At 33.5% G+C, this 63,169-nt stretch overlaps 3 protein-coding genes across 5 annotated transcripts; all 3 read left to right on the forward strand.

The window, feature by feature from the left end:
- The first annotated feature begins 7,637 nt into the window (after positions 1–7,637).
- LOC147392204 (ARM repeat superfamily protein) lies at positions 7,638–27,084 on the forward strand. 3 transcript variants are annotated; one of them, XM_086457553.1, is made up of 17 exons: positions 7,638–7,788; positions 7,912–7,975; positions 9,446–9,554; positions 10,781–10,843; positions 11,977–12,080; positions 16,979–17,045; positions 17,158–17,229; positions 18,588–18,749; positions 20,337–20,410; positions 20,511–20,608; positions 21,819–21,926; positions 23,116–23,213; positions 24,773–24,943; positions 25,260–25,307; positions 25,751–25,865; positions 26,487–26,587; positions 26,690–27,084. In XM_086457553.1, exons 1-17 carry the CDS (start codon positions 7,719–7,721, stop codon positions 26,774–26,776), a joined length of 1,611 nt encoding a protein of 536 aa, XP_086313679.1. In that variant the 5' UTR covers positions 7,638–7,718; the 3' UTR covers positions 26,777–27,084. The 3 variants fall into 3 exon arrangements, with proteins under 3 accessions (XP_086313679.1, XP_086313680.1, XP_086313681.1); XM_086457554.1 differs by having other exon boundaries at positions 24,773–24,910; XM_086457555.1 differs by lacking the exon at positions 25,260–25,307 and having other exon boundaries at positions 24,773–24,910.
- Positions 27,085–32,847: 5,763 nt separating this feature from the next.
- LOC147392205 (ethylene-responsive transcription factor 4-like) lies at positions 32,848–33,806 on the forward strand. Its single transcript, XM_086417057.1, has one exon. The coding sequence runs from the start codon at positions 32,925–32,927 to the stop codon at positions 33,558–33,560; it is 636 nt and encodes a 211-aa protein (XP_086273183.1). The 5' UTR covers positions 32,848–32,924; the 3' UTR covers positions 33,561–33,806.
- Positions 33,807–47,400: 13,594 nt separating this feature from the next.
- On the forward strand, positions 47,401–50,921 carry LOC147392206 (dof zinc finger protein DOF1.4-like). Its single transcript, XM_086457295.1, has 2 exons — positions 47,401–47,653; positions 49,294–50,921. Exons 1-2 carry the CDS (start codon positions 47,606–47,608, stop codon positions 50,191–50,193), a joined length of 948 nt encoding a protein of 315 aa, XP_086313421.1. The 5' UTR covers positions 47,401–47,605; the 3' UTR covers positions 50,194–50,921.
- The last annotated feature ends 12,248 nt before the right edge of the window (positions 50,922–63,169 follow it).

Consider the following 63,169-nt stretch of genomic DNA (forward strand, 5'->3'; position numbering starts at 1 on the left):
ACATCTTAAATGCTGTCATGGGCTTTGGTATAACTTTAAGAAATAATGTAGTGTTTGGATACAGTCTTTAATATAACCTGGATAGACAAAACACAGGATTAAATCCCATTGATCATGGCATCAAGGAACCAGCTAGTAAGGCTAGGAAAAACTGTTTTTATTCCACTTTGCCATTGTTAAAAAAAAAAAAAAAGGAAAAATGTTGTCGAGGAAGAATTCATTTTTGGTTTGTCCTATTGGGGAATGCAATTATCCTTGATTAGTATTGTAACACACAAGCCTTGCTACGCAAACATAATACGTGAAAATTGGAAAATTCAACAGAAAAAATTGACGGGTCAAGTCCCACAAATTTTAGAAATTGAATTTTGACGGTATAGGACCGTTGAAATTCTAGATATTCCCAGATTTAATGGCTTAGAGTTGTCAAATCTCTCTCATCCTTCATTAATTTGACAGTTTCGACCCGTCGAACAAAAAAAAATTTACAATGAAAAATTTAATACCAATTCAACCCCTTTGTTCGTCAAATTTGGATTTTTTTGCATTATGACATTCCCTAAATTGTAACTTATTTGAGATAGTATGGGTATCAATTTTTTTTTCAAATTTAATCTCCTCCATTTGACAATGGATTCCAATTAATAATCTTCAACTATGTTGATCTTAAGATTGTACTCTAATGATCAAGTAAACTAAAATTTTGATTGAATTATGAGATTGCATACCTTTGTCTTTATCATTTATATGTATATAATTTCTTGAAAATTTATTTGTAATAGACAAATACATGGAAGTGTTTGACTACTATTAGTGTGTAGGGTACAACACTTGCATGAAAATCACGACATTTTGATGTAAGTATTTGACTTTGTTGTAATAACTAATAATAGGGCTCGTCTCTTTACCCTACATGAAAATGTCGTCCGTGAAGAATAAAAAAGACAAACATCCAAACACTAAAGAAACACATGGAGTAGGTAATGGCTAGTACAAAGTCAACATGGATGCATCACTTAACGGGAACAAAATGAGATATAGTTAATAGTATTTTGCATTTTCACTTGGACATTGTGGAGTGGGGAATGAAATTGCGGAGACTAATTAAATTTCAATCACATATAAACGACCAATCCAATAATTCTCCTATAATATATGTAATATATCTGTAGTTTCATTCCGACAATCAAATCAATCCGTAAATCAATAAAGTAAAATTAATTTGAGATGTGGATTAACTGAAGTTGGATTAGAAGTCAGAGATAGAGGAAAATTTTCAACTCATATCTCATGATAGGACAGTTCACGCTCTGACAGAAGGCCATATTCAATAGTCCAAGGCCTTCGATTTTCATAAAATGTAAATTATTAACATTTTTAAAATAATAGAATATAGTTTTAAAATTTAATGCAATCTATTTCTAAAAAATAATCACTATTTTATATATATATATATATATATATATATATCTTTGTTAAACAACATCATCTCGTTTTTACTTTATCCGAATTAGGTATCGTAGCACCTTTTAGGTAAAAGGATGATCACACCAATAATTTATATGTTCCAACTCAATAAGAAAAGTCACCTCATGTTACCTCATTGGATCTATCATGATGTGAATTGTGTCAAACGCTTTCACTTTTGAGAATGTAACCTGCAAGAGACATTAACTCGGCACTTCAAGGTAGTTGTAAAACCCTACAACTCGACTCAAAATGACTCAGTTAGGTTTTGAGTCAAATCGATCCAAGTCGATCTAACTAATTTGTTGAGGCAATTTGGTTAAAAGTTGAAGAAAATTATATTTAGGTCATTTTCAATTAATCTATCAGAGAACGTCCAAGTCAAGAGGCAATATCATCTTCAAAAAATTGAAGGGGGACGGCAAAAGCTAGAAGGAGGTGAGGGAGTGGGGGCTAATGGGTATGTAATTAGTTGACAATATGTGGGTATCTCAAAATAAATCATACAAGCAAAGATGTCAAAAAAAATTATGTGGGGGCTAGGCTTCTTACTAGCTCCGCCCTTGTTCGGACAAGACTATGGTATATGGATTGGGCAAAGCCCATATATGAACCCGGTCCGCTGTCTATAGAGATACTTGGTTATTTAAAAAAAAATGGTACTTATATATATTACACCAACCAAGATATGAAAATTAACAAAGTATAAAAATTCTAATTACTATTGACATTTCCTAAATAATATTTTAAATATATCATCCTTCGTCACAACCTATTATTTGTGTGAGAGACACCCACAATTATGTACTTTGATGTAATGCTTTGTATTCTCTAGGGAAATTTACTTCAAGGACTCCTACAGAAGGATTTCTTTCTAATTAGTCCCTAATTTTTAGGGCTTCTAATAGTCCATTTAGTAAAAGTTTTATTTCATTTTATTTCTAATTAGTCCATAAACCCCACTCCACACACTTCTCACGATTGAAATGTCAAAACTATCCTAATCATTCGAACTTGCCATTTTCATAAATAAATAATAAAAAATATGGATTTTTGGCATCCCAGTCGAGTTTCAAAGACTTCACTCCGATTGATGGGATTTGAGAAGGAAGAATAATGCATTTTCAAGAATTTTGAAGATGTATGTAAAAAGTTAGGATTTTTTTTCTAATTTTTTTGTTTCATTTTTTTATGAAAATCGATCAAGGCGTTGTTTTGGCTTAAAATCATCGACACAAATTGTTATGTCAAGTTTTTAATTGATCTTTCCATGAATTTTAGTCGAAAAAATAAAAATGAAACAAATGGATTTTACCAGCGTCAAGCTCACCCCATTTTTATTGTCGTGTTCAACATTTTTATTGTGGAGTTCAACAGTTTAAAAAAATTGTTGAACTCAACAATTAAAATTGGTGAACTTCACAATAAAAAGTGGTGATCCGACAATAAATAAAACTGGTGAGTTCGACAATAAATAAAAATTGGGGAACTTGATAATAAAAAGTGGCAAGCTTGACACTTTATAAATTTTTTTCAATCTTAGTTTTGTTCTTAATTCTTTTGTTATAAATCGCCGAAAAAAATATATATATAAATGTTCAAAATTAGAAGTATATCATTTTCATTCGCCATTCATGAAAAAAAATCGTCGTTGAAAAATCTAACTAAGTGAAGAAGATGAAAATTGAGGTAGTTTGGATATTTCAAAAACATCATAACCTGAGACGAGGTTGATGGACTATTAAGAAATACAAAATTTATTAAATGGACTATCAAGCAACTGCCCAAATCTTAGGGACTAATTAAAAGGAAATCCCTTCGTCAAGATCCTTTTAAGTAAACTTTGAGTAATTTTTCCTATTCTCTAACATTTATTAGATCCTAAATTGGGACCTTACTAACTTTTTTGTTCCAAATGTTTTAGTGTGGACACGTTTTGTGTTTGCATTGAATTAGTGACTTAGCACTTTTTTTTTTTTTTTTTTTATGTATTTTTTTTTTTTTTTTTTTGGTTTGATAATTAGAAATTTTGTTTGGATCTTGGTAAATTTCCACATTTTCAAACTTACGACACACTACTTGACCATCTATAAGAGACTAACCCCTCTTCAACCTCTCGCTAATATCCCTTATAATTTTTTTTTTTAATACCAAAAATGTAACCTTTTCAATCTTTAGGGTACAAATTTTGATTTATTTAGCGACGTAGTTTGTTTACCAAATCCTTCCACAGAAGATGGAAATTTTTTGCTAGTCTCATATAAAAGATCTTGGTCAAGGAAGTATGTCACCAGTTTGAAAACATGGGGGGTTATCTAAGATATTCATCAAAACCTAGTGTTGTATATTTAAATCATCAATTATTATTTATTATTATTATTATTATTTTTTTTTTGTTTTTTTTTTATTGGGTGATATGGGGGATTAATCTTGACTTTAGGCAAAAATGTTCTCCAAGCATGTAGTCGAAACTTTGCACAGCGCAAAAAACGCCAATTCATCTTAACATGAACATATTTCTAGTAAAATTAACCTTAACAAGAAAAATTACCCTTAAATCAAGATTTTTTCACGACAAGAGATGGGAAAATCCTATATCATTCGAAAATCCTTTATCATTCTCTAATTCTTTCTTATATATCATTATTATTTTTAAATATATCACTTTCTCTTGTTTTTTTTCTTTTATTTTAAGACTTTACTATCTTATTTTCTCCAACTTTGAATCCATTACAAGTTAAGGCCCCGATTGATTCAGCTGCTCGAATCTATTGTCAGTTTCTACTGTCAGAATCTGCTGTTAAAATCTGAATCACTGAAAAACTTGTTTGATAGAATTTTTATAAAAGTGTTGTGCTGTTAGAATCTGCTGTCAGAATCTGGTGATTACTGTTTGATACAACTTCAAGAATCTGCTGTATTAAGGTAAAATGATCAGAATACCCTTAAGGTTGATAATGCACCCAGAATGCATTAAAAATTATCAAAATACCTCTATAAATATATAATTACACTAATTATAGAAAAATTTATAATTATATAGAAATTTCAGCAGCATCTCCTCTTAAAAATAGACATATGAAATTTTCCTTACAAACAAAATACCTGCATAGTACGCAATCCAAAATTCACATTGTACATAAACGCTTACGAGTACCAAAGACCAATCAATTGGCACATGTTAGGAGATGATGAATTACCTTTCAACCCCCTTGAATAGAACCCACGGTTAGATATCAAACTAATATTCATAGAGACTCTAATAATTACAACTAAGGGAGTTTTGGTTATTTAATATAAAAAAATCCTAAAGGAATTACTTTAAAAAAGAAAGTAATTTAGACAAACATGCACCTCTTCGTTTAAGTGAATATTTGAGATACACCCTTGGTTTTCAAATACCTTTAGGTGTCTTTAACAAGGCCACTATTTTTATATCTGAATCTATAATCAAGTTACACTAATAAAAATATCTATCTTAAAGAGTAAATTTCACTAAGGTATGAAACAAAGTAGCCCTTGAGGTTCGGTCATAAACAAAGTAGCCCAAGAATTGCACTTGTCACACGTTTCACCCCCAAAAAAAGATACAAAACTACAACATGTATATCATCGTCCTCTATACAATAGTTGCCATACTTACTTTCCCTATAAGACAACGTTATCAGCTCCAATATTTTAGCAAAACAAATATAAATGGAAGTGTTATAAAAAAAATTTCTTATACCCATTAAAAGAAAAATATAATAAAAGTTCATAGTTTCACAGTTCTCATTCCTAGCATGCTGTACAAGGTAACAACATAAGTAAATTAAATGAGAAGATAGAACCATCCCGCATAATGGCCAACTACAAAAAATAATACATGCATTATTTCTTAGGATATTTGAGGAGCATTTTCTTTGGGGCATCAAAAATGATTTTTTTATCTATTATAAAACCCTAAAAAATATATGAATCTATTTATCTCTTGAAATTGAGGGGATTAAAACCTAATAATATATGAATCTATTGTTCATTTGGGGTTTCAGATCTTGGTGAGTTGAGTTGGAGATCGATAACTCCCCTTATAAATTTGATTATCGAATACCCAATAACATTATATTCAATTTATAAATATATATATATATATATATATATATATATATATATATATATATATATATATATATAAATTATTGAATATCCGAAAACATCGAGACAATTTATTTTATTTTTTAAATTATAATCTATAACTCCCTTATCTTTCGAATCGATTTATAACAAGAACAGAACCAGAAGAGATGATAATTCATCGATTCGAGAACCAAAAAAAGTGAAAGATATTAAATAAATACAGATGGAGAATAAAACTGAAACAAAATCGTCTCACCGGGGAGTTGTACTGATTCATAAATAAGAATTTGTGAAGTAGAAATAAAATAAAAATAAAACCCAAATTCAGTGTTAGAATAAGAGAGTGTTGGATCATCGAACAAAAATTCTATTTTGTGCTAGGGTTTAACAAGAATAGAACCAGACGAAACGATAATCCATGGATTCAAGAAAAATAAAAAGTGAAATAAATTAAACAAACTGAGACGGAAACTGAAACAAAATCGTCTCACCAGGCACGAGATCCAGGATCGTAAGTTTTCGGATGAGAATTCCAGAAGTTCGAGTGACCCATCTTCGTAGAAGAAAAAATTCCAATTTCGAATATCTATTATCGAAGCGCAATTGAAACGGAGAAATCTACTGGCACCATGAATTGCAGCTCGAGAAATCTATTGGCACCATGAATCAGTCGGCTGGTCGTCGTCTTCAATGAGATCAGTCGGCTGTAGAAATCAAAGGGTGAAATGATTGAGAAGCACCCGTACCAAATCGAGGGTTTCTATGGCAGAGAGAGAGAGAGAGAAGAAGATACTTTAGGAGAAGAGGAGAAGACGACGACGTCGGTGTCCGAAGATTCAGTCGAGAACGATGTTGCTGTGTGAGGGTTCTGTCGAAGAAGAGACGAAGAGAAATGAGTTAAAAAATGGAGGGCAATAACGGCTTTTCACATGAAACGTTTTTCGGTAAATCACGTCTCCTGCAAACGCAAATTGAAGAAGCTCTAAAATTCCGCTTTTCACATTTACGCTTATAAACGCAATTTGGTAACACAAACTCGGTAACGCAAAACACAAATGATTGCTGCCCGTTTAATTCAGCTTCAAAACGCCGCGTTTTGATGCAAACACTAGTAAAATTGCGTTTTAAGCGCAATCAATCGCCCCCTAAGCTATTGAACTCTCTCATTTCCTATAAGTCAAGTTTAGATTTGTCAATTTTGAATCTATTAAATTTTGAAAGCTAACACAACCCATAATTAAACCCTAAAATGCTTAACATGGAGGAGTTGGCTCAATGTTAATTTTAGACTGATAAGTAGTTAATGCTTGTAAGTCATGAGTTTGATACCTATGACGTGCGGGTGTTGCATGTCCCCCTGAGACTAGTCTTTAAACAAGACCATGGTCAAAGGATTGGGCAAAGCCTAGATACGAGCCTGATCCCCTATCTACTGGGATACCAAATTGTCTTCAAAATTTCTTGTTCAGTACTATCAAGAGATCAAATCAACTAGAAAGCTTATCCATTCCGATTGTACAATTTTGGATTTGGATAAGGGAATTGGGTTTTATAAATACCTGATCCGATAAGGACGCATTTTAGTAAGATCAACATTGATATTGGATCAATCATGTCCCAATTGGCTTTGGTTGACATAAAGATGTGACATGATATGTAAATATATGAATTAGTATCATGTGCAGGCCTTGCAAGTTCCATGGGAGTAGTTCTTGGACGAGGTCATAGTCTATGAATTGGGCAAAGTTCAAATACATTCTGACCCGATCCATTTGTTATTGAATCAGATTTAGAACTTGATATTAAGCTCTATAAAAGCCTTGTATGACAAGGATCCAATCCAATAAGAAAGATCAATTAGTTGAGTTCTGATTCGATCCTTATCCCGATAGATTTCAATCCTAATATTGAGATAAGTTAAACCGAAAGTGAAAAAAGATCCAATCAAATAAGATCGGATCGGTTCAGATCCGATTCAATCCCCAATGGTATAGGTTCGGTTAATTGTGTAGCGGTTATTCGGGTACCCGTTTTCACCTGCCAAAGCCTGTCGTGTACCTCACTACTGAGTACAGAACCTCACTTTCCCTCCACGACTGCACAGTGCACCGCCATCTCTCTCTCTCTCTTCAGCCATGGAAGAATTTTCTCTCGAAGATCCATCTCAGTTACTCGAAGCAGCTTCAGATTTCGCAAACTATGCTGGTAACGAGTCGTTTGACCTTCATTTTTGTCTCTTTAGCTTCAAATTTAGTTCTTCTAACTCTGCATAAATGGAATAATTTGATCCTATTTTTTTTTTTTTTCTAATTTCAATTTCAACTACAGGATTTCAGAACGATGATTCGGCTAAGAATTTCCTTGATCGATTTCCACTTCCAGTAATAATCAGGTATTTTATGGTTACTAGAAACTCCAGAGTTGGTTAATATTTGGGTATTAGGGATTATTTAAATATTATACGTATTTCAATCGATTGGGAAACATTAAATATTAGGGAACAGAGATAATCCATTTTGCTAATTATAGTCATTTTGAAGTGTGATTAAAACCCATATCTTGTGATGGATTTTGTATAATAGATGAATTTTCAGATGAAACAGGTTACTTGAAAATTAGGGTTCAAAGGTTCCATTATAACAGCATAGTAGCGTTTCATTATAATGTTGAGACTTGAGCTCGACAATTCATGTTGCATGGATAGATATTACAAAAAATGTGTTTCAAAGAACAAGAATATGAAATCATTTTTGAATTTTGAGTTCAAAATTTTGAACTTAAAATTTTAAAATTTAAACCACAACTCTAATGCCGATATCACCGTGTTTATTTTCAGTTAAAAAAAAAAGAAATAGTGCCATTATATAAGATGCAAAACCTTTACTTCTGAAAATTCTATGCAAAAGCCACTATATTGAGAATAACTCTATTATAAATTGTAAGTTGGTGTTATGCAAGAAACAATATACTATGAGATGGGCATTACTGTTTACTGTTTTAATGTTGCTATGAATTTTTATTTTTTTTAAACAAACCATGGTTGAAAATTCTCTTATTTTTAAAGACCTTTTGGTTGTCATTTACCTTCCTTTGATGGGGTCCACTCACTTGATTATTAGAGTGATGAATGGTCATTTTGGTTCTTTCATGGCAAGTGGGTTCAGATGGTATGGAGTTTTTCCTCTCACTATTTAGGTGTTTGTGGGTCCTTGAAAACATGGTACATTGTTTTACATCTTGGTCAGAGCAAAAAGGGAATTTATGGAATCTTGACACCAAAAATCTTCAGAGGTGTGCAAAGCTATTGGTTTCCGTCTTTTGGAATGGTCAATTTTTAAGGTATCGGGACATAGGATTTTACAGAAACTTGGGAGGGGTTTATTCATGTTGGAATGCTGATTAATTAAGGATTGAGGTTGATTTTATTGTATTTGGGTAGTGTTAATCTTAGTTTATTGTTGGGAGATCTCTTTCCTCTGTACTTAGGGTTTTATTAAAGCAATTCCTGTGTCATCATAAACAAAAAGGACAGTAGTGGTGGGTGGGTCAGGTTTCAATGTTTATTTAGTTTGCCTAACTTGCAAATGAGGCATTTAAAAAAAAAAACGATTCCTAATTAGCTATATAAAATAAAGACTTTCTGGTGAAAAAGTATAGTTATGAAATAGATTTTTTTGGACAAAGTGTCAGACAAACAAACTTTTTCTGTGATGAATTTTTTTTTTTTTTTTCAAATGCAAAATGGCAATCCAAAGAGGCCTTTAAATTTGAACTCTATTGTTTTGGGTTAATTTTCTTGTTCAATTGTTTTAGAAACTTAAACATGGCCTTTGTGTTTTGACTTGATTGTTTGTACTTGCAGTGCTTTACAAAGCAAACTGGACATTCCTGGCTTAGAAAGTACTCTGGTTGCTTGTCTGGAAAGGATTTTTGTAACAAAATATGGAAGCTCTTTGATCCCACAATATATGGTATGGGTTATATATGTATGTGCGTGCGTGGATGCATGTCCACTGTCGCTTGTTGTTGCTCACACAAGCATTCACTTGTTTAAGACTCATTGCAAATCAGCCATACAAGATAAAATCATTTCATAGCTCAATGAGGAATAGCTTCTGACCCATAGGCATTTATTTGTTGATCAGCGATGTTCAAACAGAGTTTGTATTTCATAAATTAAAATCTAATTGAAGATTGAAAATTATCTTTTACAAGCTTGGATTAAATCTTATATTCTTTCACCTATGTGGTTGCTGTTTTTTTTTTTTTTTTTCAAATGATTTGTTGTAAATAGTGATTGGTGGATGCAAATATGTTATATCAATTTAACCTTAGCTTCTTTCCATGTTAATTAGATTTTGTGAATCTAAATAAGAACTGCATGGCTTGTCTCCATCTGTCATTTGGTCCGCTCTTGTTCCTTCTAAGGTGTCTTTCTTTTTATGGCTTGTCTCTTTGGGTGGAATCCTCACCTTGAATAATTTGATCTGTCAGGGGTGGATTTCCCCAAATTTTTTGCTATCTTTGTTCGAGGGACGGGAAGTTTGTCAACCACATTCTTATTCATTGTTTTTTCTCCCGTGTTATTTGGATGTTCTTCTTATCTCGTTTCCAAGTGGATTGGGTTCTTCCTTTATCTTTTTTTGTGCTTTTAGAGGGTTGGAGTTTCAATATCTTCTCTTCTAGAAAGAGGCATCTTTGGGCTATCCTTCCTTTTGCTTTTGTTTGGGATTTTTGGAGAGAGCGCAACAACAGGGTGTTCCATAGTAAGGAGAACTCGTCTCACACAGTGATTTTAGAGATTTTAGGGTTTCTTTTCTTTTGGCCAAAGATGAGTAAAGACTTTGAGGGAGTGTGCTTCAAAGATTTTGTATTTAATTGGGAAACCATTTGTTACTCATAGCACCCCGCCAGGCGTGTATTTTTTCCTTTCTTTCTTTCTTTTCTTGTTGTTTTTTCTTGTCTTGTTGTTTGGGGGCTATCTCAGCCTCCTCCATTAATAAAAATTATATTTATCAAAAAAAGAAAAAGAAAAAAGAACTGCATGGCTTGTCAATCTCAGAACCAAATAATTATGCATATTTTTTATGAACACACTTAAGGTTAATTTCTATATTTAGGATATTTTTTCTTGAGTGTGGATTGTTAAACAACATGGTTACGTTTGTGGTAAGCTTCATCTTTGTTGTCTCTTCAGCCCTTTGTACAAGTTGGTATGCAAGCAGATTCTCAAAGTGTCAGATGCTTAGCTTGTAAAACGGTACGTGCAAATGTACAAGCAAAGTAAAAGTTATCTTACAGTATCTATCAACTGTTCCTCTAACCTTTCTTCCTATGGAAAGCCTGTGGACTCTCTTGTGCATAGTTCCTTTTGATAGATGTAGAAACATGTTTTTTTTTTTTTGAACAGTAAGAACATGTAATTTTTGCTAAATAATTTTGCTTTTACATTTTCTTAGGACCAAGAATGTTCATGTTTAGTTTTTCTGCTAGGGTTCAGGGATTTCTGGGGAATGAATTTGTTTCGTGCCTTCTCATAAAAACCATTCTATGCATTTTTTATTTTATATATTTTTTTTGTTGCTACTGTTTTACTTTCTCTAGACCTTTTTTTCTAAAACTTTTGTAGTATGTTGTGATTGAGTAGTGATGCAATGAATGGATCATCAGAACTAAGTCACAATCCCTCCCTTTAAGCCCCCACACGACCGGAATGTCTCCATCTTTACCTCCCTGTCCCATCCATCAACCCATGCAGGGTCCTATGAGTTTGTCCCTGACATTCAAATGGCTAGACAAGAAGTTTAGGTGGATGCCAGGTTTCCCCTACGCTTAGTTCCTTATGATAGCCAAGTCCTTATCCATCACACCCTCACTAGAACAATTTTTTTTATATATGTATGAATAAGAGGGCTGCTTTTAGCACACCACTTTTACTTTTAACATTCCAATCCATTAGTAAACCACCGTTTACTCTCAAAAGGACTGGTGTGTTGTAAGTAAAAGTTGGCATGGCAATAGAATTTCTCTTGGATAAACTACTAATATATTCAACTAATTAGAAGACAGGCAACTGTATGTGAGCTAATAGGACCGTGCTAATATGCTCAAATTCATCAAAGTAAAATGATGTACTTGAAAACCTAAGTTATTTGTAGTAATGAATAAGCGTAATCTCATGGATTGATTTCCCTACAGTTGGCACTATTCAATATAATAAAATAGTTTCTATATCTAAGCTTGTCGAATTCATTATTAGGAGTATCTGGTAATTGCTTGCAGCCACTAATGTGCCTTCTTTTTGAGTATACTAAAAGGGTTAACTTTATTAAAGGCTTGTAATAAACTAAGTTTTCAGGTACTTGATGCTAACCTTGTAATAATTTTGCACAGGTTTCTTGTCTTCTGGAGCGTGTTGATGAAAATGCTGACACTACTGCACAGCTTGTCACTGAATATGATATTTATCCTCTTTTGCTTGATTGCCTCGTTAATGGGTACACAACAAATTTAACCACCCCCCCCCCCCCCCCCCCCCCTTTCAATCAATATTATGCTTGGTTTCTTTGTACCTGCTCCTACCTCCCTCTCTTGATTGATACATTCATTCTAATAAGTAGGTTACTTAGAGTATAGAAGAAGAGACATAGCAGAAACAAAGAAAGCGTGATAGATCTGAAGTAAATAAGAAAGTAAACCCCCCAGCTATTTGAGAAGGAAAAACTCCAATCATCAACAGTGATCTTAAGATGACTTCCTTAAGTAGAATATACCTAATTTTCAAGTACTTGGTTGATGGATGAATCAAGGTTTAACCAAACCAAATTGACATGAAAATGGACAATGAAGTTCCAAATTCAGCATGGCCTGATTTTAGTAAGAAAACCTGACTAAGCTGGCCTTAAGAGTTGTTTATAACACCTTTTACTTTTAATAAATTAATATCTCAATCCAATCTGCTATAAATTTCACCCTTTTAGTCTGTAAATCCTTGGCCCTATTCAATTATGATGTCTCTTTATCTGAAAACAAAGCAATCAAGTTTCCCTTTCATGGATCTACTTGTTTAAAAGATCTTTGTGGGTAAGGAATTTTCTGATGGCTTGATGAGTTGATGAAGGGCATCCTTACATGTGTTTCTTCTCTAGGGCAACCAGTGAATCTTTCAATCACCATCTTCTTTGACTGTTTACCACTTTGGTGTGGGAAGAGTTTTCTCCATTTTTGGTTGCCATTGGGTTATGCCAAGGTCTTGGGCAAACATTATGGAGAGTCCTGCCTCTTGTTCTATGCTGGAACTTTTGGAAAGAAGAAAATTACATAAATTTTGAATACAAGTGTCCTTCCTTGGAGTTGGTGGTCCACGAGACAAAAGCTTCACTTTCTCGCATGGTCATTCTTAAGGACTTTGAGGAATATCTAATCAAGGCATGTATGTTAGTTTGCATGGTTTTAGTCAAGGAATGATTCAAATTTTGTATAGGATGAGTGAGTTCTTATTGATCTTTTACATAGTTTGTATTGTTGATTTTTGTCTCTTCTTAAGTCCTCATAGTAAATTTTCTTTTTCAATTTCAATCAAAAGAAAAAGGACTTTGCTAATGCGAGAAGGAACTATGTTGAGGAGTTGTATTGAGTACTCCACAGAAGTTTATATGACTCACGTCAACTGGTCCGATGAAAAACCTTAACAGTTCCATCTTCTGATTTGAGGAAGGCTCAAACTATTAATAGACAGAAAATACAACTTCAGAACATGAATTTTGTTGAATTATTTTTCATAGTCGTGGATGATGCCGTGAATATACACACAATTACCTATCGGGGAAAAGAAATCACCGAGTTCAGCAACGTGAAGGAAAGCCAAAGAAAACGTCAACAGAGAGACAGCATAATGGTAGAATTGTCTACCAAATAGAACTTAATATTAAAATATCTATCTTATACAGCTCCCAACAATTCTTAAAATCAATTCAAACTGTCCCCTTATGTCCTTCCCAGCTCTTTCTATACTTGACTAAGCGAGATGTTTGGTCAGTGGGGAAAGATTTGGGGAACAGTGGTAGATTCTTTATTGTGCCATACTGGAGTGGTTGGAAGGAGTGTATTAGTTGGTTTTTTAAGACTAAATCTTTGCTAGTTGTATGCAGGGTTATTCAATAACTTTTGATAGATTGGGTTTCTATTTGATGGAGCTCTAGATATTAAGCTGAAGAGGTTTGTCTGTAATTGGGGCATTCTCATTTTGGAGATACTAGTAAAATGCACGTGCCTTGCACATGAATACATAACAAATATGAAAAAAAAAAAAAATTAATATTATATTATTTAATTTAAATGTGATAGTTAACTTGACAATTGTCTTTTTTTTTTCTTTTTCTTTTTTTCTTCTTTATCGTGAATGATTAGTTGAAAACAAAAAAAACAAAAAAAATTCAAACTATTCAAATCAAGAAAAAAAAGGTGGATTGTCAAACTTAGAAAAAATAGAATTCCAGTTAGAGTGTTCTCGAATAATAATATTAAAAAAAAAAACTTTAATTTTGACAATTTGAATGAATAATTTTACATGGAAGAGAATTAAAGTTTAAGTAAAATTATAAAATATTTTTCAAAGTTTCAATAAGTACAACTCTTTTCATGATTGAAATTTTTTATTAAGAAAAGTTTAGGATTTGAGTGAAGGAAACTCTCATGAGAAACTATTTATAGTATTAAATTATATTGATATATAGTGATATAAATCTCAAGTTAAGTGATCAATGAGAGTCATGTTAGTAAAAACATCATAAATAATAATGAAAAATTTAATTTGATATAACTCCGGTGAGTCATCTTAATGAAAATTTCATTTTTTATTAAATTAAGATCGCATGAAATATTATTTTTTAGAGAGATGTACCGGGTGACCTATCTATGTTACTTTTTTTTAAACAAAAACTCCTTACTATAACCCTCTAGATTTCAATGTAAACTCAGATTAAAATATATATATTTTGGAGTTTGATCCATGATTTTAGGAGAGAGAATTGATGTTGAGAGGTGAAAGGATATAATAGATAGTTGATTTAAAGAAATGGGTGTATTATAGGTATTTAATCTTTTAAAAATGACGTGAGCCCACTTCAAGTTTTGTTGAGTAACAAACTTGCTAAAGTAAGGTTCCCTTGGAGTTGTAAAATATCCAAGGGAGGCTTGTAATAAAAAGGCAACTGCCAAATAAATTTCTCTAGATTTTATTAATGATGTAGAGTCTAGATTGTATGCACCCTACCACGCTTCAATATGTGCCACTTAAACCATAATACAATGACATTTTAAAAAGGAGATATATCTTGAATGGTGGCTTACGTGGCATGTGCTGAGGCATGGGGGGAGAATTTCAATCCTCCACTGTGGGTGCATACGATTTGGACTCAATGATGTATTATATATTATATAGAATAAGTCTAGTCTTACTTAGGAAGATTTGCAGTCTTACTTGTTGATCTCACCTTGTGGCATCCAAAAACATGATCCGATGTCACAGGGATACAAAGGACAAAATTCTATGAACTTTGGAAAAAAAAAAAAAAAAAACTTAAAAAGATTTTCATTGTTACATTTAAATTTTGGAGTTCTTTGGGAGTTCAATAACTGTCCATTTTCAAAACCTTGAATCAAGCCCAAAACAATTATTTTCTTGAATCAAGCCCAAAAAGGTGATACCTTATGCATTAATACCTTGAATGGTGGCTTATGTGGCAGTGCTGAGGTGTGGGAGGAGGATTTCAATTATTATTTTTGTTTCTTGAATTATTATTATTATTTTTAGATATGAGTTTTTCCATTAAATACCATAGTTATGAGATGTTGGACTGCCAATTTGGTAATCTATTTAAGTTCAACAACCCCCTTAGTGAGATTTGAAATCTTACTAAACAAGGAAAGTGTTTCTCTATTATATCTTAGGGAGATTTACTTGGCAAACCTAACTGTTGCATTTTTATTGCAAAAACTCCCTTGGAGTTCTAACAACTCCAAGGGAACCTTACTTTATGGAGTTTGTTACTCAACAAACCTTACTAGATCTAGTTTGTTACCTAACAAACCTTGGAGTGGGGATCCACGTCATAAAATTCAAATTGATGTGGCTAATTTGTTACTCAACAAACCCGGATCCTAATTGCATCAATTTGTGGCATCCAACAACAAGATCTGATGCAACAGGGTTATAGAGGACAAAATTCTAAGTACTTTGATTTTTTTTTTTTTTTTAAATAGTTAAATTTCACTGTTGACTTTTAGTTTTAAACTTGGGATTTCGGTAGCCATCCATTTTCAACACCTTGGATCAAACTGAAAAATGCTTTTTTTTTTTTTTTTTTTTTTTGAGTCTGAGTTTGTCCATGAAATCTTAAAGGATGTGGAGCCCACCAACCCTTAGTAAAGATTTCAAATCTTACCAAGTTAGTTATGCTAACCTTTTGTAATATATAATAAAATTGCAACAGATAGGTCTGCCCGGTTAATCTCTCTTATATATTGCACGGGTTAAATTAAAAAAAAATGATTTTTTTATTTTATTTTATTATTCTTTAATGATTGATGTAAGAAAATTGCTTTTGCTTTTTAAGAGGGTAGAGGATTGGCTCACTTTTATCTTCCTGGTTTTTTCTCCTTTGCAACTTTTATTTCTTTCGGAATTCTTTTCCTTTTTGTGTAATGTCCCCCAATGTTGATAAAATTCTCTTTTTATCCATTGATCAAATAGAAAGATAGTGGTCCTAATAATATACTACAAGTTGAAATAAGACCATTTCACTTCACCTTGTATTTCTATGCATTTGGACCTGAAAGACTGCCCCAGGAATGGCTCAACAGATGTAGGCGGGGCTTAGGCTGGATCAAGATCAGGCTCTCACAGCACTACCTGGCCCCACAAGTGGATCACTTAAATCTAATTACAAGCCCCCTTCCCATGGCTCAAGTAGTGTTGTGCTAGCCCTGTCCAAAGTAAACCCAACCCAAAACCCATGTGCTGTTGGTTGGATTTACAGTGGGGCACTTGCCCCCACAAGAATTTTTAAAATTTATTAAGATTTATATGCTATTGCGACTGATAACAACAGAAAAGAAAATCCACCACTATTGCCCCTACAAGAATTTTTAAAATTTGTTAGGGCCTTAGTTGCTCCCACGTAGACAAAATCCTGGCTCCACCCCCGTGTGCTGGCCTGCCCTGTCCGATTGGCTACTCCTTTCTTGCAGTGTGCTTGTAAGAAGCAGCCTAACGAGCAACTCACTACTATGATTTTCAAGATTTATGAACATTATTATTTTATTTTTCATCTGTCATTCTATTAGCGTCTTTTAAGCAAGAGTCATCCCACACACATTTTTATTTATTTTCCAGGAATGAACAGGTTGCAACAGTGTCAACTGATGCCATTAAGAGTTTGGCTAGATTTCCTAAGGGCATGGTAAGGACTCTCTATTATGCCTATTATCCTGTCTGTGGTCAATCTGATAAAATTAGAATATTTTCTAGTAAAAGTAATGAGTTTTTGTTGTTGTTGTGCCAAATGTACTTAGGATATCATATTTCCAGCTAATGGTGATGAAGATACCCAACTGAGAAATTTACTAGACCATTGTTCATCCCTGGTATGATAGTTGGTACTTTGTAATGCTTTTACGAGATTCTATTAGTAATGCTCAGCAGAATTTCAGTCTGGATGGTGATCCTTGCACTTATTTTAGTATTTTCTTATTAGTTGTTTTTATTATTGTTTCTAATTTCATTTGAAGTATATATTCATTCTCGTTTTTTACCGAGCTTCAGAAATGTAACTTGTATTACTAATTTTTATTATAATAAGGGTTCTAAAATTGTAGCATTACACTGATTCAGTTATGTTATCACGTATAATTCTTTTTATTTATTTTTTATTTTTTTTCTGGACCTACATTCTCCCTGAACACACAGGCACAGACGCTTACATATATGTTGGAGTAGTGAGAGCAAACGGAGAGGAGACAAATGAATTCCCATTTACAATTGGTTTACATGAGTGATCCACTTTGAGTCCGTATTTTCTTTTTTGTTTTAGTTGTAGATGAAGTAATTGCTCAAATCCATAATCACATAATTTGGTATGTGTTATTTGCAGATGGTGTAGTATTAATTGATGAGACTAGAGTGAGAATCAAACCAAAACTAAAATTATGGAAAGGCTAGAGAGGTGTTGGAGTCCACGGGCTTTAGAATAAGCAGAATCAAGACCTAGTATGTGGAGTATAACTTCTGTACCGAGACTATGAAAAGGAATTCCCAGTAAAAATTAATGGTCTAGAAATACCTCAAAATAACTATTTTCATTATCTTGGATCTACTATACCTAAGGATGGAGAGATTGAGGAAAATGGGTTTCCTTTAGAATCAGAGATGGGTAAGGTAAAGGTGTGTTTCTGGTGTGCTATGTGACTGATGCATACCATCAAATTAAAAGGAAAAAAATTATACGACTAATTATGCTGTGTGGAGTTGAATGTTGGCCAGTTAAGAAGCATCATTTTAATAGATTGAGTGTAGTGGAGATGGGAATTTTGAGATGGATGAGTAGAAATACAAAGAAAGATACTTAAAAATGAACGGATTTGGAGGAAAAAAATGTTGTTGTTCTAATAAGCGATAAACTAAGAGAAAGCTGATTAAGATGGTTTGGGCATATTCAATGAAGACCGATTACATCCCCAATTCATATGTGATTTTCGAGTAATCTGGTCGTGATCTTTTTTTCTTGCGCATTGTCTCTCTGGTTATATTTTAAGTCATCATTTTTTGTTTTGCTTTTTTCACAATCTACTATAAAGTTCTTTTTCTGTATTTTGATAGCTGGAGAACCCTCCTAAGAATCAAACTTCTAAGTTCTGTTGCATAAAAAATAGAGGCTTCATCTGACTCAGATTATCTCTTAACTCAGATCACACTCCCACCTTATGCTTGTGGTAACATATTTCAGGGACGGATCCGTGTTTTTGCTTTGATAGTAAAACTGTTCTCCGTTTCTAGTGCGTTGGCATCAAGAATTTGCGACTCAAATCTCCTTAATTTATTGGTGGAAGAAGTCAGCCGCACAAATGATATGCTTATGACTTTAAGTGTTTTGGAGCTGTTGTATGAGGTAGCAAGTTAAATTTTTTTACATTTCTTTGCTCCATTTTTCCTCCATGTTATATCATCTATAAACTCATTTGTAATTGGTTTGATTTTTTTTTTCTTTTCCAATTGTTGAATTGTTGGTGCTGTTATGTGCAACTTATGGATTTGGGCCATAGGTGTTGCTTGGTGTGAACTGTTAATTTTGGAACTAGTGCAATCAGGGGTGCAACTGGGGTAGGTTGGGCTTAGATTGAAGGTCAAAATTCAAACCCAAAATCAGCTCCAAAGCACCCAATCCAAGCCCAACCGAACCTGAGGTCATGCCTGGCTTAGCCCAATCCCTGAGCCAGACTTTGGTTGTATTGGGTTGCAGGTTAAAAAATGGATGTGTCACACCTTATTATCAACATCATTTGTAGACTTCTAGTCTTTACTACCTTTAATCCTCCCCCACCAGCTCACAAAATTTTTATCCTATATATATATATATATATATATATATATATATATATATAGCTAAAATGGTCAATTTGAAAATTTTCAAGTGATAAAAAAAACTTAGGCGAGACTTATGATAGGGGAAGAAGTAGAAAAAAAAAAAAAAAAAGGTTTAAAACATAGTCTATAAGACCGTAACATGTTATGCATAAGGATGAAGAGATTAAAGAAATAACAAAAGAAATGGCTCTGGAAAGAATTGACTGAAGAAATAGAATTCGTTTGGCCGACCCCAAATTTTTGGGATAAGGCTTCGATGATGAGCTAGTCACCACAATCATATTTGTTCCTTTCCCATCTCCACAGTTGCCACTCCGCCAGTGGCCAATACCTGATGCCCTAAATACTGACCAAACGTTCACCTCAGATCATTTTGTTTTCTTCACCAAATCACTTACATAGGCTCCGTTTCACAGAAAAAATCCGGAGTCCTTCCTACACAAATATCCCCACTATAAAATAGTTCATGTGGGTAGCAGTTAAAACCCTAGAGACTTTCTGTTCTCTAGAAGCTGATAGTTTCTTATGATTTAAGAAAGCTCCAACCTTTACATCTAAGCCCCAATTTGACCTTGGTAAATTTGATCATTTCCATATTGGATTAATATTAGGTTTTGCTCATTATCACTGATCTAGTGGTGTTTTTGGCAATTCACTCTTTTCAAACAACCACAATTTCCAACACAACCCTTCTCTTCAACTGCTGTTGTTTCCCTTCTTCATCATTGCCACATCTACTATCCACTAGAGTCCATCATGCATTCATACCTCTACAATGCCATCTTTAAACAATTACCACTGTTGTCCCTCATTGCTATAGCTGAATTGGTCACAAGAGATAGGAAAAGATGAAGGAGGGTCTTGTTCTTGGGATGTTAGTGTTCTCCTCCATGTTTCTCTAGATCTTTTTCTTTATTACTAAAATTTTCTGATTTGCCTGTCAAAGAAAAAATTTAGCTGTAGTATTATACTGCTGTATGACTGCCTTCTAACTCTTATTGTTTCTAATTACTCTTCTGCTCATCACTTTTTGTTCTTTGGAGCTAATTTGCTACCAAACTCAAGTTTCTAATTTTTTTTTTCCTTGAATGAACATTTTCAATGGATGAAGTTAACAGAAATCCCACATGGTACGAAGTTCCTCCCAATAACCACTTTTCTTCAACTACTTACTTCAATGATCAGGTATTCATCAACAGCATGATGTTAATATTTTGTCGACTTCTGCCATTTTTTTTTCACTTTTTAATCATCAAGTAATTCCTCTAATAATTTCTCTTTGTAGCAATACATCTGTGGAGACCATATTACGATCAAGAGCAATTATGATAAGTGGAAGGCTTCTTTCTTCAGAGGGTATTTTCAAAGCTGTTGACAAATCTAGTAAGAGCTATTTCAGCATTTGAAACAAAATAAGCATATTTTACTCATCCTCTCTGTTTGTATGCTGATAATTGACAACGATGCCTGTTAAATTTACATTTTTTTTCTTCTGTGAATTGCATGCATGGAAGATCTTTTCTGAATTCATTTCAGGAAAAAATACGTTTATGTTGTTTTTGTTTATGCTGAAGAAGTATGACCACTTTCCAGTTTTGCTTCTTTTTTTAATGTTCTGATAAAAGGAATAATGCACCTCACAGTAGCCAAGCGAACTGCCAGTTGTTTCAGTTGTCTTTGTTTGGTTAGAATTTGATTGTGAAACTCTGCAGGTCATAAATATTGCACAACAGTTGTTTCAGTTGTCGTTGCTTGGTTAGAATTTGATTATGAAATTCTACATGATATACATATTGAATGGGCAATCCTTTCACCTGTGCAGAGTAAATCAAATTTCTTTTTAACAGTCTGCGTACTTGTCCGGAAAAAAAAAGGAACAAAAGAAGTGAGGAAAAACGCTTCTTTAATCCGGATGTAATTCAGTGGCATCTTTTCTGGTTTAGTGTCCAGGATGAATCTCTTCGATATAAACAGGAACTTGGATCTTGATACCCAGTTCCCCTTTCAGAAATTGAAACTTTGCCTGAAGTTGTTTAAAATTTAAGACTGTATTGTAATAAATGGGTATGAAGCACAGTAAAAGTTGTAAAGCCAACACTTGCTGCTACTTCTATGTAAGGTAAATCTTGTCTGTCTAATATAAATCTGGTGCCCAACAGGTTGGCTTCTTCTTTTATTTTTTCATAAGCCAATAATTGGTCAGCCCTTGCTGTTTCTACTACCTTTCAATTGTTTGCAGTTTTCTTACTGACTTATTTTTCTATTTTATGTTGATTGCTAAAAGAGAAATATCTACAGGGACGTTGAAACTTATTCTTTTGGTTTGTGTAAGATGCACTTTGTGCATAAGTGTACCTGGGCTTCAATATGATTGGTAGTGTGTTTGGAGCACTAGCCATCCCTTTGGAACAACTCTTTTTTTTTTCATGTGTGGAAGGAGCAAAATTTTAGATGATTAGACAGATTATTACCTGTGTCATACATAGAATGGATAGAAGTTTAAGATTCTATATCCTTCGTGAACATAATGTGACATTTTCTTTAGAAGGTGAAGAAACAATGTTTAATTGTAGTTCTCGATTCTGATTTTTAGGTGTTACAACTCTTCTTTCATCCTTCAATGGAAGATTGGAGTCATTGAAAGATCAAGATACAGATGAATGTGAGAGTACACTTGAAGCATTGGGTCAAATTGGATCTTGTAAGTACGCCTATGTAGCCTAAGAAGATTTTCAGTGGTAAATTGAAGCCTTTTTAATTTTATTTTTGAAATAATATGAATTCTTAATTCGAACCTTTCACTTCCGATGGAAATTTTTATAACTTTTGCACACTCTACAGAATTTGAATTATGAATTTTTCCAAATTGAAATCACCTGGTGGCATTCATCTGACAGAGTCAATATAAGTATGATAACCAAGTTCTGTGACAAAGATCTTCATAATTAATTCTCTATAGCAGAGAGTTTAATGTAGTTCCTTCATGCTTATAAATCATGTGATCTTGCTCTCCCTCTGGTTTGGCCTTAGAGTTACTGTAGTATGTTTATTTCAACTGTACAAAACTTGAACTGAAATGTTAAATCATTGATCTGCAATCTACTCTACCATGTAGTTTCATAAATTGCCATTCTTTCATCGAATGCATTTATTATGGGACTCGATATGTTGCAACTAAGCTGCTATAATGTTAAATATCTCAATGGCTCAAGATAGAGTTGAATGTTGAAATAAGATTCTGTTGTGGACCCCAATATTTGGGATAAGATGTAGAAGATGATGTTAAATATCTCAATTTAACATCACAACCAGGGTCCACAGTTGGTTGTCTTTCCTTAACTGTAAGTGCGATTTGATCAGCAGAGACAGATAGAATTAGCTCTAATATCATGAAAACATTGATAGAGAATCTCTCAAATATGAGAGCGCTATATTGATATTTTATGTGAGAACATATTGTTTCAGTAACCTATGCATATTATATGACAAAAAGATTGTTTGAACCCTACATAAGTGCCATTATGAAGATACCCTTGTGTATTTATTTCTCTACCAGCTTTACCGTCTTCGTTAGTGGTATCATTGTTACTTGCTGGCTTCTGATCCAAGTTTCATTTTTCACCTTCGCATTTCATTACTGAACTCACCTTTAGAAGGAATGCGTGAGCATTAACAAATTGAGCACTTCATTTTTTTTTACTTGAAGAACCAGCCCAATATTGGATCAAATCTGTATTGTTTCTATACTTCTCTACTTGCGGATTGCCCACACAACTTATTTTATTTCAGTTATTTAATGATTATGTCCATGCCTTATTTGCTTTGGCTGCTTTCAAAATCCCTGTACTAGGCATCTTTGAATTCATTTATCATGTTGATAATACTTCTAGCAATTGAAGGAGCTACATTGCTACTCTCAAATTCTGCACCTTTGGCACGACACGTTGTTGATGCAGCTTTTGATCGGCAAGGACGAGGTAAACAGCTGGTGAGCAGGATTTATCCTATTTCGTTCAAGTTAATGTTTTTCTCATATATTTCTTGATTAGTTTCATCCTCACATTTTTTTTATTATCCTACGGTGCTTCAACATTTCTGATTGACCCTGAAATGTAACACGGTGTTGTAGTACATCATCTAGGCCTTGTCCCAACTCCCAACCACTGTTTTCAAAGGTACAGTGTAAGCCTTGATGTTTGGGTGAGGTACTGAAAAAAATGCCCTGGGGCATTTAGAAAAGGCATTTTTCCCTCAAAGGCGCATGCCTTATTCAAGAAAACGTTTTAAAATGCATACTTCTTGGGTCAGACACATGCCTTTTTGGTGCCTTTTGACTAAGGCATACCCCTTATGGGGATGTGTGGATCCCCTTCATTCTTACTTTCCCTTTTTGCAAGTCATTATCTTGTAATTATAAAGTTGTTCTTATTAAAACACTTGATTTTCATAAAGATCCTGAACTATATACCACATTTTTTTCCCTTTTGGCCCTAATCTCTAGAAGCCTTAATCTTACTACTAAAAAAATTTGTGTTCACGAGGCTTATGCATTATACTTGTCTGGTTAGTGAAGCGCACCTTGCCTCATGCCTTATCATTTAAAAAACTGCTGCCAACTATTTGGGGTTTGTTGCATGAATATTGTTCCAACATTCTGTTCTAGCCAGGGCCATATTCACCTCTAAAACAGGTTTTGTACTTAAAAATTATTTTGGGTAATCTCTTCTTGGAATCCACCCAAGCAGAGCAAACCAATATTGCAAAAAATTAATATCTTTTTAGTATGTCCTTTGTGCAAGCTTTGATGTCATTGTTCAAGCAGTATGATGATGTGTCCTTTGCATTGATGGTTCCTGTCCACTTAATTTGATATGGACAATAATATCAGAAAGATGCTTTTCACCAATATTTCTCTATGTTTGTGGCATTTTTCTTCTTGTAATGGTTCGAAAGGGTTGAAAATTTTAGACTCAGCCCTTCATGCCTCTTATATCTGTCCCCTGTCAACAATTTGGTCTGAGCATCAGCGATATCTCATGGCTACTGAATTGAAATAAAAGGAAATATGGTCATTTTGATTGTCAACGGAGAATATTCTTTCATTTTGTGGAGTTTTAAAGATGCAACTTTAAAATTTTCACTACTCACAAGTGACCCAAAAAAGGGAAAGCAAATAGGGGAGGATAAACTAAATTGTAAGGATTGTAATAGAATAAGTAATACAAGTACCCTCTCTTTTCCGAAGATTACTTTACACACTGGCCCCAAAATGGGATAAGTTCCTATCTGTAGCATAATACATTTCTCAAAAAGTGGGATACATGATGTGGTCGAAATATTTGACTTTAAAGTTCTCGAAATATTAATTTTTTTTGCCCAACTAGGTTGTAAGTTATTCTGTTGTACCAATATCTTAGCAAGTTTTCGTTATAGCTTATTTTACTGATTTTATTACGAGTTGTCAGTGTGATATTGGTAAGTTCATAATTCCATCCTACATTATCTTATTCCTTCTAAACGCCCCCCCCCAAACTGTTTACCATACAGGCTGCACTACATGCCCTGGGAAACATCTCGGGAGAAAACCGTCCAGATGACAGCAAAATGCTTAATGATAATGCAGAAGAATGCCTTCGAAGCTTAATCTATGGAGCAGGAGCCAAAAGTTCAAAGCTGACGCCATCAGTTAGTACTTCTTGTGTTTGGTCTAACCCAATAGTTAGTCTCTTTCAATTGATTCCTGCATGTCACACAAGCACTTGTTCTGCGGGTGAATAGGCAAATACCCCACTAAGGATCATACTAGTCATTTATGCTTTATGTATCTTCATTTTGTTTCTTCGGGCCTTCATGCGTGTGGGGTTTGGGTGTGTGTGAGTGGGTACATTCATGTGCAGCCCTGTGTGTATATTCATGATCCAATATATTTTGTTAGTGGCATAGTACTCATATGTATTTGGGTCCTGTCTGTTCTTTACATGTTACCAGTTGGTCAGGAGTGTTATATGATCATAGTTGTTAATGCATTTGACAGGGTCTATTTCTGTCAGTTCTGCAGCAAGAGTCTGAGATTCGTTTGGCGGTAAGAACCAATTATCATAGCCTACAATTTGTGGATGCTGTTTACTTTGTTCCCCTTTAGCTGATTTTGTTTCTTCGAGGTCCATATCCTAGCTTTGGTTTGCACGACAATTCCTCATAATTTATTATCATTTTCTAGAAAAATGAAATTCAATTACTTAATTATAAACTTTGCCTTCATCAGTTACTAGAGAAATGGACAAAGAAAAGATTTGAGTTAGAGTTGATCAACAAGTGGTGAATTCTTTCCATTAGTCGAACTAAGCTAAAATTTCTCTATGCTCTCCTCCAATAAAACTGAAGTGGTGGGAGTTTGACCAGCCAAGGCAGCTGGGCTCTCAGTTCATCTCAAAGTTCTACTTTATAGATTAGAGTGTGATTGCTTTCTAGTCACTTTCTAATCAGAAAAATCTTAATTGATAATATATGTTTGAATCTTTTCAGGCATATAGATTGATAACCGGACTGGTGGCTCGGCCATGGTGCTTGATAGAGATTTGCTCAAAGCAGGAAATAACAGGCATGGTGACCGATGCACGTATTGAATCCACAAAAAATGGTTTGCTTCTCAACTATAGGTTTTCCATCATCTTCAATTATTATTATTATTATTTTTGGCTTTTATATTTTATTAAAAAAATGCATTCATGATTATGAGATTTGCATGAAAGGACAATACAGGGTTTGGCACGTCATCTTTACAAATAAATAAAAAAAGAACATTTAATTATTATAAAATACTTGTATAGAAATCCATTTTTGAAAATATATTATTAATTATAAAGGTGGATTTTGAAATGTTGTTACTTGGTGATCCCAGCATCGTGATTGATGAGAATGGAAGTATAGAATCAAACCTGCAGAATGACAGTCCTTTTTAAATAAAAAATACAATGTTTTCTACAAAAATGATTTTTTGGTCTAAAAAAGTATTTTTATGAAATAAATATTTTTTGAAAGTAGTTTGGCAAAAAAAAAAAAAAAACTAATGGAATGAGGATGAGATGTTTCGATGACTTTTTTTTTTTTGTTCTGCTCAAGCATGGTTCTGTGTCTACTAGTGATTATCATGAAAATATTTCGAAATTTAATACCATGCTTGTGAAACAAGAAAATAAAAATTAATAAACCAGGGTTTCTGTTTATTCTCTTCTGATCCAATGTATTGACAATTTTTCAGGTATGGAAGCGAGATATAATTGCTGCAAAGCGATCCACAAAGCATTATCAGATTCAAATAAGCTTGTCAGTGATCCTTCTCTTGCTGGAATAGCTTCGAAGGTACAATGCATGTCATTGATATAATCAAAGCCATAATAGTCTTATTTTAGTTCCTTTCTGCCTAGCTGAGACATCTAAAGGACTATTTTCCTTAATCTTCAGTTACATGAAGCCGTGAAAAGGGGTCCTTATCTTGCTAGAGATCGCATTGAAGCTCAGCCTGTTGTCGTGACAGCTGACAGATCTTAGATTATTGCCGAGATCTAAAAGTTACACTAGGTGATCTTCCTTCGTTAAATCTTTTGGGCTATGTTCTACCATACATTTCTACCCCTTATGTGTCAGAATCTTGTTTTCTTTTTATCAAAACCATCAGCAAACTGAACATTGTCCGTCCAGTTTAGAGGAGGAAGGACTGAGAGTCGGGTTGTATGTTTAGGTGAACGTTAGACCGTTGCCATTGACTGAAAACAGTTGCTGAATTTACATGGATTCGACAGTTTCCATAAACTATATTTATACCTGTGGGGAGATCCAGAGCAGTGCTTACTTTGTAAGTTTCATGATACTCAAGCTTTAAAACACTGTCATCTCATTTAACAAATATTCAGCTTGAGATTTATGTTAGTCCTGTGTTTCATTCCAGAATTTAACTTGTCAAATTGGTTATGAAACCCAGTAAAATCATACTTTATAAAATCACTTGAATTCCCTTTTTGTAAGGGCAGAGTCAGAGGCAGCATTTTGCCCACGTGGGGGTAATAGTGGCGGATCTATTTTACCACCCTATTATCTATATTGTAATAGCTCATTAAATCCAATGGACTTTGAAAATTATTGTGGGGGCAAGTGGCCCCCCATTGACCCTTATATAAATCTGTCTTTGGCGTTAGGGTATTTATAGGTTTGGCACACCTTGACCGTCTATATGTTAAAGTGGGAAAAAAAAACTTGGTTAACAATCAACTTGTTTGGGGTAATACAACAAGGAAGCGGTCTTGAGTTCAAACCCACTCGATGGCCACCCACAGCTGTTGATAGATTAATTTGCAACTCTTCTTGGTTGTTTTACGATAGAATCTGGATCATCTCACATGGGTTATGGTTAAGACTGTTGGATCTTGTGACGTGGGTTTAATCCAGATCCAAATCTGGGTTTAGACACTTACAAAGTTTGACATTCGTCCTTACTGGTATGACCCTAGTTAGTAATTTGGAATACGGCGAAAATTCGATTTGTGGAAAATTCTGAGTTCTATTCGATTTTGGGTTTTAAAAATCCATTTTAAAATTTGGTAAAAAATTTGATAAACAGAAAATACACAGCATAGGCTTTGTGTATCATCAGTCTCATTTCAAAAATTCATAATATGATAAAGTGTTGTTATTGGTGACGGTGATAGTGGTGGTGAAGCTGATATAGTGGTGATGGTAATAATGATGGTGGTGATAATAAGGGCATTGCGGTTATTGTACCATTGGTTTATAAAAGAAGACCAAAGTCGAGGGACAAATCATTGATTTGAAAAAGTAAGGTGAAAGTTCAAATAAATTTTGAGGGGTATGTATGTTATTGTTTTTTTTTAAGATGAAAATGACATTTGTCACTTAAAAAAGAGGATTTCTCCAAAATTTTGATGAATGATTGCTTCAAAGTCGAACTTGTATTACATGTTACCGCTTACAAATTTACACTTCTACCACATATACGAAGTTACAACAGCATTTTTTTCTCGATTGAGTTTTATAAAAAAATTGTAAGAGAGAAAATTAGTATTGAAAAAAAAAAAAAAACAATGTGTTTTATACTCTTTTAACTTAAAAATATTTGAATTATTCAAAATAATTTAATAATCTGGAGAATAATACTTTCATTGAAAATAATGAAGAAAATCGTGAATTTCTCGTGAATTAAATGGGAGGTTGCTAACAAGGATATGGACCTACCCCCATGACAATTTTTACACCTTAATCAGGATACTCACCAAGCACATGATTTTTGAAGGGATTTCAATTGAAATCTGATGATCAACATGAAGTAGTCGGCCACAGTTTTCTGGGCACTTGGGAAAATCATTTCCTAGTTAGAAAAGAAAATGATTCTCCTCCTATCACTAGGGGCTCAGATTTTTCTGAATGATAAACCGAAGGCAGTCAAATATTGTTCCCAGAAATTGATTTTTCCATGAAATATTTTTCTAGAAATGAAAAGCACCCAACTTACCCACGAGGTGCACTTTGGGCATCAATGATGGTAGCAATTGTGGACATCCAATTCATAGAAATCACCAATCAGATAGACTTTCTGGTATTATAAGTGGGCCAAACATTCATAAAAAAAATGGTGGCTGCAAGATATGCCACGTGGCAAAGAAGGATAAGGGTCTCATAAGTAGATTCTCTCTCTCTCTCTCTCTCTCTCTTCATTGTTTTTTCTTGAAATTCGGTTACATAAGTTATCAGGTATGACCATATAGATCTGTGATCGTTGGATGCTTTTGTGTCTGATGACATTGCACACCACCATCGTTGGACCAGATAAATCTGTACAACAACGGATAACTTAGGAAGTAGTCCACTTCAATCGTGGCCCCAAAAACTCTTGCGAGTGCCACATGTCACGATTTGAGGCTTATGATAATTTGTAGGCGAGTGATGAAAAATGTTGAAAATAAAAAAGACCTTTCGAAGAACTCATCTGACCTTTGTCATAAATGTATGATTCCGTGCTCTAACGCACATCATCGTTAATAAGCAACGAAAAGCTACTTACATCTACATAAGTGCACGTGGCGCTACGCAACTCATTTTAAAAGCTACCTTAACGGAAAAACTTTTGCTCAAAAAATTGTTTTTGCACGTAGTGCTCACCAGAATCCAGATCCACCAATCACATGAGCCCGCGTGTAATCAATAATCCCCAATTTACAGAACTACCCTGACTATACTTGACGTGGCATGCACTGGAGAGTCTGTGAGGATTGTGAGCGAAAAATCACTCTTACCTTAATTTCCCTTACCACTAACTAATCTTTGTGTGGGCCTCTCATCGAGCTCATCTGATCCGTCGATCTTGGGCATGGTAACATAAGAGGTATTGGGCCTGAAATGTTAGGTTATGCAATGGGCGGGACTTGGGCCTAAGACATGACAAAGCCCTTGTTGTTGTATACTAATTGTACTGCTTGGCTGAAAATTACCAAGAGATTGGATATGTGTCGCCTTGATACAAGTGGAAGTCTGAGATGATTCCACCAGGTTAAAGCATGATAGTATTAGAAATGCTAATGATTTTCTGACTCGAAAATTTTCACTCGATCTGTACTTAGCTGATGTGGCAATGGCACATAACCTAAAGGAGCACAATATTTGTACAAGTGTTTGCTTAACCTTGATTGGGTTAGTAAGATATATTATATAACAATCAAGATGTGTGGTAACTGTGTGATAGTAGTTACAAAAGATACAAATATTACAACTTATCAAAGAGAAAATCTTTGGGAGATACTAACAACTATAGCTAAAGGCCTATGATCCCGTGTGACGTACTATGGGTGTGTTATTAGAATCGTTGATTGTTTTCTTGTGTATCTCAAAGAAAAAGATTTATGATTTTATGCCCTTGCCACATCAGTCATGTACAGACCGAGTGAAGATTTTCTAGTCAAAAATTAGAAAAGCAGTATAACATAGATGTCTCATTAAATGCATATAATGAAATCTAGCTCTTATTGTTTACCCCTACGCATTGAACGAGTTTTTGTTTTATATCAACTTCATACGACATTGTGCTGACGTGGTGGTGTGTACGGAATCATAAATGCTTTTCACTCATATCTCGAGGAAATATGTACGGATTCATGCACACCTCTATGTAGGAAGTCAGTGTCACAAATTTTTTATTGAATCGAGAAATTAAATTGTCACGTTTCTAATAAAAACGAGCAATTCTAATAACATTTGTAACATGAATACCTTTATAAAAACAAATGCAATTTCCACGTGAATGATTTGAGAAGATTATTCTAAGTTTTATTTTATTATTTTAAATATCTTTGATCAAATGAGTTTTTAATGAGGAGAAATACTTAAAAAAACCTCTAAATATAGGGCATCTTGCTAAATATCCCCCAATTTTTTGTGATAATAATCTTTTTACCTAGAGTATTTTTGCTCACATCTATTTTCCTTAAATGGTCAGTGTGATACATTGTGATGATTTGTAATGGTGAGTAACAAAAAAGAAAGACTAATGATAATCTGACTAAAAAATTTTCACTCAATCTGTACTTAGTCGATGTGGCAAGTGCACCGAACTATAAATCTTTTTTCTTGTGTATCCCAAAGATTAGATCTACGATTTTTATGCATTTACTATATCAACCAAGTAAAAAAATTTGAGTCAGAATATCGCAACTCAAAAAAAAAAACATATCCTCAATTTCAAAGATTTAGATATATTTTTTGATTTAAATGTTTATTTCACTATTATTGTATAGTTATATATTCGTTATTATTTTTTTTAAGTGATAATTTCATTACTTTACTAACCTGAAAATAATAAATTTGACATTTTGAAAAATCACAGAATTCATCAATTTTGAAAGTAAATTTGGTATTGATCTGGAGACTTAGGTATCAAATCAAATGTTCTAAGTAGTCCAAATTCACTTTTGAAGGGAAACATCTATTAGTTGAACTATAATTTAAAAAAAAAATTGGACCCTTATTTGAGCACTTGTTCCAAATAGGCCGGCTTCCCTTACTATTTGCACCCTAATAATACAAAACTTCCGTTATTCTAGCTTAATTATTTGCAGAAAAGCTGCAGAAACTCTTACATTAAAGTATACAAAGCTGGCCTATCTCAAGACGCACAAACAAATCTGCATTCACGAGGACATTATCGTAATTCCAAAGACATCAATAAATTAATAAAAATAATTAATTAATATAACGTCAGAGAAAGACGCCTGTAGTGCTAATAGGTAGTCAGTCGTCACGCGGAATTAATAGAGAAGGACGCGTGTCGAAACACTATTGGGATACACTAAATGTAGGTACGCGTGAACGTATCTATAGGAGTAAGCGCGGCTCGTTGACCTAAGTGACACAACGGAAAAGCTGAAGATACCGACAACTGTTAGAATTACCGTTACCTTTTCCGTGAATTGGACTCTCACACCAAGCATATAGCCTCCTTGACAGAAGGGTGATTTGGACATATCCCTCCATTGTTTTGGTTAATATCAGAGATACTCTTATTATTCTCAAATTTATGACATACCCCTTGACCTTGATTTTATAAAAAAGGCTAATGTAAAATTACTCAAATACCCTTCTCATCAACCTCTAGAAAAAAAAAAAAAAAAACCTTTGATTTTTTTCCCTACAAATCAATCATCTTTCAGTACTTTTTTTTATTTTTGATAACTGGAAATCCCTCTAGACAACCCAATTCATAGACCATGATCTTGCCTAAAGACTAGTCCTAGGATATGTGCAACGCCCCCTCACACACCCTAGATAAGTAAGGTTGCACTCTCACAGGTGGGACCTAAGGAATTAGTACTCATATTAAGTATCGAACTCATGACCTCCAAGCATTAGTTGCTTGTCGATTTGAAATTTCCATTGAACCAATCCATTGGAATTATCATCTTCAAGTAATTAGTATCTAAGATAATCTATTTTTAACCCTTTCTACCTTAACATTCATAAGAAAATCAATTATTCACCCCAAAAATCCTATTGTATTATTTATATTTGAAAGTTGAAGAAATTATCATCGTTCGAGACTATTCTAAAATTCTTTCATGTCCAAACTATCAACCTCTTGATAGTTTATAAATTATTAAATCCATTCTTTTCATTCTTCAATATATCAAGTAAAAATCCATAATTTTCTACTTAAATAAATCCATACCTATATTTCTTTCAAAATTTTATCTTTTTCTTGATTACAATTGCATTTTTCTTTCAAAGAGAATATCAATGAGTTTATCTTCGTAAAGATTATCAACAAAGGCATTTAAGTCATTTTATATTATTCACTATTACAAAACCTATTTGGAGGAGGTATGTCATGAGTTTAAAAATATAGGCGAGGGGTATCACTAATATTAACGAAAACGTGAAGGTAAGTTGAAAATTATCAAGGACAAACCCACACGATCCATTCGACGCGTGTTTCGTAATCCGCGTGCCACGTAATCCAACAAAGGCAGGAATTTAATAAAACTGATTCACGTTGGAGGCAGGGGCGGCGGCTAAGGACAGTCAAACCTCTTGTTGACTGCACCGAAAATTTTCAATCCCTTTGCCGATCTTTTAAACTCCTCTTCTTCCCTATAAAACCCAACTCATTTCCTTCTTATCTTCTTCAAACCACACAGAGATGGCTCCAAGATCACAGAAATCTAACGGCGTTAAAAGGGTTAACGTTAATGTTAACGGCAAGGAGACACATTATAGAGGTGTGAGAAAAAGGCCATGGGGACGATACGCAGCGGAGATCCGAGATCCAGGAAAGAAGAGCCGTGTCTGGTTGGGTACGTTCGATACGGCTGAAGAGGCGGGGAGGGCTTACGACGCGGCGGCACGAGAATTTCGCGGCTCCAAAGCTAAAACTAATTTTCCTCTACCTTCTTCCGAGATTATTAACAATCAGAGCCCTAGCCAGAGCAGTACGGTTGAGTCTTCGAGCCGCGATGGCTTCTCAGCTGCGCCTGTCTCTCCTCCGCCATTTGATCTTGATCTTATCCACCGCAGTGTTGCCTCTTCCACCGTTCGATTTCCCTTCCAACAACATCCTCAATTTTACTTCGACTCGATCGTACGGTCAGAAATGAATCAACATCATCATCATCGGCATGGCTTTTATCCAGCCGCCGCTGCTTTCAATGTTAGTGGCGTCCATAGCGATTCTGATTCATCTTCCGTCGTTGATTTTAACAATAATCACAATCACGGCTTGGCTAAAAGAGTTCTTGATTTTGATCTTAACTTACCTCCACCTCCGGAAGTTGCATAATTTCTTCGGATTTTGAGATCTTTATCTGCGAAGATCGGTTACTCAATTTTATCTTCTTTTTTTTTTTCCTTCTGTTATCTGTTTGCTTTTAGGGGAAAAAAAGAGTAAAAGAGAGATCAGAACTCAGAAAGATTTGATGTAAATATGTGAGAGATCGATCTACTCTTATTTTTGCAACTTTGAGAAATCTCAAAATTTCGCAATGTTGTTCTTCATCAATGAAAAAGTTATAATTTCTCAGTTTAATCCATTTGTTTTTTTTTAAATTCTGATTCTCAGTTCTGACTTCTGAGTTGTTGTCTCTTTATTTTTTAATAATTAAATTCAAAAATAAATTATGTTAAATCAAAACGTCCGATCTCCGTTACAAGTAAATTCTTAAGGTGGCACACGTACACAAAAGGAGGTTGGCCCAAATAGTACGGCCGTTGCACGTTAATAACAAAAGTACGAGAAGCACGTTAGTCAAACAACTTGAATTGTCACGAGGGAGAGAGCGATGCGTTGTGTTGTGGTAAGGTTGTCTTAGAGAGATGAGCCCACAAACATATCTCCGTGTCACGTGTTGACGTATATGTCAAGAATCAGCAACGCTAGTATGTGTATGTGTGTGAAAGAGACAAGGGTGGGGCCCACATAAGAAGGTGTTTTTTAATTTGAGTGATGATGGGTGCGGCGGCCGCTTTAGGTTGGGCCACGACTTAGTTTCGGAATCTACGGAGAAAATTTCGCCTCCTTTATTTTTTATTTTCATAATAGAAGGTACTGCTATTGGCACCCCAAATTTTGTAATTAACACCAGCAGAGGATAAAAATCACACACCCCTACCCTTGAGCATCTCTAACAATACTCTTTGAAATAAAGATCATATTTTGTCAAAAATCTGACAAATGTTATTTTAGTTATCTTAAAATTTCATGTGTGCTCCAATAGATTCAAATTTTTTTTCATTTGTTGAAAATTGATTCAAATTTTAGTAAAAATGATAATCTCACATTTTTTTAATTAAAAAATATGATCCGATGTCACAAGTTTCTAAAGAACGAAATTCTAAGAATTTTAAATATATATATATCTATTTAATCTTTGAATTTTAACTTTAAGTTTTGGTAGTTCGGTAACCGTCCATTTCAACAACTTGGATCAAACTCAAAATATATATATATATATATATTTTAATTTTATTGTGAATACGAGTTTTCCAATAAAATCGAGAAGGATCTTGTGTTCGATTGTTAATGTGATTATATATGTGGGCCCAACAAACCTTAGTAATTTTTGAAATCTTTTTAAGTTGGTAAGGAAGGCATTTTTATATCATATTTTTATTTATAACGAGTCAAAGGCCTTTGCTACATGTAACAAGTCATCTCCTCGATTTTGAGCTCGCTGCTTTGACTCTAACATCCAGTGAGTTTGTTGGATGTGAAAACGTGTGTTTCACTCTTTATTATAAGGAAAGTTTGACATCTAATGAGTCTCTTGGAGATGCTCTTCGTTGCCACATTTACTGTTGTTTGAGCAATGATTTCTCCCAATCATTTGGCTTAGGGGTCTTGTGGCTCAAAAGTCGATACTAACAAGTTGGGAGATGCAACCCAAAAAAAAATTGGTGCAGATTAATTAAAATCATAGAGTATCACAGGCGTAGTATATATTAGGGAGATAATATTTTCATTAAAGACAAGGAATTGAGATATATTAGGAAAATATTTTCGTAATTGAAGAATTCTGAAAGATGGTCAATATTCTAAAAATTGGGAGCAAATCAAGTAGGAAAATTCGTGAGGGAATTTCCCACGTAACCTCTATAAATAAAAGTCATGCCTAACACAACGTACGCAGATTTTATCCCTGATAGCCTTAATTCGTCCAATTTTCTAATTGAATATGAGCCCAAAGCAAGGTACGTAGATTCCATCACTGATAACATTACTCCGTCTTATTTTCAAATTGAATCTAAGTTAGTCATTAGGATCAATCACGACATTTCAACAAAGCTCTAGAACTTTGTAATAAGACTAAAAATTACTCCAACAACACCCCAACTAAATTTAAATACTAACATTAATAAAATGAGAATATCATTCCCACTATAGAAAGGAATATTAGGTATGAATATTTTTATTTTATTTTTATGAAAAAAGATTGAAAAGTGAAAAGCACGAGATCGATAGTAGGAGGTTAGGATAGACAATCATCGTTTATGTCAACTTATTATTTTTCATGGGTTGTTGTCGATAGTGATAATTCATGAGTCTTTTATATTGTGAAACTATAATAAAGAAAATTTTGAATTCCTCTTATAAAAATCATGTAAATTTTAGATAAAAAGTTGTGATTAATTTAAGTAATTGGAGTGTAATAAGTAAAACTTGGAGTGCCAATAAAGTTTCTCTAAAGAGGACACACACACAAAAAGTGGGTGTCTTTCTCTAAATAAAGTCTGAGACGCTCTCTATTTTTTTTTTAAGTAAAATAAATATTAATGTAAATAGATGGATGACGCGTGGATGACTGTTTGTGGTTTGTGAAGGTGCCGTGACGTGTCTGAGAGTTTGAATTAAAGTGTCAGGGGTGTGGTCCATTTTTTTTTATGGGATTGGGTTGCATGATCCTCGAGATGCGCAACGTTACGTGCGATTGAGGGAACAATAAAGGCAATCGTCAATAAGGGTAAGGAAGGTTGCGAGTGTGGGCTGGCAGCAGCCGCACCGACATTTAAAAAGTGGAATTTGTTGGCTCGTGAGGTGACCGTACGCTGTTTCGGCGCAATTTAGCGTGCTTTTTAGCTTTCATTACAAGTAGAGAATAGAGATTTTAATTATTTGTTACAGCACTAAAATGCATTTTAGTCGATTAAATGAGTTTTGGCGATTACATTAGGAATATAAAGGTGGACTTGTAAACCATGGTTTTAAAACTCGGTCTCGCATCTTATCTCGTCTCGTCCATGCTCGATAACTTGGTCTTGTGTCTTATCTCATCTCGTCCATGCTCGATATCGAGTTGACTTGAATGATACGTCTCATCTTTTTTGAGTCATTTCTTTTCGATTTTTAGATAATGATTTTTAATTATTTAAAATTTTTGACAAAGGAGATGAAGTTTTCACTTTATTTTGGATTCAAACCCTTTGTTCTCTAGTTCACTTGATTGAGAAGAGAAGCAAAAAATCGATAGGATGAGATTTTCTCCTGGATAGGGTTTCAATTATAAAAACTGTAAAACTCATTCTTTTTTGATATCTATGATGAGATTTTCTATGTCTTGTCTGAGACGTATCGTTCATATCATGAGATTCTGCAAAACCAAAAAATCTTGTTTATCTATCTCGTCCATGCTTGATATCAAGATGATTCAGGTGATACGTCTCGGTCTCAGATGAGTTTTGAAATCATGTTGTAGATTGTAGAGTATAATGGGCAATGGATTGGGTTAGATCTGTTTATCAACAAATTTGGTTTTTGATTGGGTCATTATCCAATCTTAAAATTATATTGGACTTGGACCTGATTCGGATCAGATCAAATGCGATTTAATTATTAAAAAAAAAAAGAGGAGTTTCTATTATCACATCATCTTTTGCTAATGCCAACCCAAGATTTATGCTAATTCTTTGGTGATTTACATATGGATTGGGGTGGCGTCAACAAAAGTTCGTGTAGCAGTAGAACATCTCTAAAAAATATTTAATATATTTTATTTGAAGACTTAGTAGTTGATCAGGAAATTAGGGCTAGCTATGGGTTGGGTGTGGGTCGGATGCAGCTATTTCCGTATCCTTATCAAACATTATATTCGGGATCCATATTTGATTTTTTTATTGACTTATGCAAAAGGATATTCATATCTGACTATTTATCAACTTCTTTTTAAAGGATATCTATATCCGACTTGTACCCAAATTTCAAACAGATATTCAAGTCGGATATATATATAACTCGTTGTGAAGAACAACCTAAATTTTGGGTTATACATATATTTTATTGTTAATTTACCGCAGTAAACTCAGATAAATAGATATTTGGGTTGGAGGGTATGCATATCCATATCCAACCCTAAAAGAATTGTGGATAAATTTACCCGAATTCTTAACAGTATAAAAATTTGTACTCTTACCCAAATAACTTTGGTAGCATGAGTTGGGTAAGTGGATATTATCTGATTCATTGCTAGTCTTATTAGAAATTGATCAAGACTTAGATGCCTTGGTCCAGAGTCGTCTTGGTCTTGAATGCAATCAGGCAAGATTCTTTGTTAGACTAACTCATCCAAGATTCGAGATGACTTGTCCAAATATAATTTAAAATATTAAAATAGTATATGTAAAGTCGGTTGTAAGCCGGGCAGGTTTATAGTTTTTGGTATAAAATTAGTTAATTTTAAAGATTGGCAAGATGTCTTAAACACAAATGTTCATCATAGAAGTCCATATGCACCTCTGCAGTAAAAAGATTATTTTAAGAAGGCCAAAAAAGTTTCTAGAATTACAAATGAGAACTCAATCATGGAATATTGCAAATTTTAAGGTTAACTTCCATTCAAGTTTTGCAATCATTGAACATTGAAATGTGCAAGCTTTTGGGCTGTCAATTAGGCCTGTAAACCAGGCCAATCCAGCCCAACAAAAAAAAAGGCTCTATGTCCTTGATCTTTAGCCTTCAAAGTATGGATGGGTTTAAAACTTTTGAGTCCACTAAATTCAAGTTGGGTTAAGGCTTGAACCTTCAATATATATTAAGTTAGGAATTTTGTTTTTTCGCTATTCATCTTTCATCAGTTGGTGTTAATCTTCTCTCCGTAAATTAGGATTTTGCCTTATGTGTATCGAATAATAGAAAAAATTTGCTCAGACAAGGTGGACCGACTTCGACACTCCAAGAGTATACATAGAGATTTTGTTGGCCATATTTGTATAACAGAATGTAATGCACATTGATTCTTTTTTCCAATTTCCAAAAAACAAAAATATGAGAACAATTCAATACTAATTAATCAGAACCCAAAACAAAAATATATTGTACTTTACTGTTCTTTTATTAATCAATTTTATCCAACATGATAAAAGCCCAGGCCCATGAATATTGGACTAGGGCTTCATCAATACAAGCTCGATAGAAATTTAGCCCATCTATTTAGGGTTTGGTTTGGGTACAGCTTGAGCCTGCCCATGATCACCCTAGCGTGCTTGCGAAAAATCTGCTTTCAACAACCATTTTATTAACCACTATTTCGCTTGCTCGAAGAAAAAAAATGTTCATGAAACATGCTATGAAGTAGCTATACCTTGGCTAGCAATCTGAACACTAACTTGTGCATGGTTTTAAATCTTGTCCAAGACCAAGATGACTCGTTCGAGTTGTCTCGATATCGTCCACCAACGAGACGTGTTGACAAGTCATCTCAAAGACATGGCTTGTTCTTATTCTAAGGCATTTTTTTAAATCTCATTTGAGATGACTCAAATAAATTGGATATCTCGTCTGAGATAACTTGGTCTTGTTCATGGACAAGTTTTAAAACCATGAATTTTTAAGGGACCAAATGATTAAATCGATGAATTAATTGGCAATTTGTTGATTAATAGCATGAATAGGGTAAAAATTTTACTCTTCAACCTCAATATTTTATTTTCTTCAACCTTTAAATCTCAAGAAAAAGATAGGGATTTTATGAAGGTTGAAGATGATGGATTTTTGGGAAGAGACCAAGAAAACTATCATTTGTATAGTTCTTGAAATATTTTTGAATTTTATTTCTTATAAATGCTTTCTCTGATTTTTTTTTGAAACTAAGCTGTTCCCAAGAGGCTTTGTAGATGTTTGTTGTAGATTTTTCTCTCTTCAGACTTCTTACTTGATCAGCAGAGAATGATTTTTTGACTTTTAAAAAAGGATTTTTAGCCTTGATATTCTCTTCAATCGGGTCTAAGTCTCTCTTGAAGATCCTTGTCTCTAGAGAAATACTTCAGAACTTCTTTTTCTCTAAAGGGAGAGCTTCCATCTTTTAAAAGAAAATGATCCAGGGCTTCTCCAAATGAGTGGAGCTTTGATATTTATAGATTTAGGGTTGAAGAGTATTTTCAATTATACTCCTTTCTTAGATCAATTTTACATAATTGGTTTAAATACTATTTTGTTATTAGTCTAATCCATTTCAGTAAATTTTGGACTTAATCATGGGCTAACATGTTTGTTGGATGTATGGGCCCAATACTTAATGTGGATTACTTGGACTTGATTGATTGAGCTTTATCTGCGAAAACTCAAATCCAAACCATAAGAATTTATTTCCAATCAATGGGCCCCAATTTAGGTGTGTGGACCCCACTTTTATGACTTTTAGGGACATTTAATTTTTGATATCTACACCCACCATCCAAGATGTGAGGGAAGAATCTATACAAAGATACGAGAAATTAAATATGCAGAGTGGTCGAGGGATGATAATCTCGAAACTGCTTTTGATGTTCTAGAGTGTGATTTTCCCCACAATCGCTATCTCCTAGAGATCCTCAATGTATTGCGTCGAAGCTCCATCATCTTCTTTGTTGTTGTCGGGCATTGATATGGTACCTATGATATCCTCCTCATATTCACAAGCAAGTGTGTGCACTATCACAAAATTCTTGAATTTTAAATTCTTCGAATAAGGTCCGACTGTTAAATTGATGATTTGTTGATTACTCGCCTAATATTGTAAAATTTGTTCCCTTAAATCTCAAAATTCCATCTCCAATCTTTAAATCTGAAAAAACAACATAGGATTTCTAAGGAGGTCATTATGGGTATAAGGGAAGAAACCCAGAAAAATCATTTGTAATAGTCGTGCATTATCATTATATAGAAAATCACTTGGACGAGCGGTTCGATTGAATTGTATAGTTAGAAAGTATTTCTCCATACAATTTGCAGAAAAATCTTTTTTTCTTTTCTTTTTGCAATTGTATCATTGTGATCTTCGCCCAAAAATTATTTTCTTGAGAGAATGATTAATACCGTCTTTAACATAAAAATATTCTCTAACCGAACCCGTAGAAAAATAATTTTCTCGCTCCCACCTCCAAAATTAAAAACCAACTTTCTTGAAAAATTTCTCGGTGAAAACAAACATCGAAAAATATTGATTTATTTTTCAAGAAATATATAGGAGTAATGTTAGGAGCAGTGGTGGATTTTTACATCAATTGCCCACCTGATGCAACCCGTCAATTTAATCCAATCTTAAAATCGATTTTAATTGAAATATCACATTGGTAAAAATAGAAGATATTGATCTAGACAGAAATAAATGGAGGATTAAAATTTGGTTAATCAATATCAAATATGTGGGATGTGCCTCGAAGATGATGATGATTTTCTTTCCAATCAAACATACCATAAGTTTCAATTTTAATAACATGTTGTGGGTCAGAAACCAATGCATGTGTGCCACTTGATATAATATTGTTCTTATAGACATTGTGGATAATTTGAAGGAAAAGGAAATAAGAGAGGAGGGAGAGGGAGAGATCTTTGTCTGGCTTTCTTTATAGTGCAATGTGGTCAGCTTTAATGGATTCGATTGGTGTGGGTTTGATTCTTTGGTCTTCTCTCACTTTATGACTCGGTCTGCTACCTTCCTATCTAAAAAGTTCCCTTAACGTGCCTAACAGGTAGGTCTGTTAATGGATCGGATCAGACATAAAATCTGATCCAGTTCGATCCAATAATTTTGGATCTAAATCTAACATTTGGATTTCGGAAACAATCCAATTTCATGACCTATTAATTCAATTCTAGATCAAATATGACCCAAGCTAATAGTCTTAGGTGTGATAAAATGAGGGATGGTATGTAATTAAATTATATAATATTATAAGGTGACATGCAAATGCACATGTATCAAAAGGGCTTACATTGGGTTGGCTCAATGGTAATTTCAGACTGATACACAGTTAATGCCCGTAGGACACTCTTACTTTCCTAGTGCGTGTGATGTGTGAGTGTTGCATGTGCCCTGGGGCTAGTCCTTGGACAAGACCATGGTCTATGGATACATAGATACGGGCTTGGTCCGCTATTTACATAGATACCCAGATATCCAAAAGAGAGAGGGGTGGGTTGTAATTTTCTTAGATTTTTATGAAAATGACCCTAATCGTATTAAATTTAAATATAAAATTGGAGTCATGTATGGTCACTTAAATTTTAGTTGGAATCACTTTTACTCCGCCTTCTCTCATTATAATAATAAAGAAGATAGTGTATTTAAATGTAAGAGTTGTATCTGTATTTTGTATATCAAACCGGATCAGATTTGGATCTTAATAGAGATATAATAAGAAAATATAGTTATTATTGCCGCCATGGTTTTTAAACTCTGTATTTCATCTCGTCTCGTTCAACTCTGATACCGAGTTGTCTCGGACAAGTTTTCCGATATGTTTGAGACGTCTCGTGAGACAAATCAATAAATTGAACTGTGACTCGTAAATCTCTATCAAAAAATGACTTTGTGAGTTAGTCTCGTTCAGCTTTGATACCGAGTTAACTTGAGCGATATGTCTCGATCTCAGACGAGTATAAAAACCATGATTACCGCACCATCTTTAACTAACGCCACACCAACTATATGCAATTCTTTGGTGACTTACATGGGAATTAGTGTGGTATTAGTAAATGTTGGTGTGGCAATAGCAGCTCTCTAAGAAAAAGCTAATGCAAGAATGGTCCAATCTAATATAGATTGGATCTGGATTGACCCAATCAAATCCAACTCTGATCCATATGACTGTCCTAACTATTAGGTTTATTTCTTGTCTGCCAAACTTGAATCTAGTCTCCTGGTGTTGTCAGTGGTGACAGGTGTGCCTGGTGGGTGGTACCCCTTCCACATTTGCTTTGACCCAGTCCAGTCATTTGTTACTTCCAATGTGTACCTCTCTTCTCTCAATTATGTCCTCTCACCTTTGTTTTTTGCCTTTTTAAGCAAAATGAGTGCTCTTCTATTAGGAAACTTACTTGAATGTTGAAGTTTTGTTGAATAGGGCTGTGAATGGGCAGGTTCGGATCGTGATAGGTTGAGCCTTGATCCGACCCTAAACATGCGGGCTGTACCTTATTCAACCATGTACTCTATTGGGCCTTATTAGGCTTTATCCAACCCTACCCTAATAGATTTGGTTGGGATTTTGTTGATTTCCGAACATTCGAAACTAGAGCTCGAAATGTCTCATTTTGTTTCGTTCCCATTCTGCATTTCCTTCTTCTCGAATCCAAATGGGTCTTCTCATATATAATAGATATAGAATCTTTTGAAACCGTTTGATATTTCTTTTTATAAAAATAGGAATTCAATCTCCATCATAGTTGAGAAAATGTTAGATGAAGGTAAAATTTTCATTTTATAATATATTTTAGTCATTTATTTTTGTTATTAAATCATATATCCAATTATATATAAAATAATGATTTTTTGACGCCCCCTCTAACATACGTCCCATCACAAAACCGTGCATAATTTAACATGAGATATGAAATACCATAACTCTTTTTATTGTGTATCCCTAGGCAAATGATCAATGATTTTGTGATGGGGGTGTAGGTCATAGGGGTGCTTTAGATTATCACGACTCTTGTATATATATACCAATGGGTCGGGTTGGATTGGTATTGTTAGGTCCTAACCTTTTATTTTTTCGAGAGGGCTAGGATGGGTCAACGAGCCCAATTGACAATCCTAGTCTTGAAGCAATATTATTAGACTTACATCATTAAAAAGAAAATGTGGTTGTTGAGGATAGATTCTTATTTATATAAATAATATATGAATGTAAAGAAAAAGAAAAAAAAATTATACATAAATTTTTTAAAGAGTTAATTTGAAGGATGATACGTTTATATGAGGTTTAGCTAATGTTAGAACAATTGGTTGTAAGATGAGAAAGTTTCAAGTTACAATGACTCTACCCAAGAAATTTGCACTAATCTAAACACCTTTATGTACATTTGTTATGGATTGATTAATAGTTCATACTCAAGAAGGGACCCCCTAATGTATGTCATTTTCATATGATGCACTAACTAGAAGTGAGTAAACTTCAATGTCTTGAAAATTGGACCTGTAGATGGTTAAATTGGTAAAGCATCTGGACCATGTGTCCTAACTGAATTTGGTGAAAGGTCAGAAATAAGAAACTTTAGTCGTGGTACCTAAGGTACCCAGCTCGGTTAAAGGGCAAAGCTCAAGCATCAGCTTTACCCAATATATTGATCGAGCCGGGTAGAATTGTGGGTTGTCTCTGAATCAACCTAAGTCAAGGAAGATCCCAGGAATCAACAAAATGGATAACGAAGTCCATGTGAATTTTTCCCTTTCTCAGCAACTTCTCCTAAAAGTAAGGAATCCCTACTGGAGATCCTTGAAGATCAGGGATCTCAAGGAGATTCCTTATTTGAAGAGATTTATAGAAATAACTATAAATAGAGGAGGAAACTTAGAGGGAAGGGGTTTGAAAGGTGAGAGATTTCATTATTGATTAACTTGAAAGCTAACTTAATCATCGAAGGATTTTAGGCAGACACCGCACCGGTTTCATCACTGAATGGAGGAAGCAAGGAACGTAAGGTGAGTAGAAGAAGTTGAATTGTCAAAGGTAACTCGAAATCACTTCTACATGACCGATAAACTAGATTCGTAAGAATATTGGTTCAATTTGGTTCAAACAAAACCAACTTATATGAAAGAACCATATATTTTATACAATTTGTGATTTAAGAGTTGAAGGATCAATCATCAGATGTTTTGAATTAATCAAAGGTACACAGTTTGAAAAATGAAACTTTTTTTTAAAAATTCTTTAATAATCAAATATGAATTGTAAAGATGTAATAGAACATGTGCATAACAATAAAAGAAGATAACCTCGAAAAAAAATCTTTAATAATTTGTACTGTAACTAGATCGCCTACTTTGAAGTTTATTGAAATGACACTAAAAATTATCTTTACATCCTAAAGACTAAAGGATATATGTCAAGAATGTTAACGTCCAAGAGTTGATTGTGTGTTAGCATTCTCTACCACATTCATTTACCAATAATACTTTTTCTCATTTTGTCTTTTATTGAAAACAATAAAGGTATGTTGGTCTTTTAAATAATAAATGTTTTTTTTCATTCAAATTCAAAACTAGAATAATACAAGGATATATTAGACAATGAATTTTAATACAAAATCCATATATGTTTTAGTTAGGACATATCTAATGATGAGTAGTAGTTAAGATTAATGGACAAGCAATAGCCCAAAGTGACTAGTTTTGTAATTTAGGTTCAATTATTTATAAGGATAAAAATTAGATTGATATAGCAATAAGACGAGTCATGTTTTATAAGGCTGGATGTTCAAAATGCATAATTGAGATGTGGATATTAATTAAGATGGATGAACAATAGGATTATGTAATGTTAAAAATGAGTAAATTTGAGAAAATTTATGAAGAATTCTAATAAAAGATAATAATTTTATTTTATTTGAGATGGTTTTGAGTTTGGATACAACAAAAAATAAAAAAACAATATCAATAAGAAAAGAGTTATGTCCAAATCCAAAGTTCTAAGAGAACAAAAGAAGTATTGAAATAATATTTAATGGGGATAAAGATTGTAAAAATATATATTTATATAATAAAACACAACGGTAAAGTCTACTTGTAGGGGATAAATGTTCTATCCAACCACAGTACTCACTATTGATTTTATTTACTCTTCTCTTCCCTCACTCCCTTCATTTTTTCAATAATACCCTCAAGCTTTACTATCATTCTTCTTTTATCTCATTAACCCTAAAGATTTTTTAATAATACCTTTCTAATTTGATTATTTTTTCTCTTTTACCCCCTTAACCCCTAAAGATGATGCTTATACTGTAGGCACGAGTGAACTCTATTATAAATATAATTTAGTTTCGTATGACTCATGATTGAGATAAATGGTGAAATAAGATGCAAATTCATAAATCTATTAATTAAAAAGTTCTAGATACCCATATGTTGGATTTAATTAAACACGAGAGACAAGATCATTGGTAAGATCAAGAATATTAATCGTATATCAAATCACTGCAACCCACTTTTGGATCGTATGATCAATCTCAGAACAATTACATGTCGGTTTAGAATAGTGATTATCTATTGGATCGATCCTAAATTATTCTTGAACCGACCCAATCCAAATCAAATCCATCGATAGCCCTTTAAAGATGTACTCCATACATAAAATATTGTTTATCTAAATCAAATTAGAAATTAACAAATCCAATTAATGTTGGGGAATAATTATGGGATGTTGTGAAGAAGATCCCTTGGGAGACTACACAATCCCTTTGGACCCAAACCATGCTTGCTTTTTTGCTCTTGCTTTTTCTCAATAGCTGAGGTGCCCAACACATGGGTCATGGTCTTCATGTGCCATCCCAAAGCTCTGACACACTTACTCTTAACTGTTTTTCAAGCCAAGCATAGAAGAAGAGGTCTAGGGCATAAAGGGTGTGGTGGTCTTTGGGAGGATTAGATGTAGACAACCACAAGGTTGCTTTTGTCACTTTGTTTTGAAACTTCTCCAATAAGATTGATGATATATACTGGCCCCACTAACTAATCAATCTAAACCGTACATTTAGTGGACCACCAGTCAGTGATTGATTAGATGTTATACCTCAATAGCTTAATTTGGCTGTCAGAAGGGCTGTCGGTGGATTGCTTTGGTAAGAGTTGGATCGGGTCTTTTTGGATCTCACTATTTGGGTTCAAATCGGATCTAACAATTGGATGCAAATTTGATGGTAGGCTATTTCATAGGGATTTGTTTTGTAAGGAAATCCCTAAAAATATCTTCTCATCTGAATGCCATCAAATGTTGTTTAAGGCTAATATTTTCATTCGTATCTTTAGAAAAAATCATTGGTTCTACACATAACACCATGTCAACACATTATTGTAAGAAGTCAATTTAGCATATTTCATTATCAAATTGCATCGTTAGCAAATCAAGACATAATTGATTCAAAACTGATTCAATAATATATCAAATCAGATCTTTACCGGGTCACAAATCTTATTCGTGAAACATAATTTGATTGAAATAGATTTTGGGACTTATACAATCCATTAATAGTATATTTAATAAATAATAGCATCACAAATTAAATATGAAAAGGATTTTCAAAAGAATATGATGAATAGAATCGATAAAAACAAATATAAACTCACTCTCAATAATAGAAGACGATTTTAGATATAATGAAATTGAAGAAAAGATTCACTTAACTGTTCCCAAATTTTTTGGGATAAGGCTTTATGTTATATAAACACTTATTAAAAGATCTCACCATCTTATCAGGTTAAAATCTTAATTAAATTAATAATTGAGATTCCTAACCATCCAATCAAGTCAAGAGGAGTACTATTCTCAATGATGCTGTGATGTATTGAATAACTTTATCTTTTTTACAATAAAGTGCACAAAACTAGGGAAGTAAGATATGTTGTTTCTTACTGTCGTCTTGGGTCTTGGGTCCCTTGGGATTCCCTCTTTACTACACTTCAATAAAAGCTTAAAGGACTTGTTATGTAGTGAGATTCAGAGTTTGTTTATCTTAAAACTTCTTCTTCTGGTGGGTGGGTTTGGCTTCCTCTTCGTCTTCTTCTTCTCTGTATTTTGTACTGTTTTATTTCTTCTTATATAACACATTATATCTTACAGTTAAAATCATCCCTAGTAGTACTTATAGTTAGAGGTGGTGGTTGCATCTGTTTATGTTGCACAAATCTCGAGGAACATCCAATGGTGTGGGCCTAGAGAGTGTCTGTTGTGTGGGTTTTTATTATTATTTTAAAGTGGACCCAAAACATGAAATTAAAGGAATAGTTCATGGTTGTAATAAGTAAATAGTTATTTTCTTGTAAGTCCAATTTTATTTACAGTTTCAACCATGAAGGTCTCACGTCGTTACCTAATCTTTGTCCTTTCAGTTTGTTTTGACGATTCCTTTGAGAAAGAATGTTGGGTGACACTGAGAATAGGTTTCTCTCTTCTACTACGTCACAGGTTTGTTTTCTCTCTCTCTCTCTCTCCCATAGTTTTAAAACTAAACGAGTCGACTCAAAAACTTGGTTCCAGTCCAAACATTCGATTGAATTTAGAACCAACTCGTCACCAAACTAGTTTTAACCAATTTCCTGAGTCAACTCAAATTATAGAGTTATATTTAATATTTTTCTGGAAGTAAAGATATTTAGCACAAATAGATGTAGCTTTTCCAATAATTACATATCCGGGTACGTTTGAAAATATTTATGCAAGTGTTGATTTATTTATGAATATTTGTAGATAAGTTTGTTGACGAAAATGTATATAGGTTGAACGAATTTTTTTATAAATTTACTTTTATACACCATTTTTTAATTGGAATAAATAGTCACTATTTTAATTTAAATTATATAAAAGAGTAAGTTTAGCCCTTACAAACTTGGTAAGATTTCAAATCTTACTAAGGGTTGATGAGCTCACCTTGTGGCATTCAAAAACATGATCCGATGCCAGATGGATGTATAGGACGAAATTCTATCAACTTAAAAAACAAACAAACAAACTTTTAAAAGCCTATTTTTCACTGTTCAAATTTTATTTTTATTTTGGGAGTTCAGTAGTCATTCATTTTCAAAACCTTGGATCAAACCTAAAAGAATTATTTTTTCTGAATTTTTATTTTTTTGATTTGATTTTCCATGAAATCTAGAGGACTGTGGTGTTGGATTGCCAATTTTGTAATCTATTTGAGCTCAATGACCCTTAAGTAAGATTTGAAATCTTGCTACTAAGTTAATAAGGAAAGTATTTTTTTATATAAAATATCGAAAACCCATCGTAAGGGGAGTCGGAATTTGTTGTTAACAAAGAAGAGTGCTAAATTGATAAACCATGCAATGAGGCCACGTGTACAGAGAAAATGGTAAAATTCAAAACCTTAACAACTTCTCCCTCAAGTTTCTCTCCGTCTAACCAATCACATGAAGTTTTTCCATACACGCGGCATCATGCCATTGGTTTAATAGCTTAGCGCTCATTTTCCTTAACATCAAATCTCAATTCTCATAAGGGTATTTTGATAATTTCCTCTAAAATGGTATGTATTTAGAAATTTAATTTATTGTTATGCAAAGGCACAAAGGTAATTTTAAATTACACCCACATATATCACTACGTGAAAAATAAAAAAGGAGTAAATTCGAGGTCAAGGTCCATTGAATTTGGTTAAATCCAAGTAAATTAGCAGATTCGACGGACTTTGACGAGGAATTGGCCCCTTTTTACATAGTAGAGGCCATGCTACACTGACTATCGATTTTACTTGAATGTACAATACTCTTATCTGATGATATAAAAACATCTATAGTTCTTTCCACACCACCACTTCATCGCAGTGCTGGAGGGAGTGTTGTAGAAAGTCAGTGTAGTATTTTTATACATGTGTAAATCGACTCACGAGTTGACTCAAATAGGAGAACATCCGAGTTTTAAATCTCTCTCTCACACAGATGCACATGTACACTTTTGCTTCCTCTCCTACACACCCCACACACACAGTTTGTTTCTTAGCTCTTGGAGAGGAATATTATCTCTGGTTGTTATTTACTTTTAACACAACTTTCCATTTCTTTTCTATCCCTTCCCCCATCTTTATGCAGCAAAATGAGACAGTGTTGATGTCTTCAAGTGGTGGTAGAGTTATGGATAAACCCTCTCAACACCAACCCCTCAAATGTCCTCGTTGTGATTCCTCTTACACCAAATTCTGCTACTTCAACAACTACAGCTTATCTCAACCTCGACACTTCTGCAAAGCTTGCAAACGTTACTGGACTCAAGGTGGCACCTTACGAAACGTTCCAGTTGGTGGCGGTTACAGAAGAAACAAGAGAATCAAGAGGCCTACACCTTCCTGCACCGACATCGCTACATCACTAGCTGCACCTACACCTACTCCTCACCATATGGATGTCTCGGCTATAAACTATGGAAACTTATCATCTTATGGCCTACCCAATGATCCTTCTTACACTGACCTTCAATTTTCGGGGTTTAATTCAAGAACTTCTAATGTTTCTTGTATTGGGTATGATCATCAGCTTCAATTGAGTGCTTTAGGATTAAGTTTTCCGATGCTAACGATGAGTAGCGATGCACATGATGATAATAGAGATGTGATTACGCCTTCGAATTCGCTTCCCTCAAATTTCTCGTTGCTTGGATCTCCATTTCCATCATCTTCCTATGCTACAACTACTTCTTTATTGTCTACTAGACTTCAACATCAAAAATTGAGTTTTGGCGATTCGAAGGAAGCTAGACCCGTTAATCATTTTCAGGCCTTATTACCCTTCGAAGGCTTTCGAATGGTAGGGAACGGAGAGCGGGAGATGGTAACGAAAGAAGTAAAATTTGAAGAAGGAAACAATGGAATTGGCAACAAGATGGAATGGAGTTTTCCTTGCCAGAATCAAATCGAACCGATTGGTTCGTCTGATCCGTCTTTCTATTGGAATCAGACGAGTATTGGTGCTTGGCCTAATCCCAGCAATTCCTAATCTTGAGCCAATCCTTTGATCTAGCTAAACCAATACCCTTCTAGGGTTCCTCTCTCTCCTTTTGTTTTTTTGTCCTTTTAGGTCTTCTTAGTTAATTAGGTTATGTTTTTCAGTTTTTTCACTTTGTAGTGAACTTCATAGACACAATCGTTGGGACATCAAAGATAAGAAATTTGAAATCATCAAAACTATGATGGGAGGAGTTTGGAACGGATTGATCATGTCAGATCAAACATTACAACCTGCTATTTTTGTTTTCAAGGTTGAAAAAATGTTTGCTTTGAGAGGAAACTCCGATCCGAGTGGTCTCATCATCTTCATCAACAACATCATCATCGTCATCAATTATGGAGCTTTGAAGGGTTTACGAAAGATTCTTCTGATGTTGGTTGCACTTCCTGACCTAGTAAGTTCGGTTTTCCTTGCATGGCATTGCCATTTTTCTAATGTATTTGTTATAAGGTGGAGGTTGCGGTTTATCATCAGAGATGCCTGTTGTAGTCCTCAAAGAAGATCAGATGGGGAGATTGTTTTTTTTTCTTTTCTTTTTTTTTTTTTTTCTTCCTGTTTTCTTGTTTTGGTTTGTGGAAAAGGGTTGGGTATAGTAATACATAGAGAGAGGAAAATTTGTTATTGCTTGTGGGTGTTTTAGTTTTGTGGTTGGTTGGCCAATGTTACATTCAACTTTTGTTGTCTTGATCTTCTTGTTAAGGAATGGTTTTAGTTCACATTGTGATCCCTCTTAAACCAAATACATGGGGTGGGTGGGTGGGTGGGTCTTAGGGGGGGGGGGGGGGGTTAGTAGTTAATTAACTATATGTGTTGTCTATGAGAAATGGTTTTGGTCGACATTGTGATCCTTCTTAAACCACATATATGTGATATGTAAGATCATTATATCCTCAAACTATGAGGAATGATTTTAATACACATTGTGATCCCTCTTAAAACACATGTACAAGGTTTGTATAAGTAAATTTAGTATATGTTTGTCTATAAGAAATGATTTTGGTCGTCATTGTGACCCCTCTTAAAACATGTTTGTATGAGTTCAGCGTATTCTTGGTCTATAAGGAATAGTTTTGGTCCACATTGTGATCTCTCTTAAACCATATATATGATGTGTGTGTAAATAAATCTGTTGTATTTTAATAAGGAATGATTTTGCTTCACTTTGAGATCCTTCTTAAAACACATATATAAGGTTTGTATAAGTAAATTCATTATATGCTTTGTCAATATAAAAAACGGTTTTGGTCCTCATTGTGACCCCTCTCAAAACATGTGTGTACGAGTTCAACATATTCTTGATCTGTAAGAAATGGTTTTGGTCCACATTGTGGACCCTCTTAAACCATATATATGATGGGTTTGTATAGGCAAATTTACCATGTGTTGTCTACAAGGGATGGTTTTGGTTCACATTGTGATCCCTCTTAAACTATGTGAGTGCGCGCGTGTACAACTTAGTAAGTATTAACATATATCTTCATCTCTTAAGGTCTAATCTTTCTTATTTTTAGCTTATTTTGTGAATCTATAATTTGTTATTGGTAGATACACAATCGTTGAATCTCTTTCAAATCGATTATTTCATTGATGCATGTCGATTGTAAGTTTGTAATTTTGATTGCTAGCTAACCTTTTTATATATTGTTAATTTTGTTGTTAATGAGTAAAGGCATTGAGTCCATGACATGCTTGGGCTATGACTTCGTTTTTTATTGATCAACCAAATTCTTGTAGGCAAATTTGACTTTTGAAATCACTGTATTCCTTGGGTTGGACATTTTACAATGAGCTTTGTTACTTACACCTAATTCTTATTTATAATCTCACTCTAGAGGCTATAAAGTTGTGAATAATATGGTGATCATTGTCATCATGTACACTTTTATCCCTAATATTGGTGTTTATCACTAATCATATAATCTTCAATCAACTTTTTCTTTTATATATTTCTTTTTAATCACTTGGTTTATGTCATTTTCGATTTTCCTCATTCCTTTTAGAGTTCTTGAACTTGCGTCAAAATACTCATTCTATTGGTATTGTTATATATCTTTACACATGCATAAACCATCTCCAATGAATTTTTATTTTCATATTAATTGGAGCTAGTCCTAGATTTCCTCAAACATCTACTCATCTTCAATTTTTATCTTTTATTGTTAAGAAAAATTGATTCTAACCTTAATTAACTAGAAAACATTAATTGATACTAAGAACCTACTAAATATATTTTCTTACCTCTATCATAATATTGATCTCTATATATAAAAAATTTGCTATTTTTTATGGGATACGGTATGTTTCGACGTTTCTCATTTATTGTATTACTTTTGCGTTATATGCTTCGTCAACCTCTACTCAAACTCGTGAGGGATCATGGTCTCTGTGATGAGATTATAATATCAATTTGTTGTGCCTTGTACAATTATGTTGCAATTAAATGCTCTTTATGGTTGTATGCTTGTCTACCAAAATTATCATTATGATATATAGTTTGATCACAAATCCATCACAAAATCCTCATCACAAAGATTTGGGGTCAGCTTTTGTTCTCTCATTTTACTCTATTCAAAGCCACTTGTTATGTTATTTAAAGTGTATTCATATCAGTATTCTCTATCTCCATCCACGCTCGTTTGGGTCTTCCTCCAACTCTATTAGAACCTTCAACTTGAATATTTTTTCTAACTAAAATTGCAGTTGGTTGTTGATGAACATGCCCAAACAATCTCAATCGACTGTCTCTTAGTTTAGAGCCTAATGGAATTATTCCGACATTTTCTTAAATGTGTACATTTTTAATTTTATCTTTCAGAGTCTTTCCACTCATCTATATTGTGGATAACACTTTTTTCTAAAGAGCTTAATTTATTGACACATGCACATTCAATAATATTAATTAGAAATTAATTAACCTCTCCAATATAAATACTAGTTGATTGACAAAATCAAATAATAATTGAAAATCAACATAGCAATACATTTGGTTAGTTAAAATTAGAAATAAAATACAAGTTCATAAAATATAAGTATGGATTAAATTTATGTTAATCAAAATCGCAAATTTAAAAAGATAAAAGCTCGGAGTAAATTTATGATGACCAGAATCATAACATAGATCAACAAGGATCTTGAATTAAAAAATATCAGAACACTTCATGAAACTTATTGAGAGAAAACAAGAGAACACAAGTTTAGAAAGATAATTATATCATTTAAAGATTCACTACAAAAAACACAGAAAATATTTCTCGGAATAAATAAATAAAAAAACACATTTTTATTATTCAAAGAATAATTAAATTTATTTTATTGACAAGAAAGGTTCTTTTAAGCTCGGAAAATAACATTAAAACTTCAGTAATATAAACCAACTTAACAGATCAGTTCGATCGACAAGAATTAAAAAAAAAAAAAAATCAGCTCTGTAAGTTTGATTAAACTAATAAAACAAGATTCTTACACCACCTTGCGCTCTAACGCATCGAGTAAAACAACAATCACATCTCAATTAATGCAAATTGATATTTCGTAACGTATATTCAAGAAGCTAACTCAGATTTTATCTAAACAAAGCTTTTTACCTATTTGATTATGATTTGTCATGCTTAAACACATGTCTGTGTGACATAGGTTGTATTGTTAAAACTTGACAGCTGTTAGTACATTCAAGACCATAAATACAAGAATGACACAAGAAGATAGGGTTGGTTGATAAAAAATTGTGAACCTTTTTATTCTTCCTTAAGCAATCTCTGAAAGAAATTCTATTACATCCTGATTTTTCACTCATATCTGAAAACCTATATTGAAATCCATTACTAATTAAGTCACTAAAACCATTTGGAGTTAACACGAAACCGATGATAATCTCAGGCAAGAAGTAGCTGAAATTAAATTAGGATGATCAGACAAGAGGTTGAGCTGGATTTGCACAAATTTCAAGGGATGTGAGAGATTTAATCACCACACATATATCTCAACATCCTCATCTTTGGCACATTCGATTTTTTAAAATGAAACATAGTGGATTTACTGTCATCTTATTCCTGGTGTCAATGATAAGTTTACATTGTACACACTCAATCTTAGTTCTACTTATTATAAAGCCCTTGGACTTCAACAACTCTTTCCATGATTTCAGTTTTATGTTGATTCCTTCTCCACTCTCATTAACAAATATTACATCATATATATGCAAATCACATACACTATGGCACATGTCTTCTTGAGTATAAGTAATTACTTTCATCTATAACTAGGGCTCAACTTCTTGATCATCTCTTCTATGTTCGTATTTCTAAACTTTTTTTTTCTTGAAAACCCAACATCTTTCTTATTATTATTTTGTAGAAAAAATTCTTTGGTTTGATCATACAAGTAAATTATATAAAACTCTAGAAGCGGTTTGTCCACTTTATCTATCCATCCATCACTAATTTTATGGTTCATATCCTCTCCAAATTCTTCATCTTTATATATAATTGAAACAAAATAATTAAGAGAACTGATCTCTTTGGGGTATTGCTTATCATTTAATCTGAATTAATGTTTTCTCCTCGATCCTTTGTAGTGTCCTGACTATAGTTGGATTGTATATACATATATATTCTTTCAATTTATTCGTTTTCTATTTTCATCTACAAATACTACTAAATCACAAAAGCAAATTTTAGAGAATATTATTAAGATTCTTCTTGTTAACCTACTAACTACTCCAAAACATCGATCTGATGGAGAAGAGGAGAACTATGAATATAAGAGGGTCACAGGGCCTAACTGGGGTATTATGACACACCCGAGAATGGAGAGGAGGAAAATATCCACTCAAGAATTCTGATAATTTAATTACTCTAAAAGTCCTTCGGTTAGTTACAAATTTTGATTGGAATGATATCATGCACTACGTGAAAAAAGGGCTAAATTTGACGCCAAGGTCCATCAAATTTACCCCTTCTTTCACGTAATGTTTAACAAATTCACCCTTTTTTTCATGTAGTGATGGTTTTCACATGATATGTGTACTAGCAACAAGTGGGAATGCTATCTGTTTTCATAGCCCACCCTAATTGTATTATTTGAGGTAAGTAAAAGGCTAAATAAACATATTTGTCTCATCATTTCCATTCAGGATTTTTTTTACAATATTATGGCTACTCGACGAGTATTTTGGGTGGCCTACAGGCCAAAAAATATTTTTCAAAACCTGCCACAAAATTCGTCGAATATCGTCAAAATATCACTGAAAAGGTCATCAGCCGAAAAAATCATGGATTACTTGGATAAGTTGGAAAATATGTCAATTTTTTGGACTACCCTCCTATGTCTTTGACCATTTTTTTTTTTTAATTTATCGAAATTGACGTTGAGGAATAGTTGCCCAATCCGAATTTAGTTACCATATTCAAAACTATATATGCGCCTTTTTCATCAAAGAAATAAGGAATGATGAAGAGAGGAGATGAACATTGAGTGTGTGTGTGGGTGGGTGGGCCGTGGGGGGACAAAATTAATCTTAATGTCTCTATTGGTGGTCAATGGTCCGGTCTTTCTTTAAAGACCAGCCCGGCCCAGCCTAGAATGATTTCTAAATTATCTTTGGTTTAGGCCAAATGAGGGCCATTTATTAAGAGGGATGGGCTTCGTATTGCTTAAAGTATTTATTTGTAAGCCCAATTAAAATTGACCCATTAGGATAATATGCTGGCCCCAACTTTATTTTTTTGAATTAGTTTATATGTTTTCTAGTGGGGGTTCCTTGCAAATAAACAGACTCTAAAAACTGATAGAAATTAATCGTTCTCTCGTAAAATACACCAATTGGGTAGTTTCTTTGTCAAGATTCAAGAAAATCAAAGTTACTATTTCTTTGGTTCTTATCTCTTTGAGTATTTTATTAGAAACCCTCCCAAATGGAAAAGATTTATAGTTTTGATAAGATGAATGAGGACGATAATTAAGAAAGAGAGATCTACTTAATGTGTATTGTCTCGAAAATATTGATTATATTATTAGGTAATTTGGTGGTCATTAATTTAGCTTATTAATGATTAAACTTAGAGAAAATTGATTGAGATAATTTAGACATGTTCAATAAAAATTACAATCCTAATTAAAAGATATATTTAAGTTGAAGGTCTTAAAAGAGTGAGAGAACACCAAAACTAATATGGATGGTGAAAGTAAAAGTAATTAATGAATCTCATCTCAATAGTAGAAAATATGGATGGAGACAGTGAAAGTAGATATGAATCTACTCTTAATAATAGAAGACTTGGCTTTGGACAGAGCAAATAAATGGAGGAAGACGATACTTGCTTCACATGTAATGTTATGTCACTTGTCACCTTGATCGTTGGAGATTTTTTGGTAGATACCAACAATGTCATGGTGACAAGACTAGTTAGTGAAGATGAAAAAATATCGGAGAAGATTCATTCCTTACAACTATACTAAGCTTGAGGAATGGTTGTGATTATGAATCCCGAGGAGTTTTGAGCTAATTGTATAATTGATCTTGTGTTGAACATACTTTTCTTTAGAAAAATTAATATTTCAAGTTATCTTATTTATTTGAAATTTCTTTTACTTTTTTGCATTTAATAATCAAGGAAGATGGAAAAATCACGGGCTTAGACCCATAACTTAATTGATTTGACACAATGCAAAGTAACTTTGAGGTCATGGGTTCAAGTTCAACTAAACCATCAAAAAAAAAAGAAAAAAGATGAAAAAATCACTATTAAAATCTCAAACTAATGATTTTGAATTGAAGTCATCAAAGATTTTTTGACAGTTATGTTCGATAGGTTTAGACTGAACTTGTTTTAACACATTCAGTAGGTATTTACCTAATATTATCATACAGATTCGATAGGTATCTACTGAACATTACAAAACAGATTCGATGTTCGGTGGGTACCTATCGAACAAAATTTTCTCGACTAGATTGAAAGTATTAGGGTAAAAAAATTAAGTAAGATCAAAGCTTAATCCTCATTGAAATCTTGCTAAATGTAAAAAAGTAGAAGGTAAATGTGTGTGTGTGTGTGTGAGAGAGAGAGAGAGAGAGGAGAGAGAGAGAGAGAGAGAGAGAAGAAGAAGAAGAAGAATGGTTGGGTACCTTTAGGTGGGTGAAATAAGCAAATTAGGTCAAAGTGTATTTAATAGGTATGTGCAAATAGTTATTCTAATGTTAAGGTGGCTATTGCAAGAAAGTAGGTGCAAGTTGCAATTTCGATGTGTGCTAATAGACGCACCCTTTTTCACGTGGAGGTCTAAAAACATAAATAATTGTACATGTGGCAGTTTGTTGGTTACAATAAATAAATACACTATGCCCTGGATAGCGTACAATATTTTAAGGGTGCACATGGTTCAATTTGGGGGCTAAATTGGAATCGAACCGAACATAATTGGTTCTACAAATCTGGAACTAAACTGATTACCCCATAAACCGACCAAAGTTTGGTTTGGTTCTCGATTCTTCTACTTGTTAATTTCAATAGTAAAATAGTTAAGTCTAAATGGTTTTTCAATAAGTGTTCAACCTTGTACTTGAAGATCAGAGCTTGGTGTTCTAGGTCTTGAAATTGAAATAAAGTGAAACCAATTTTTTCATTGGGCGCGTGGGGGAGGGGGGGTTAAGAAATTAAAACCTATATAGGAGAACAAAAAGATAAAAAAATTTAAGTGATGATGAGAAAAGAAAGAGTGTATCAAAGGGGTTTCCTCTCAAGGGATTCAACTTGACATTCTTCCATTGATTGGGACACACACACACTCTATATCAAAGGGTTAAGAAATTAAAACCCACATAGGAGAGCAAAAGGACAAATTTTTTTAAGTGATGATGAGAGAAGAAAGAGAGTATCAAAGGGGTTTCCTCTCAAGGGATTCAAGTTGAGATTCTTCCATTGATTGGGACACACACATACACATACATTTTAAAATAAAAAGGGTTTCCTCTCAAGAAAATCATGGTTATTCAAAAACCCACTTACATGTGTGTGTGTGTGTGTGTGTGCGTGTGTGTGTGAGAGAGAGAGAGAGAGAAAGAAGATATTGTGATGCAAAAACTTGCACTACTTTGAGATGTATGTCAATACCTCACGATCTTCACTCCTCATGCTCTTGGGTGTGCCTACAATGACACCTTTCCGACGTCCATACTCTTGGGTGTGCCTACAACAACACTTGTCCAACGCTTAAGTCAGAACTTTAATATAAAAATTAATATAGAATTTAGAGGGAGAAAAACTTATATTTTTTAGTACCTCTATCCATCTATATATAGAGATACCCTAAGAGCCCTTTAGATTATATTACCGATTTAACCCTTATCTGATTTAAAAAGTAGATCTTAATTGGTGATTTGAGAATGTATCTAGTAAATATCCGATCCACATACTGGCAGATCCTTTTCTTGCACATGTGCCCGCACCATATCAGGAATCAGGAGCGGTGATCCATTCACCGCGAATGCCTTTTCGGTGCAATTTTCCCATCCTTTTGGGGAGAAACAATCTTGCCGGAGACAATTGAGGTCTGAACCGGAGTCGACGCATGCAGTGACGCGAATCACCTGGTCACCGATCTTCAAGGTGACGGGAACATTCCATCTCTGAGAGATGTGAAAGGATTTGACGGCGGTCTGATCCAAAAACAAAAGAGTTCCTTACATTCCTATTTTAGGAGCTGAAGCTCCCTTTGTCGATTATGAATTTGGCAGGTCTTGGTTCCTCACCAAAATTTTAATCTTTTTTTATCTAATCCCTAATTTTATCTAACCAAGACCTAAACCCATGATTGGTTTGTGACCGAGTCACGAAGTTCACCCTAATACTTCCAAACTAAATTTGAATCCCTAGGTGCCACGTGTTGCCTTTTGATACCCAACAAGAATTACCTCTTCAGATTTTCAATGACGACAACAATTGAAACCTTGGTTGACGGCTAGGGTTTCACTTCACCAAAGGATTTTGCTTTTGCAAAGATGGGAAAAGTTGAGTTCGATTAAATGGTAAATATGTTATATTTAATTATATGATAAATTTGGTTCGATTCTAGGATTCCCCTGAATCTAGAATCAAATGAAATCAATTGATTTTTCAAAATATTAAATCAGAATCGAACCGAAGAATAAAAAAACCCAAACCAAATCAAATCGAAATACCTTGATTCGCTTCGATTCTTGATTTTATCCGATCCAACGTGTACCCTACAATATCGCTATAACAAAGGTATTCTTTGCCCCTTACCGAACCCACGTGACAGAAAACTAAGAGATGGAGGACAAAACACGCGAGGAACGCGTTGCAACTTGCACCCACCATGTGGGCCCTACTGGTTTGGCAGACCATTGAAGATTCAAGAATATCGAATCAAACAAGCAAAATGTCAAAAATCCAATACAGCCGTATAACTCTTCTATAGATCCAACGATCAAAACCTAATGACGACGTCATCCTCTAGAACACTCTGACACGTGTTAGTTAAATAAAGAGAGCTACTATTAACACACTAAATTTTACATATAACACATCAATCTTTATATTAAAAAACTGCTGAATTTCAAAAGAATTGGTGTGTTGTAGGTAAAAATTAATGCATCCTTTGACTTTTTCTTACGAAGGGAAGTTCTTAGATGAACTCTAAAGTAAATTATAACTTTGTGTATTCCTACTACCAGGATATGTGGACCAACCGATCGATTGATATTGCCAAATAGTTATGATCATTGCCAATACCAATTGAAATATGACAAATTTTGATCAATTTCAAATATGTATTAGGCCACTTTATCGCAATGGCACTAACCCCACAGTCAGATTAAAATGAAATTGATTTGACGATCGATCATAAAATAATTACATTTCATTGAATTAAATGATCAAGATTCATTGACTTGTGAAAATACATGAAATCTTAACTACTAAAATATAAAATTCTAGGGTAAAGATCTTTACTAGGAGTAGGTAACATTCTCAAAATATTTATTTTATCCCACCTTTGGATTTTGTGTTTTTTTCGTTAGTCACCGTAGCCCAATCCATTAATATGGTCACAGACAGCTAAGCAGCGACGAAGATAATGAAAAAAAAAAAAATTTAATAAATATATTTGTGAAAATGTAGAATTACACGTCATGTGATATAATAATTGGATAAACAAAACCCAGAGGGATTAAAAAAAAAAAAATTTGAAATTTGAAACCAATGTACCCCAAAAGAAAAAAGTTGTAACAAAATAATTAATTTTGGTGACTTCAGGGGCCTAATTCTTTAATAAGAAAGATTAAAAATAGCTTGGTGGCACTAATACCCTTGAAAAATCCATTAAATTGATAAGGCAACCTTCTACTTTCAAAAATCATAAATATTGTGAAATTATATTAGACAATAAAGAAATACTATATGAAGATGTTGATATAGAAGATTAAAAAGAATATAAATGTTAAAACTAAATTACAATTTTCATTAACAAAAGATACAATTGAAGGTTACAATTAAAGCATGTAGGTCATGAGTTCAATACCCAATATGAGTATTGATTTCTCAAGGGGTACTTGGGAGGGTGCACTCTCACTTACTTGGTGCGTGCGATGCGCGGGGCATTGCACGTGTCCCAGGATCAATCATTGGACAAGATCATAATTTATAGATTGATTAAAGCACAAATACATGTCGACCCTACTATCTACAGGGATACCCAATCAATTATATAAAATAAAATAAAAACAATCATAAAAGTGAACATAAAGATGATCATTTGCATCCAGTCTAAGAATACAATTTATTTTCGGAGGGGAGAGGGAAGACTTCAATGTCAGGAGGTGACATGAAACTTCACGACTAATTTTTAGGTTACGATATTTTGACTCGAAATTGTAGATCTTGCCATGTTGATCGAGTGCAAATTTCCGAGTCAAAGTATCATTAGTCAAATTTTAATTGTTTAATAACAACATTTAAAAACTTGGATTTTGAAGTAATTTAGATTATTTTATGAGGTGGTATTACTAAATGGGAGAGTAATTCCAAACCAAAAGGATAGAAATAAGGGAAGGTACATTTATGTCATTTTCAAGAAAGGGGAGGCGTGAGAAACTGGAGAACATTTCGGGCCGAGTATATTGAACAAGTAAACTTGACTGGACTATGTACAGTGTACCTCCAATGACGTCTACAACAAACAGCCTGATAATGACACGTTTTTGTTTTTTTGAAAATAAATTCTTTTGGAAGTAGCGAATTTTAGTTGTTTAGCTATGTATTTTATTCGGAAATCAATTTTTTATTTAAAATGATTTTCCACCAAATTAGGGAAAAATGCATTTCCATATTACCCTTGAAAAATGATTTTCTCTTCTCCTAATGTAAGTCTTTTAGGAATATTCGTCCCGTGGATCAAAAATCATAGTTTTAAAACTCAAAAGCTCAACTTGGATCAAATGTCCTTCAAATCAAATCGACTTGAATAAAATATATGAAAATTATAAATATTTAGATTTTTTTGAATATTTTAAATAAATAAAATATTTAATTTCTATTTTCAAAGAAAATTTTATAATAAAACAGAACGCTTATCCCCTTTTTATCAATCTTTATCCATAATGAAGAATGTATCTCTCAATTTTAATTTTATTATCTTTTTTTTTCAAGAATACTCTTTAATTTTATTATATTTCCTCTACTATCTCTATTTCTAAGAATTGTCCTCCAACTTTATATATGCATCTTCTTTTATCTCATTTTTCAATAATATCCATCAAACTTTATCACATTTTCTCTTCTTTTTTTATTTTCAATAATATATTTCTAACTTTATTTTCTTTCCTTTTCTACCCTTCTTAAAGAGAATGTTCGTGTTGCAGGCATGAACAAACTCTGGTATCATACATAACCAAATAACTCAATTGAGTTTTTGATCATATTAGTTTCATTATCCAATTGATTTGACCGAGTTGACTTAACAATCAACGTTCCGTCAAATTTTGGGGTGGAGTCATCTTGAAAGTAACATGACATAAAGATTCTAATTATTAGTTGCTTCCTAATCTAAAATATTATAATTGAAGCATCACAACCTATCGTTTGTGATAAGATGTTCTAATAATGATGCAATGTCTATTTTAAGCTTGAAAATGACTAAAGTTTTAAATTATACCAAAAGCCAACTCTCATTTTGATATTTTTCCAGGTGCAATTAAATCATAAAATTCATTTTCTTAAGGAATTGGCATTTTCTTGAAAATTAATTTCTTGCAATCTAGCAGGCTTAATAAGTTTAATTTCCTAAAAAAATTCCATATAATGGGAGAGTTGAATACAAAATTTTCCAACCAACAAACTAGAGTTTGCTTGTGTCTATAACACAAACATCCTCAATGGGGTTAAAGCAGTAAAAAAGGAAATATAGTAAAAGTAGAGGAGTATTATTGGGGGGAGGAAAGGAGATATGATAAAGTAAAAATGATGATATTTCGACGATATCATTTATATACAAAAGTGGGATCTAGTGTTGTGTTTTATTATATAGATTAAAGTTTATCCAACACATACATCCTCTTTAGGGTTAAAAGGGGTAACGGAGGAAAGATAATAAAGTTAGATGTGCATTATTGAAAATAAGGATAAAAGAGAAAATATAGTCAAATTAGAGATATTATTAAAGGGGGGGGGGAGGAGAAAAATAAAATAAAATTAAAGGAGTAGAGAATGAAGACAATTAAGTGGAGTACATGGTCACCAAGTCGGAATACAAGTTTCAAACAACAAGGGAAAAATAAAATAAAATTAAAGGAGTAGAGAATGAAGACAATTAAGTGGAGTACATAGTCACCAAGTCGGAATACAAGTTTCAAACAACAAGGGAAAACTCTGGAAAAATTAGAAAAGACGAGAAAAATAAAAATAAAAATAAAAACTATATATTAAAATTATGAAATATATATATATATATA

The sequence above is a fragment of the Akebia trifoliata genome, chromosome 11, assembly GCF_017979445.1.
Source record: "Akebia trifoliata isolate Shusen 1 chromosome 11, ASM1797944v1, whole genome shotgun sequence".
NCBI classification, from domain to species: Eukaryota; Viridiplantae; Streptophyta; class Magnoliopsida; order Ranunculales; family Lardizabalaceae; genus Akebia; species Akebia trifoliata.

What these genes read in the sequence shown, in the direction of transcription:
- LOC147392204 (XM_086457553.1), top strand. Translation starts at nt 7,719, where the DNA reads ATGGAAGAATTTTCTCTCGAAGATCCATCTCAGTTACTCGAAGCAGCT. An exon ending in CTTTGATCCCACAATATATG is followed by an intron (nt 9,555 to 10,780) that starts GTATGGGTTATA and finishes TTGTCTCTTCAG; the next exon opens with CCCTTTGTACAAGTTGGTAT. An exon ending in TTGCTGGAATAGCTTCGAAG is followed by an intron (nt 26,588 to 26,689) that starts GTACAATGCATG and finishes CTTAATCTTCAG; the next exon opens with TTACATGAAGCCGTGAAAAG.
- LOC147392205 (XM_086417057.1), top strand. Translation starts at nt 32,925, where the DNA reads ATGGCTCCAAGATCACAGAAATCTAACGGCGTTAAAAGGGTTAACGTT.
- LOC147392206 (XM_086457295.1), top strand. Translation starts at nt 47,606, where the DNA reads ATGTTGGGTGACACTGAGAATAGGTTTCTCTCTTCTACTACGTCACAG. An exon ending in TCTCTTCTACTACGTCACAG is followed by an intron (nt 47,654 to 49,293) that starts GTTTGTTTTCTC and finishes ATCTTTATGCAG; the next exon opens with CAAAATGAGACAGTGTTGAT.